At 36.0% G+C, this 59,960-nt stretch overlaps 3 protein-coding genes and 7 long non-coding RNA genes across 12 annotated transcripts in view; 6 read left to right on the top strand and 4 right to left on the bottom strand.

Annotated features, from left to right (window-relative positions):
• Positions 1-1,053: 1,053 nt before the first annotated feature.
• On the bottom strand, positions 1,054-3,078 carry LOC144898255 (uncharacterized). The gene is made up of 4 exons (XR_013627150.1): positions 3,056-3,078; positions 1,607-1,676; positions 1,376-1,477; positions 1,054-1,217 (listed from the first exon to the last, which is right to left on the bottom strand). It is a non-coding gene; the product is annotated as an uncharacterized LOC144898255 (long non-coding RNA).
• Positions 3,079-5,630: 2,552 nt separating this feature from the next.
• On the top strand, positions 5,631-7,991 carry LOC144898251 (uncharacterized). Its single transcript, XR_013627144.1, has 4 exons — positions 5,631-5,639; positions 7,348-7,417; positions 7,522-7,644; positions 7,822-7,991. It is a non-coding gene; the product is annotated as an uncharacterized LOC144898251 (long non-coding RNA).
• A 2,755-nt stretch (positions 7,992-10,746) lies between these two features.
• LOC144898250 (uncharacterized) lies at positions 10,747-12,186 on the bottom strand. The gene is made up of 4 exons (XR_013627143.1): positions 12,167-12,186; positions 11,229-11,298; positions 11,015-11,137; positions 10,747-10,935 (listed from the first exon to the last, which is right to left on the bottom strand). It is a non-coding gene; the product is annotated as an uncharacterized LOC144898250 (long non-coding RNA).
• An 8,956-nt stretch (positions 12,187-21,142) lies between these two features.
• On the bottom strand, positions 21,143-22,645 carry LOC144898257 (uncharacterized). Its single transcript, XR_013627152.1, has 3 exons — positions 22,574-22,645; positions 22,358-22,480; positions 21,143-21,335 (listed from the first exon to the last, which is right to left on the bottom strand). It is a non-coding gene; the product is annotated as an uncharacterized LOC144898257 (long non-coding RNA).
• A 2,599-nt stretch (positions 22,646-25,244) lies between these two features.
• On the top strand, positions 25,245-29,803 carry LOC144898252 (uncharacterized). 3 transcript variants are annotated; one of them, XR_013627145.1, is made up of 8 exons: positions 25,245-25,446; positions 26,368-26,437; positions 26,529-26,648; positions 26,839-26,950; positions 27,082-27,223; positions 29,173-29,242; positions 29,371-29,493; positions 29,587-29,803. It is a non-coding gene; the product is annotated as an uncharacterized LOC144898252 (long non-coding RNA). The 3 variants fall into 3 exon arrangements; XR_013627146.1 differs by lacking the exons at positions 29,173-29,242; positions 29,371-29,493; positions 29,587-29,803 and adding an exon at positions 27,353-27,827; XR_013627147.1 differs by lacking the exons at positions 27,082-27,223; positions 29,173-29,242; positions 29,371-29,493; positions 29,587-29,803 and having other exon boundaries at positions 26,839-27,043.
• Positions 29,804-34,768: 4,965 nt separating this feature from the next.
• On the top strand, positions 34,769-37,470 carry LOC144898254 (uncharacterized). The gene is made up of 4 exons (XR_013627149.1): positions 34,769-34,833; positions 35,984-36,053; positions 36,633-36,743; positions 37,260-37,470. It is a non-coding gene; the product is annotated as an uncharacterized LOC144898254 (long non-coding RNA).
• A 3,291-nt stretch (positions 37,471-40,761) lies between these two features.
• LOC144898253 (uncharacterized) lies at positions 40,762-42,877 on the top strand. The gene is made up of 4 exons (XR_013627148.1): positions 40,762-40,793; positions 41,873-41,942; positions 42,376-42,495; positions 42,648-42,877. It is a non-coding gene; the product is annotated as an uncharacterized LOC144898253 (long non-coding RNA).
• Positions 42,878-44,980: 2,103 nt separating this feature from the next.
• selenoe (selenoprotein e) lies at positions 44,981-47,392 on the top strand. Its single transcript, XM_058070724.2, has 4 exons — positions 44,981-45,128; positions 45,185-45,261; positions 47,044-47,122; positions 47,218-47,392. Exons 1-4 carry the CDS (start codon positions 45,021-45,023, stop codon positions 47,359-47,361), a joined length of 408 nt encoding a protein of 135 aa, XP_057926707.2. The 5' UTR covers positions 44,981-45,020; the 3' UTR covers positions 47,362-47,392.
• A 138-nt stretch (positions 47,393-47,530) lies between these two features.
• LOC131128133 (transmembrane protein 17A) lies at positions 47,531-51,605 on the top strand. Its single transcript, XM_058070717.2, has 4 exons — positions 47,531-47,801; positions 48,894-49,000; positions 50,386-50,499; positions 50,565-51,605. Exons 1-4 carry the CDS (start codon positions 47,684-47,686, stop codon positions 50,877-50,879), a joined length of 654 nt encoding a protein of 217 aa, XP_057926700.2. The 5' UTR covers positions 47,531-47,683; the 3' UTR covers positions 50,880-51,605.
• Positions 51,606-58,159: 6,554 nt separating this feature from the next.
• cabp7a (calcium binding protein 7a) overlaps positions 58,160-59,960 on the bottom strand; it is a 17,191-nt gene continuing 15,390 nt past the window's right edge. The window contains exon 5 of the mRNA XM_058070719.2: positions 58,160-59,514. Coding sequence (XP_057926702.1) covers positions 59,384-59,514 — 131 coding nt within the window. The 3' untranslated portion in view covers positions 58,160-59,383. The remainder of the gene's footprint in view (positions 59,515-59,960) is intronic.

Below are 59,960 nucleotides of genomic sequence, written 5' to 3'. Positions count from 1 at the left end.
GCACCAGGTCCCAAAAGTGTTCAGGCAGTCCCATAGCGTCCCGACATCATGCCATGTGTGTATTTACCTTTAGAGAGCAGCAAATTAGCTAAAACGCTAACATGCTAAGAGCTAGCTTGGTAGCATCTAGCAAGGAGGCACCAGGTCCCAAAAGTGTTCAGGCAGTCCCATAGCGTCCCGACATCATGCCATGTGTGTATTTACCTTTAGAGAGCAGCAAATTAGCTAAAATGCTAACATGCTAAGAGCTAGCTTGGTAGCATCTAGCAAGGAGGCACCAGGTCCCAAAAGTGTTCAGGCAGTCCCATAGCATCCCCACATCATGCCATGTGTGTATTTACCTTTAGAGAGCAGCAAATTAGCTAAAATGCTAACATGCTAAGAGCTAGCTTGGTAGCATCTAGCAAGGAGATCCCAGGTCCCAAAAGTGTTCAGGCAGTCCCATAGCGTCCCGACATCATGCCATGTGTGTATTTACCTTTAGAGAGCAGCAAATTAGCTAAAATGCTAACATGCTAAGAGCTAGCTTGGTAGCATCTAGCAAGGAGGCACCAGGTCCCAAAAGTGTTCAGGCAGTCCCATAGCGTCCCGACATCATGCCATGTGTGTATTTGCCTTTAGAGAGCAGCAAATTAGCTAAATTGCTAACATGCTAAGAGCTAGATTGGTAGCATCTAGCAAGGAGATCCCAGGTCCCAAAAGTGTTCAGGCAGTCCCATAGCGTCCCGACATCATGCCATGTGTGTATTTACCTTTAGAGAGCAGCAAATTAGCTAAAATGCTAACATGCTAAGAGCTAGCTTGGTAGCATCTAGCAAGGAGGCACCAGGTCCCAAAAGTGTTCAGGCAGTCCCATAGCGTCCCCATGTCAGCCCATGTGTGTATTTGCCCTTAGAGAGCAGCATATGAGCTAAAATGCTAACATGCTAAGAGCTGCTCAACACTGGTGAGTATTCACATGAGAGATACTGATGGCCTCATTGTTGTCATGGAGGGTGTTTCCATAGGAAGACGCTGAAGCACACACACACACACAAAGTCAAATATAAAGTTTCATTTTTTTATTCTTTTAAAATGCTTTCTAAACTACTGAGATGCTGGTTTTGGGTGGACATCCGCCCTCCTCTGCTACTATGCGTTGCAAAAGTCAGATTTGCAGCAATTAGCTTCGCCTCCAAAATTCCTGCATTCGTCATCAGACATGCACATCTTTAGCACTAACAAAGAAAGGAAAACAACATCAGTATTATTACATTATGAATAATGAAGTATTGGGACGACCAAGAGTACACTGTATTTCATGGATTGACCAACATGAACAGTCAATCATGCTGAGTGACTCCAGTATAAAAATATTTTCTTGTAGTAAACGTACCTCCGTTTCCGCTGTACAGTGTAGCACAGTTTGGTAGAAAATGTGGACACGGATGATTCTCACATCTTTGACCCTGACAATGTTGGCAGATCAGGGCTTCACCTAAGGGGGCAATAATATGGTAATTACTTTACTGTTTATATTTTCTTAAACAACACCCTTTCTTGTCATTTTGTGTTTTTTTTTTCTGGTGCGATACTGAAGGTGACAGATCAACCACGGCAAACTCACCAGCCGTGAAGAGCACAGCGGCGCTTAAAGCCAAGAGCAACAACTTCATTGTGTTGTTCATCATATCAACCTGTGACAGAGAACGTTACATTGATGTGGAATTCAAACGTACAAATGCAGTATGGTGTTGTTTTTATACGCCCGGCAACAAAGACATTTGTTTTTTTTTTTTTTTTGCATTAGCATGCTAACTCCGCACGGTGGAGGTCCTCAGTCGGAAATGTAAGTCGGAACTTTGGCCCATTTGTCCTCTTCTTGAAATTGTGCACCTGATAGCTTTGACTTTGTCTTTTCTATGTTTTGTTGACACAAATAAGCAGCACTTTTATCATCTCCGACCCTCAATATTTTTATTTTATTTTATTTTATTTTATTTTATTTTATTTTATTTTATTTTATTTTATTTTTTTTATTTTTTTTATTTTATTTTATTTTATTTTATTTTATTTTATTTTATTTTATTTTATTTTATTTTATTTTATTTTATTTTATTTTATTTTATTTTATTTTATTTTATTTTATTTTATTTTATTTTATTTTCATTCATTCATTTTCTACCGCTTTTTCCTCACGAGGGTCGCGGGGGGTGCTGGAGCCTATCCCAGCTGTCTTCAGGCGAGAGGCGGGGTACACCCCGGACTGGTGGCCAGCCAATCACAGGGCACATATAGACAAACAACCATTCACACTCACATTCATACCTATGGACAATTTGGAGTCGCCAATTAACCTAGCATGTTTTTGGAATGTGGGAGGAAACCGGAGTACCCGGAGAAAACCCACGCATGCACGGGGAGAACATGCAAACTCCACACAGAAGATGGCTGAGGGTGGAATTGAACCCTGGTCTCCTAGCTTTTATTTTATTTTATTTTATTTTATTTTATTTTATTTTATTTTATTTTATTTTATTTTATTTTATTTTATTTTAAGCTACATTTTTTCCTTATACTTGTAACCTGAGGGCTAAGGTCCCAGCATACCTATTTGGTTCCATTCAGTAAATGTTTGCTCACGTTTGGGGGCGTGAGTGTCACGCCTGTAGCCGGTGAGGATTTGGGGAGTTGAGCATTATTAAATTAAAAGAGTTTTTTTTCTTTTCTGCTCCACGCCGCCCACCTGGAGAAGGCCCGTCCTGGATAAGGCCGCCTTGGGCAATTGCCTAAGTGGCGCATAGCTGCTTAGAATGAAAGGTACAACACCCTTAAAGAAAAGTACTTTTAGCAAAACGATGACATAAACATGAAATCACGTCTATGTAATGTAAACACCAACCATGAAAAGAACACCACATTGAATACAAAGTACACACCTCTTACATTTGTAAAGTAAACTTACTTATACACAAGTCAATTGTGTGTAATCATGTGATAATATCTACACCTTCCCACTTACATACATACAAAACCTAGTCTACAACAAAGTAGTACATCTCCCATGTGTACATACCTCTTGTCGGAAGACTTGTAGGATTCTGTAAGGCGATGAGATCAATTGGTTGCAGCTCCTACTTTTATAGCTGCCTTTTATTTGCTCACTTGCTGTACATCCACCCTTTTGTCCTGCAGCACCTTATTAGAATATGCCTTTGTTAATAATATTAGATGAATATTATTAATCATACTCTCTCGAGGCAAATGATCAGTGTAATAGTCCTATGGATCCAAATTGCAACGCAATATCACAAATTCCGATATTTTTGTCACTTCTTTATTCTTGCAAACTTCAAAACTCGTACTCTAAGGCAGGGGTCTCAAACTCAATTTACCTGGGGGGCCACTGGAGCTAGGGTCGGGGCAAGGCTGGGCAAGGTTTTCCAAAAAAAAACAAAAAAACGCATTTATTAAAAACAGAAAAATGAATTAACTTTGCTTTGGTTTCGATTTTCTACAATAAAAGCTCTGATAAAACATTCCACTGTTCTCAAATATCTTAATTTTTATTTTTCTACACAAAATAACATGAAAAATAAATAAAAAATCAATCAATCAGTAATAAATAAATAAACATAATAATAATAAAACGGCAAATAACTTAAGAAACCACATATAGTTGGTGGGTAGACACATTTTTTTTTCATTATTAGAGCCCTGTAGACATGACAAAACACGACTATAGTCACATTTATACTCTTTTTATTTACAACATATTGCGCAACTGCAGGGTCTTGAAACACATGCTAACTCGCAAACTAGAGAGCTAGCCACCTAAACGGTAGCCTTCAAGTTATTTCCTTTCAACTTAAATAGCCAAAAACTTACCACTTCCACACGGATAGGGAGGATAACTATTAACAGTTATTTAACCTTTAACATGAACATGAATCAAAAGTAATAATTTTTTCTGGGTACATGATACCATACAGCATCGCGGGGCCGCACTAACATTAAACTTTCATATCAAGGCGGGGGCCTCAAACTAGTGTCCTGCGGGCCACATTTGGCCCGCGGGCCGCGTGTTTGAGACCCCTGGTCTAAGGCTAATATGCAAATCCCATGATCTATCTATATATCTATTATCTATGCTTGTTGGCGCTCCTTGGACTTTTTTCCAGAAGGCTTACTGATTAGATTACAAATTTGTAAGTTAGCGAGAATAAAGTAAATATTATAATGTAACGTGATTATTACATTGATATTTCTAATAATATTTATTGCGTAAAGGACATTCTGGTCAGGTGCTGCAGGGCAAAGGGTGGATGTACAGCAAGTGGGCAAATAAAAGGCAGAAGTTGTGACTTACTGCTCATAAAAACTTTTTCATGGCTTTGTCATTTTATTTGTTTGTGTTTTTTTGTATAAAATGTATATTTGAATATTCTTGTTTAATCAATTCCACCCAGTCCTCAGGGCCTCTGAAGGAGGGGGGGACAGCGATTTCATTCCCCAATTTCATCCACTGGGCTGCACGGCGGATGAGTGGTTAGCGTGCAGACCTCACAACTAGGAGACCAGGGTTCAATTCCACCCTCGACCATCTCTGTGTGGAGTTTGCATGTTAGCCCTGTGCATGCGTGGGTTTTCGCCGGGTACTCCGGTTTCCTCCAACATTCCAAAAACATGCTAGCCTTCAAGTTATTTCCTTTCAACTTACCAAAAACTTACCACTTCCACACGGATAGGGAGGATAACTATTAACAGTTATTTAACCTTTAACATGAACATTAATCAAACGTAATAATTTTTTCTGGGTACATGATACCATACAGCATCCGTATCAAACTAACATTAAACTTTCATATCAAGGCGGGGGGCCTCAAACTAGTGTCCTGCGGGCCACATTTGGCCATTTGAGACACTTGCTCTTGTTCCTTTGCTTTTTGCTTTGGATAGCGTTTGTTGATAGTTTGAAGGGTTTGGTTACTACGGTTACGTTAGTGACAGAATCAGAATCAGAATCAGAAATGGTTTATTGCCATGTATGATCAAACACATACTAGGAATTTGTTTTGGTATAGTAGGTGCATACACATCTATTAAAAAAGAATGAGAAATACAAAATATGAAAATACAAAATATACAGAATAAAGAAGATATCGAGCCAGCCAAAAAGAGGAACATTTGGACTTGATCGGTCCGAATAAGTAAGCATTTCAAAAGCTGTATTTTCACTGTTTCTCATTGTTATTGAAAGGCGAAGTGCTTATTGTGCTTCAAGGAGTCGGGTTGAAATTAGGGATTAGGGTTGACGGATACTGCATTTTTGCTTGAGTATAAAACAAGTAGATTTGGTCATTATCCGTATCCATTTAGAAACATTTCCACATTTCCATATACAAAAACATGTCATTTATAGCGGTAAATGTCTCTTGAAGGCATACTTTTCCAAACCCAAGTGGATATGATGTGACTTCAGGGTTGTTTGACTTTGAGTTGATCTTGTCATTTGTGAGGACAAAATGCATATTCTGAAAAAGTGCTGCAGGAAAAAAATGTGTCTGTAAACAGCAAGTGAGCAAATAAAAAGTAGTTATAAAAGTATGAGCATCAACAAATTGATGTCATTTCCTTGCAGAATCTTACAAGTCAACAAGGTACGTAGACGGGAAAGATGTAGTTTGTATTGAGTCTTGTTTTTTTATAGAAATACTTTTTTTTTTGCAGGACCTTGCTAAAACTACTTTCTTTTAGGGTGTGGTCTGGCTCACTCTTGCTTAAAGGTCTATGCATGTATGACCAGCATCATTCCCATGCTGGTCTATGCTGGTGGACCAAGCATCATTTCAAGGTCTCAATCATGATACTTGTGGGTGAAGCCGGTTCACCAGCAAGTATTGCTTTTTCCATTTTTCGGACCTAAAATGTAGTTAGAATGTTGCATTCCCCCAAACTGTTGCTGAAATCCGATGGCTTTCCGATGTTACTTGGTAACGAAATAAATGAAAACAGACCATGTTGGAAAGCCAAGGAAATACATCTGGAATGGGTGCAGATTCTGGAATATCTACAAAACCTTCTCTGCGGGTTATTGTGTGCAGCTGCTCTATAGGAGTTCACATCTCAATACAATGGGAGGGGACCTATTATGCATATTTTTGGATTGAGTTGTGGACTCCTATAGAGCAGCTACAAAAAATAACCCGCACAGACAACTTTCTCGATGTTAATCTGCATCTATTCCATCTGTATTTCCATCGATTTCCACCTGTTTTATTCCACCCACGGCCCACTCTACTGTGATTGGTCACACGCCCCAAATGCGTCCTAATTAATAATTTCTATTTTATTGCGTATAGGAGTTGATAATAAAGGAATATAGTATTTAGAGAGCTTATTGAAAAGTGTTTAGGATCTACTGGCTGGAGACCCCTGACTTACCGTGTATGAACACAAAAAGTGGTAACATAGGCACCGCCGGTGCAGTGGAGCTGAGGAGAAGCTGGATGCTGCCTGACCGACGAGGAGCACTCATTGTCGGACACACTTTGTCAGAGCTCTGTGGAACATTGTGGAGGGCGCTACTAACTGCAGACAATCTTGGTACAAGATGTTTTTTGAGGAATACCTGGAATATGAAATAATAAAAAAATGTAATTACAAAGATATTTCAAGAAAACAACCTGACCGGGTCATTTTTGACCCACTTATGGAAGGTTGGGGTAGTAACACAAAAACTAAAATTTCTTAAAATGTATAAAAGGTAATTTAAAAATGTCAATGGCATGATGTTTTTTGAGGAATACCTGGAATATGAAATGATAAAAAAATTTAATTACAAAGATATTTCAAGAAAACAACCTGACCGGGTCATTTTTGACCCACTTATGGAAGGTTGGGGTAGTAACACAAAAACTAAAATTTCTTAAAATGTATAAAAGATAAGTTAAAAATGTGAATGGCATGATATCAAAAACATGTTTTTTGAGGAATACCTGGAATATGAAATGATTAAAAAAAATTTCATTACAAAGATATTTCAAGAAAACAACCTGACCGGGTCATTTTTGACCCACTTATGGAAGATTGGGGTAGTAACACAAAAACTAAAAATTTTTAAAATGTATAAAAGGTAAGTTAAAAATGTGAATGGCATGATATCAAAAACATGTTTTTTGAGGAATACCTGGAATGTGAAATGATAAAAAAAAATTTCTAAGGGTCTAACGGAAGAAGTCACAGACGTCGTCACACATTGCTACAATGGGACTTTTTGTCCCAAATACAGAGTCAGGCATATTTGCACACACACAAAAATTCCTTTGTGCATTTCAATCCCAATAAATGTACCATTCTCTGTCTCAGGTTGCTGTGTTGAACAACACAATGAAGTCGCTGATCTTTTCTTTAAGCATCGCCCTGCTCTTAACGGCTGGTGAGTGTGCTGCTGCAAGGCTATCAGCACAAGGACAAGTTAAAGGGTGTTGTTAAATGAAACACAATAAAACACAAGTAATGACTACATTTGTACTTCCTCAGGTGAAGCGCTGAGGTGCGGAACGTGTGCTTTTTATCCTGCAGATGGAGATACGTGTTATTCTTCTCAGAAACAGTGTAACTCAGAGGAACAAAACTGTTTGGAATACCAATACCTAGAAACAAGTGAGTTTATTACATCATCTTTTCACTCAGATGTCACTCAGTATTTTTTTTCTGGCCATTCTTGTCCAAAAGTCAACCAAAAATCCCAAACTAGAACTGAGTGTGCTGTATGTCTCGCATCATAGCAGCATTGCTATTAAGGATAATGCAATAATGCTGTTTTCTTTTCTCTGTAAGCCCCAGTAGTGCGTAAGTGCGCATCTGACAAACTGTGCAACCTGATGGAAAGGTTTGCTTTCAAAAGCAAACCCTGCTGCAAACAAGACCTTTGCAATTACAACTAGCAGAAGACGGTTGATGTCCATGAATTTGGTTTTAAGCCAAACAGCTCCTCCAAACAACAGACCAGAGACTTAAAAAGTTTTAAATGAATAAAAAAAAAAAATAAAACCTTAACATTTGGCTGTGTGTTTGTGTGTAATGATACAGCTTCTTCCAGCAGAAACATCCTTCATTTGAATCAGCTTTATTGGCCAAGTCAGCTTACACAAACAAGGAATTTGACTATGGTCAAATTAGCGGTCACTGTACATTTACACAGGCACTTAAGAAATAAGTAAATAATTAAATTAGCACACTGCAATTCTAGTAAGTGGTAAGTGGTCCCGCATTTATACAAAAATGCAATATTTACATTGAAAAATAAAACAGGATTAATAATAAGAATGAAGCCATCACTATTTTTTCACTTTCATCAACCTTTTCATTTGAATGATTCATTTCATCCATTTTCTATATTGTTTTTTTGGAGTCATGGGTCATCAGCTGGAGTCCATCCTTACTGCTGTCTTAAAACCATTAAAACCATTAAAACCCAATCCTATTCTCCCCGATCATCTGAGGGCGCCACAGACATTAGACTGTTTTAAAAAAGGTTTAAAAACATATGTTTTTAGAAAAGATTTTACATAGCTCGCCTATTTTAACGCATATTTTAATGTCTTTGGTTCACTGTGTGTGTTAGTTTGGCTTTGGTCTTTTCCACCTCCCCTGCTCTACTTATTGTAGATGTTCTTATTCTGTTATTGTGATACTTGCTGTTAACTTTTATTTGTATTTATTTATTTATTTTTTTTAAATTATTTTTTAATTTTCGTAATTTTTTTAATTTTTAATTTTTTTTTTAAATATTTAAAAAAAAATTTAAATGTTGTTTTATTTTTTTATTGTAAGTGTCGCACTTTGAGATCATTCATTTGATGTAAAGTGCGTTATAAATTGAATTTATTATTATTGTTATTATTACACTCACGATCAAAATTTTAAGACCAGTGTTGGATCTTAAAGACATTTTAGTAAAACTGCAAAGAGAAGAAATGGGAGTGACCGGAAATTTTTTTTTTGGGGGGGGGGGCAATGAGCTCGCCAGGATCAGGTTTTTGGGTTGAAGCAATGAAGAAGGAGATGCGTTTACACAGTAAAAGAATGATGAGACAAAAAGGTCAGGTTTCATGTATCTAAAAAAAAAAAAAACAGAAAATTAAATTTTGTTATTTGTGGTCTCATAAAAGTGCTCCAGGAAAAAAAAGCACATCTAAAAGTTTTCCCACCCCGGATATAGACAATTGAAAAACATAAACATTTCCCATTTCTGACTCCACTGATTGAAACATTGAGGTGGAAAAAAACCCTCCAAAGAATATGCTCATATTTGAGTTTCATATCAACAAATATGGATTTAACCAGATGCCATCATTTTATTGACTTTTTATTTTCCATGTCCATCTGAATTGTAAATATCATTCATCATATTCATTTTCCTGGAGGAAAGTACATATTGTGATGAATTGCTGCAGGAAAAAGGGTGGATGTGTATTTGAAAAACAATCTGAGAATGAGTGAGTAATTCCTCATTTTAGAATCATTACTAAAATATTTGATTGTGATTAATCACATTTTGCCTGTAATTAACTCACAAGTAATCGCATTTAATCGCAGATATAAATACGTTTTTATCTATAATAAGTAGGGGAAATGTCTTTGTAGTAAACGATTCGATGTGCAGTTAAACTTACATCAAATTTTATGTAAAAAAAATATAAATTTCATAACTGGGGGCATTATTTAAAACGATACAGTCAGCAAGCATATTTTTGTATTACTATTTTTCTTTATTGTTAGCATATTAGCTCTTAAAGTCCCACACACGAGCGAGTGAGACCTCTCACACTAACACAAACATTCATTCATTTTCTACCGCTTATATTCACAATGGTCACGGGGGGGGGGGGTGCTGGAGCCTATCCCAGCTGTCTTCATGCAAGAGGCGGGGTACGCCAATCACAGGGCACATATAGACAAACAACCATTCACACTCACATTCATACCTATGGACAATTTGGAGTCGCTAATTAAGCTAGCATGCATGTTGTTGGAATAATTTCACTTTTATTTTATTTTAGTTTTATTGTGTGTGAGATTCATTACTGTATGCCCCCCCCCGTGCACATTCATTCATTTTCTACCGCTTATACTCAATGTCATTTCATTTCTCTACATTAAAATACATAGAAATTAATATTTATATTACAGTAAATACTATTTTATGACAATACTGTATTAATTCGAAATCCCACAGTTTTTGAATGTTTAATGCGAGCTGCAATATCTCCTACTTTTTTGACGGTCATTGAAAGTAGTGATGCAACAACAACAACAACAACCGCAACAATCGGTGTATTTGTATTTGTATTCGAGTAAAATTTAAACTACTTAAACTTCCCAACCCTGGGAAAAAATAATTAATAAAATAAAATATAAATAATAATAATACAATATTAATACTTAAATAATAAATTGACCAATGTTTTTTCATGAATCCACCAGTGAACGTGCAGGGGAAAAAACAAAATAAAAGCCCAATTTTTCCCCCAAATCTAGTCTTTTTCATTTATTTTCTAGTGTAATTATAACAGAGTTGTGAGTTTAGGCACCAGTTGAGCTGGGATAGGCTCCAGCTCACACGTGACCCCAGAAAAAAATAAAAGTTGATGAAAGTCAGTGTCCACGCCAAGCCAACGGCCTCATAAGAAAGACTGTACTAGTTATCATGAATGCTGTTTCTGCAGGAAGAACACACACACAGTGAAGTATAAAGTTCATATATTTGTATTTTTTATTTTGAAATGCTTTCTACGAGCTGGTCTGCCGTTTGGATTGAACCCAAATTGGTTGGAGATCAACTCTGTCCTGCGTTGCACAGGTCTTCTTGGCAGCAGGGTTTGCTGTAGAAGCCATGCTTGGTGTACACTTCACACTCTTTATCAGACAGGCAACTTCGCTTTATTGGACCTGATAAATGATATTATTATTAGAGCAATTATGAATCCTGAGTGACTCATAAATGAAAAAAATGATGTCATAAACTCACGTCTATTTGTAAGTTGGTATTCCCCACAGTTTTGTTGAGATGGCCCACACTCCACCTCTGTGGGATAACAGTATTGCTCGAGTCCAACATCAAAGGCACACTTTCGACACTTCAGGGCTTCGCCTGAGGAAGCAAAAATGGCGTCAATGATCCTGTTTTATTGTGTTTTGCCTTTCCTGTCCTTTTGTGCTTCTGTCAATCGTAGCGCACTCACCAGCCGTGAAGAGCAGGGCGATGCTTAAAGTCAAAAGCAACACCTTCATTGTGTTTTTCGGCACAGCAACCTGTGACAGAGAACGGTACATTTATTTGGATTTCAAACTTACGCTTCTTTATACGCCCGCTTCTATGTTTGGGACTCACCAATCAAATTGTTGCTTTGACACAATGAACAGACAAAAAGTTAACTAAAATTTTAAAAAAAGTTGTGTGGTCCTTCTTCCTTTTGTTTTATTTTAGTTTTATTTATTTTTCTTTTTGTGCAGAACTAATCATTTATGGGATTTTGCCGTAACTATAAAATGTAAAATGTAAGGTCGCGGGGTGCTGGAGCCTATCCCAGCTGGCTTCGGGCGAGAGGCGGGGTACACCCTGGACTGGTGGCCAGCCAATCACAGGGCACATATAGACAAACAACCATTCACACTCACATTCATACCTATGGACAATTTAATCGCCAATTAACCTAGCATGTTTTTGGAATGTGGGAGGAAATCGGAGTACCCGGAGAAAACCGGGGAGAACATGCAAACTTCACAGAGAGATGGCCAAGGGTGGAATTGAACCCTGGTCTCCTAACTGAGGACACAATAGTCACATGCTAACCACTCGACCGCATGTGATTATTTATTCTTCCTTTTGTTTTATTTTAGTTTTATTTATTTTTTTATTTATTTTTCCACTGACCGTACATAACCAGTTCTATTTTTCATTTTGTGCAGAACTAATAATTTATGGGAGTTTGCCGTAACTACATATGAAATATAAAACGTCTTCTTTTTGTTCTTGGTTTTCTTCTTGATTTATTTAAACAAGAGCGAGAAGGACGACACAAATCAAAGTCGTGCACAGCAAAGTAATGAATTACATCAATCCACAATCATGGAAACACAACACGACTGAATATAAGTTCCATCTTGAATATCCACGTACCTTAGTGACTTGTTGAAGCAGGATTCTGCGGATGCAATATCGCCGTTTGGTTGATCGTACTTTTATAGCTGTTTTTTATTTGCTGATCTGCTTAAGTCAAACTTTTTTCCTGCAGCACTTTTTCTGATTAAATATTTGCGGAGATGGAAATTCTTCACCATTTTTCCAAAGGACATATTCAACCTCATATTGAGGTCAGCCATAAAGTTGGGGTTGGAAAAGTATGTCTTAAAGGTAGAACCACGTTGATTGTAGAGTAATCAAATGCAGTCATTTTAGATCTCGAAATTACAGCATAATATAAAAATTCCAACCCGTGACCGTAGTGAGGAAAACGGATGGATAAAAATTCCCACGTTTCTCTCATACAACTTTATATATATATATATATAACTTTATATATATATATATTTGTAATATATATGTATATATATAATATATATACGTAATAATATGTAATATATATGTATGTATGTGTATTCTCAAATATAAGTATATAAGTACTTATATATACGTATATATGTATATATATATTAGATTTATTTAAATATTTATTTATTATTATTTATTTAATTTGTATATTTGATGCATATATAGCAAATTTGCATATATATATATAACTTATATATAATATATATGTAATAATATGTAATATATATGTATGTATGTGTAATATATATATTTATTTATATATATATATGTGTAATATATATATTACACATACATACATATATTACACATATGTAGGTCAGACTCCCAAGTACTTCTGGACTACTGCCGAACCCCACTTTCTAATTTTGTGGGTATAGGAGTTGATAATAAATCATTAAAGCCATTGGCGAGATGATTGAAATTACCACCAATCAACCTAGCATTTATTAATAATTTGACATACATACACATATGTCTACATATAATCAATATTATATTTATCGCTGTGAATACATATATGTATACCATACCCATGTTATCTACGGCACACATCATGTCATTTTTACCGTTAGCATGCTAATATTTGACCAGTATATCCTTTCACGAGTCCTTCATATGTAAAAGTTGGTGAAAGGGAGTATCCACATGAAGCCACTGTCTTCGTGAAAAATAGTGATGGCCTCATTGTTATTATCATGAAGGCTGTTTCTATACAGGAAGAACCTGACGCATTAAACACACAGTCCCATATCAAGTTGATATATTTTTTTATTATTTTTCAAATGCTTTCTAAACTACTGAGAAGTGAGCCTGCCGGGAGGGAATCTTTGGCGGGAACCCCTAGTCATCCACCATCCTTTAAAGTTAGGTGCATTGCACATGTCAGACTTGCAGCAGGTACCAAGGTCTCCCCAAAAGTTGCACTCTGCATCAGACATGCACGTCTTTAATTCTGTCAAAGAGAGCAGAACAGCATCAGCATTATTACATTATTATTATTATTATTATTAAGAGCGACACTGCTATGATGTGACAGTAGTGGTGTGCGATACTGCTATATTTGGTATCGACCCGATACCAAGTATATACAGGGCCTGTATTGTCGATACCGATACTTAAAAAAAAATCAAAAAAATGACTTTTTTAATGACTGTACTGCAAAAAAGGTCAGTAAGGATAATTCATAATGCCGCCTACAGAGAACATACTAACTCCTTATTTCTAAAATCACAAATACGTCAACTTGCTGATATAGTTCATCTTCAAACAGCTAAAATAATGCATAAGGCTAAAAAATAACCAATTAGCTAAAAATGTCATCCAATACTTCTCTACAAGAGAGGAGAAATATGATCTCAGGGAAGAAGTACATTTGAAACACTTCTATGCTAGGACTACGTTAAAAAGCCACAGCATTTCAGTATGTGGAATCAAACTATGGAATGGATTGAGTAAGGAAATCAAACAATGCACAACGATGAGCCAATTCAAGAAACAATACAAGCAGTTGATGTTTGCTAAATACAAGGATGAAGAGTCTTGAACCAGTCATGATGTGCTATATATATCACTATATTGACACTTACTATGGTACCCATATGTCATTGGATGCTCATATCACCTTGTACTTCGGTATGTGACAAAAAATTAAAACAATTTAAAATTTTTTTAAAAATTTAAGAATTCCAAATGTAAAAAAATTACAATTTTGTAAAAAATAAAAAAAATAAAAAAAAATTTAAAATTAAAAAATGTAACTATATTAGGAAAGCAGGAAGTGAACAAATGTAACAGTTACTGATTGTAAAAGTACCAGATGGTACTCAATTGTAATCTGATGCATGTTCAAACGAAATAAAATCATTACCATTACCATTACCATTACCATTACCATTATCATTACCATTACCATTACCATTACCATTACCATTACCATTACCATTACCATACTGTAGGCTCACACGAGCTCCATGCAGAAAAAAAAGGAAAGAATCCATTCTGGTTCTAACATTTTTGGGGGGCGCCACGGACATCACAGATGCCTGAGTACTCAATGTAATAATACCAAACAAGAAAAAAGATCTGTTTTTATACTTACTCATTGTATGAAGTCAAAAGCCACTAAAAAAAAACCTGAGAAATCTACGACACCGTGGCTGTGCAGGCAAATACGGCTATTGTCTAAGCCACAGTGCCTACCGTAGTCAGTAATCCAGCATGAACCCCGGGCTAAGTCCACGAGGTTGGACTACCAAGAGTACACCGTAACTTGTGGATTGACCAACATTTGGCATGTTGAACAGTAAAGAGTGCTGAAAGACGACTGAATGAAAAAAAATGTAATAAACTTACCAAATCCTGTGAAATGGACATCAGCACAGTTTTCCTTAAATGGTGGACACTTCATTGGGAAACAAGTTCCATCATCACAGTTTAGGCAAAGCACGGTTTCACCTGAAGAAGCAAAAAATATCGTAATTACTCCTGTTCATGTTTTCTCTAACTGGTGCTCGGTGAATTTGACCCATCAACCATGACACTCACCAACTGTAAAGAGCACAGCGACGCTTAAAGCCAAGAGCAACAACTTCATTGTGTTGTTCAACACAGAAACCTGTGGCAGAGAATGGTACATTAGCCACGTATACATGGACCCAAGTATTACAATTGTATTCGCTTTGGTCAACAACAAACTACATCTTCCACGTGTACGTACCTCGTCAAAGTATAAGATCATGCAAGGCGATGACATCAATTTGTTGCAGCTCGTACTTTTATAGCTGCCTTTTATATGCTCACTTGCTGTACATCCACCCTTTATCCTGCAGCACCTTTTCAGAATATGTACTTCCTCTAGGCAAATTCTCAATGTACATAATAATCATATGACTCCAAATTACTGCGTTATATGTGGCATTCATTCATTCATTTTCTACCACGTATCCTCATGAGGGTCGCGGGGGTGCTGGAGCCGATCCCAGCTGTCTTCGGGCGAGAGGCGGGGGCCAATCACAGGGCACATATAGACAAACAACCATTCACACTCACATTCATACATACATGGACAATTTGTACAGTACTACAAGAGCGGCATCGAGCATCGTCCCCTCTCAATGTGTTGCAGTCTGCACTTTGCAATCTTTAACTTTTTCTGTAAAGCGTCTTTGAGTATTATGAAAAGCGCTATACAAATAAAATGTATTATTATTATTATTAATGTGTTTCATAAATTACAGTATTTTTAACCAGACAACGGGCACAATCGTGCATCAGTCACTGACTGTGTTTTTTTTCTGTCTGCTTGTTTTGGATGGTGGCTGGTGATACTGGTACTACTGAAGTTTTAAGAAAAATACAGTAAGCAAAGCTGACACATTATTGTTATGTTTATTGCCATGTTTGCATGAATCACCAACTTCACAGAAATTTAATTCATTAAATTAATTAAAGGATTTTATTCTTCAAAAGCCCTGGGGACCGGGTGGAAAAAGCCAACATATTAATTGATCAAACAAGAATATAAAATATAAATTTATCTGGTCTTGTAGCCGAAATTTTTATGAGAAGTACATTAATATTACTATACAATATTATTATTTAACTTCTTTTTATTTGCTCACTTGCTGTACATCCACCCTTTGCCCTGCAGCACCTTACCAGAATATGTCCTTGTCCTTCACAAAAATGAATATTATTAATCACATTTGGGCTACTGAAATGATCAATATAATAATCAGGTGCTGCTGTGCTTTTATTTTTGTGTTTGGAAAAGTCAATGCTAGGTGTTGCTGTAGGTTGCTATGTTGCCATGTGAATTCAATGCAGCCAGGATGAAAGTTCAGGTAATGCTTAAAAAGGACCAAAATACTGCAAAAATACTGTGAGTCTTGCATGTTATCATGAATGTTACTACATGGTCCCGGCATGTATTTAAAACCCTAAAACCTCATTGGAGGTTTTTGGAGGTGTTTTAACAGTGGGCTTTGTCGGTGGGGTAGCTGTTTCCCATTAAGCACGGTAATGAGCTGTCTACTTTTATCTGTTTTTATGTCTTTTGAATGCCCATAAAAGAGAAAGATGTTTGTTCATGTCTTAGATAAAAATATTGGCATTTGTAATATAAAGCCAGGGTTCAATTCCACCCTCTGCCATTTCTGTGTGGAGTTTGCATGTTGCATTCCAAAAACATGCTAGGTTAATTAGCGACTCCAAATTGTCCATAGGTATGAATGTGAGTGTGAATGGTTGTTTGTCTATATGTGCCCTGTGATTGGCTGGCCACCAGTCCAGGGTGTACCCCGCCTCTCACCCGAAGACAGCTGGGATAGGCTCTAGCACCCCCCGCTACCTTTGTGAAGAAAGGCGGTAGAAAATGAATGAATGAATATTAAAGCTCTGATATACTCAAATGTTTGAGTTTATGAACTCAAAAAAATGTGGTAACTGATTGCCTCACTTTTTTTGAGTTCTGCTAACTTATTCGGGTTTACAGTAATTTTTATCTATTTTATGTACCATTTGTCTCTATTGGGCTCATGGGTGAGCTGGAGCCTATCCCATAAATAATAACGGCCTCATTGTTATCATGAAGGGTTTTTCTGCAGGAAGCTGTAGTATTACACACACACACACAGTCAAATTTACAGTTTGTGTATGTTTTTATTATTTTTGAGATGCATTCTAACATAACTTAACTACTAAGAACACATACATACATGACACTTTCTAATTTTTTTCTATTATTTTTCAAATGCTTTCTAAACTACTGAGAAGCGAGCGTGCCGGGAGGGAATCTTTGGCGGGAACCCCCAGTCATCCACCATCCTTTAAAGTTAGGTGCATTGCACATGTCAGATTTGCAGCAGGTAGCACTGCCTCCCCAAAACTTGCACTCCGCATCAGACATGCACCTCTTTTGTTCTGTCGAAGAGAGAAAACAGCATCAGCATTATTACATTATTATTATTATTATTAAGAGTGACACTGCTATGATGTGACAGTAGTGGTGTGCGATACTGCTATCGACCCGATACCGAGTACATGCAGGGCCAGTATTGTCAATAACGATACTTGGAAAAAAAAACAGAAAAATGACTTTTTTGTGATTTCCCTTTTGGATTGTTAATCAGTTCAAATGAATATTAATGATATTAATTATCATATAGTGAAGTAAATCTAAAATACGTTCTTAGCACAATAACAGTTGAAAGCAACACAAAATCACTTTTTATTCTCAAATAAATAAAGCTTACAAAATTAGCACTCCACAACTTTGTTCAAGTTACATGGATGTTTTTTTTTAAAAGAAATATAACAATTTCAACATTTCAACCCTTCATTGTTCAAAGTCTTCAACATTTTCATACCACAACAAATATTGCAAAAGATATAAAGCAAATTCTTTGTTCAGACGGTAAATCAAGCACAACAGGGTGGGGAGGAGGAAGCATATTATTTTCCTTCAAATTTGGATGGATCCGTCGCGTGACAAAAAATTATTATTTTTTAAATTAAAAAAATAATTTAAAAAAATGTAAAAAAAAATAAAAATTTAAAAATTTAAAAATTTAAAAATTTAAAAATTTAAAAATTTAAAAATTTAAAAATTTAAAAATTTAAAAATTTAAAAATTTAAAAATTTAAAAATTTAAAAATTTCTACTTAAACTATATTAGGAAAGCAGGAAGTGAACAAATGTAACATTTACTGATTGTAAAAGTACCAGATTGGGGGGGTAGGATTTAATAAGCTTTGCTTCTTCCTACTCCTTTTGGACATGTGGAACTGGGAACTGATTATGGGATGCATTCAATTGTAATCTGATGCATGTTCAAATGAAATTAAACCATTACCATTACCATTACCATTACCATTACCATTACCATTACCATTACCATTACCATTACAATTACAATTACAATTACAATTACAATTACCATTACCATTACCATTACCATTACCATTACCATTACCATTACCATTACCATTACCATTACCATTACCATTACCATTACCATACTGTAGGATCAAGGTTGGACTACCAAGAGTACACCGTAACTTGTGGACTGACTGAAAAAAATGTAATAAACTTACCAAATCCTGTGACATGGACATCAGCACAGTTTTCCTTAAATGGTGGACACTTCATTTTGAAACAAGTTCCATGATCACAGTTTAGGCAACGCACGGTTTCACCTGAAGAAGCAAAAATATCGTAATTACTCCTGCTCATGTTTTCTCTAACTGGTGCTCGGTGAATTTGACCGATCAACCATGACACTCACCAACTGTAAAGAGCACAGCGACGCTTAAAGCCAAGAGCAACAACTTCATTGTGTTGTTCAACACAGAAACCTGTGGCAGAGAATGGTACATTAACCACGTATACATGGACCCAAGTATTACAATTGTATTCGCTTTATTTGCTCAAACATAAAGAATTGAACCTTTGTATACACCTCATTCTGAAATAACATATAATTCTATGTTGTATATTTGTAATTTGAAGTTTCCAGCTCATATTTAGTAATGTTTTTAAGTGTGACATATTTTTTTGCTAATTGGACAATAAAAAAGATAGAAATGACAGTTTCTTTGGGTGATCAGTTGAATTGATCATAAGTCAGTGATGATGATTTAGGCTATAATGTTGCTATAATGTAATAACTATGCCACTATGAAAATCTAATCTAAAAAAAAACTAATGTTACATTGCGTAATTACTTGGAGTTAATAATAATAATAATAATAATAATAATAATAATAATAATAATAATAATAATAATAATAATAATAATAATAATAATAATAATTTACTTTTCAAAGTAAACAAATCAAGATAAGACCACATTAATTTTAAAAACATGGACGAAAGAAGAAAACATGGTCAACAACAAACTACATCTTCCACGTGTACGTACCTCGTCAAAGTATAAGATCATGCAAGGCGATGACATCAATTTGTTACAGCTCCTACTTTTATAGCTGCCTTTTATATGCTCACTTGCTGTACATCCACCCTTTAACCTAGCATGTTTTGGAATGTGGGAGTACCCGGCGAAAACCCACGCATGCACGGGAATAACATGCAAACTCCACACAGAGATGGCCGAGGTTGGAATTGAACCCTGGCTTTATGTAACAAATCCCAATATTTTTATGTAAAACATGAACAAACTCTTTCTCTTTTGTGGGCATTCAAAAGACATAAAAACAGATAAAAGTAGACAGCTCATTACCGTGCTTAATGGGAAACAACTACCCCACCGACAAAGCCCACTATTAAAACACCTCCAGAAACCTCTAATGAGGTTTTAGGGTTTTAAATACATGCCGGGACCATGTAGTAACATTCATGATAACATGCAAGACTCACAGTATTTTTGCAGTATTTTGGTCTTTTTAAGCATTACCTGAACTTTCATCCTGGCTGCATTGAATTCACATGATTAGAGAATAAATCAATAGCAAAAATATTGGAATTTGTTATATTACAATGTAGTTTCGAGACCTGATTATTATATTGACAATTTCAGTATTAATATTAATTTGCGTGAAGGACAAGGACATATTCTGGTAAGGGGCTGCAGGGCAAAGGGTGGATGTACAGCAAGTGAGTAAATAAAAAGAAGTTGTGACTAGTCTTGTAATATTAATAATGTACTTCTCATTAAAATTACGACTTGCCGCATGGTTGTAAAACCAGATAAATTTATATTTTATATTCTTATTTGATCAATGAATGTGCTGGCTTTTTCCACCCGGTCCCCAGGACTTTTGAAGAATAAAATCCTTTAATTAATTTAATGAATTAAATTTCTGTGAAGTTGGTGATTCATGCAAACATGGCAATAAACATAACAATAATGTGTCAGCTTTATTGTTACGGACAGGTGTGGGTGATGAGGAAAACCAAGGAAGACGAGGCAAAGCAGGAAGTTACCTCCAAAATAAGAGTCTCCAAACAGAAACTAAAGCCCAAGAAGGTAACATAATCAAACTGTCACGCAGGAGCCTACACAGGGCGTGACGGGGATGATTCAGAATACGGATAATGATGAAATACGAGCAGGGATGAGCCGTGTACTCGTTATAACACATTTACAGTTAAACCACCCTGGACTGGTGGCCAGCCAATCACAGGGCACATATAGACAAACAACCATTCACACTCACATTCATACCTATGGACAATTTGGAGTCGCTAATTAACCTAGCATGTTTTTGGAATGTGGGAGGAAACCGGAGTACCCGGAGAAAACACTGTAAAGACTCTTTAGAGCTTTTATGATTTTGGGAGCGCAGTTGAGCTGGGATAGGCTCCAGCTCACCCACGAGCCTAATAGAGACAAATGGTACAGAAAATAGATAAAAATTAAGTATTCAAATGCAAAAACTGATGAAAGTCAAAGCCTAAAACTCGAGCCAACGCCTTCATAAGAAATAATAACGGCCTCATTGTTATCATGAAGGGTTTTTCTGCAGGAAGCTGAAGCATTACACACACACACACACAGTCAGATTTACAGTTTGTGTATGTTTTTATTATTTTTGAGATGCATTCTAACATAACTTAACTACTAAGAAGCTGGTGGAAGTTCATAGACGTCAACACTCTTGTGCTATTTTTCATCGTTGACATTGCAGAGGTCCTCTTTGCAGCAGGGTTTGCTCTTGAAAGCATAGCGTGCATGCAGCTGGCACTCGAAATCAGACAAGCATTCCCGAATTACGAGGCCTGGCAGAGGAACGAAAACAGCATCAGTATTATTACATTATTACATTATGATATTATTACTAATATTATTATATTATTACTAACTGCTATTGTCATTTGGAATTTTTGGATGACTTTTGGACCATGTTACTTTTTTTCACAATGTAGCTGTACTTCCAAGAGGTTGACTACAAAGTGAAAGTATACAATAGCCACGTTTATATGAGGACTTTTTCTCTTTCCGAATGACCTTTCCGAAAGCAATGGTATACATGGAAAAGGAATATTCCAATGGCGTGTCTACATGCGCCGCTATAATCAACCAGAAGAGTCAATGGGGCATGCCCAGTAAAAAGTAAACATCAACATCACGTGATACTGACTTCCTGGAGTTTTTCTTTCACTTGTTGGAATAACTCCGTATTGCCAGTTTTTCCTTCATCCAGTCTTGAAATTTAGTTTGAATAAAAAACAAACTTTCCACAAAGAAGAATATCTGGAGCTGCGTGTTACGTCATATCTCAGCATTGGCTGAAAGAACGCACCCGGGAACAGGAAAAGATAAAGTTCAATCTTGCTAATATTTTATAATTAAGCTCGGTTTTATATAGATATGTATTTTCTTTTTTAATAAAACCGGACTTGTGAATGGCGTATAGAAGGGTTTAGATTCTGTTCCACAGATGGCGCTAATGCACACGAAAGCTGCTTGCCAACCGCCAATAAACAACACGAAGAAGAACGCAGTCTGACAACTTTCTGAGTATAAGTTTCCGGTTACAAGATACCTCAATCGGATTGGGGAAAGGAATATTCCACCTCTGGGAATCCTATTATATATTCATTCGGATTGGCACTTTTCTTTGGGAATGAGGTGTATACAAAGGTTACATTCTTTCCGTTTGAGCAAATAACCCGAATGGAATTGGAATATTTGGGTCCATGTATACGTGGCTAATGTCGTTGGGGTACTGACCAACATAGCAGATTCAGTAAAAACTGCTTAGTGACTCCTGAAAGAAAAGATGATGTAATAAACTTACTGTCCTCTGCGCTTTGGTATTCACCACAGTTTTGCTGAAATGAGCCACACACCCTCTCAAAGCCACGACAGTCTGTTTGGTATCCAGGATAAAAAACACAGTGCCCGCACTTCAGGGCTTCGCCTGAGGAAGTAAAAAATGAGTAAATGCTCCTGTTTTATTTTGGGGTTTTTTTAACACTGCCTTTTTTGTCCTTTTGAACTGTGGCACACTCACCAGCCGTGAAGAGCAGGGCAACACTTAAAGCCAAGAGCAACAATTGCATTGTGTTGTTCAGCGCAGCAACCTGTGACAGAAAACATTATATTCAGTATTTCATTGTGTGAAAAAAATTGTGTGAAACTAATTTTGTGCTATTCGACACATTTTTATTTAAAAAATGTATTAATTCATAAATAATGGTTGTTTTGTGGTTGAATATAGCCTATTATTAGTCCCAAAAAATAAGCAAATTGTACTTATTCCTGCTAAAATTAAGCATTTTCAAGCATTCATTAATTAATTCATTTTCTACCGCTTATCCTCACGAGGGTCGCGGGGGTGCTGGAGTCTATCCCAGCTGTCTTCAGGCGAGAGGCGGGGTACACCCTGGACTGGTGGCCAGCCAATCACAGGGCACATACTATAGACAAACAACCATTCACACTCACATTCATACCTATGGACAATTTGGAGTCGCTAATTAACCTAGCATGTTTTTGGAATGTGGGAGGAAACCGGAGTACCCGGTGAAAACCCACGCGCTAACCACTCGACCGCCGTGCAGCCGAGCTAACCTGTTGTCCCAGAAAAAGCAAAGAGCGAGTGTGTTGACGGATTTAAAGCAAGCAGTAGCTGGTTGGAAAAAAAAAACAAAAAACACCATATAGAGCTCTGTCAGGCATGACAAGTTTGTCCAGAAAAAACGTGCCTCCAAACTTCGCAATCCGTGCAAGGTTCAAGATGTTAAATGTTAATTTCTCAATTTCATATGTCATGTTTGTGGCATTTTTATTTAAATGTACCGAGATTGGATGAATGGATGTCAACTGTGCATGTTAAAAAGCCTTGATCATGTGTACAGACTTTTGTGTGCAAAAATCTAAAGTCTAAAACTACATCTTTTTCATGTCTACGTACCTTGTTGACTTTGAAGATTCCGCAAGGCGATGGCGTTTTGTTGCTGCTCGTACTTTTACACATGCCTTTTATTTGCTTACTTGATACGTATATGTCCACCCTTTTCCCTGCAGCGCTTTTTTTTACAATGGGCCCTCCATGCAAATGAAGATTGTTAATCACATTTACATTTTAAACGAACAGGTTCAACCCCAAAATCAAACACCCATGAAGTGGTATCATATAAAGCCATAATAAAGTTGGGGGTGAAAAAGTATGCCGCTGGCGCCAAGTCTATTGTGTGTTTTCATTTTGAAAAATGACTTGATAAACTCAAATGTGTAACAGATTTTAACAATTTTGTGTAACAAAATTGTAACAAACAATTAAAATAGAAATAAAAAAGAAATAAAATTAATTAATTAAAAATTAATTTAATTAAAAACAAAAACAAAAAAAAATTAAACTGTAAAAAAATTACAATTTTAAAAAAATTATAAAAAATTAAAAAATAATTAAATTTGTAAAAATTAAAAAATTTTACAAATCAAACTTTAACTATATTAAGAAAGCAGGAAGTGAACAAATGTAACAGTTACTGATTGTAAAAGTACCAGATGGAGGGGTAGGATTTAATAAGCTTTGCTTCTTCCTACTCCTTTTGGACATGTGGAACTGGGAACTGATTATGTGATGCATTCAATTGCAATCTGATGCATGTTCAAATCAAATAAAACCATTACCATTACCAAATCACAGTATTGACCTAGTTTACTGTGTGGGCTACATGCTAACCACTCATTGGGAGCCGGCTAGTAGCTAATCGTTGTGGTATGGCTAACTATTGATGTGCCAGTAATGTAGTTTGATCGCATAACAATGTTAATAATAATTACAATGTCGTTGTAGCTTGGATAATATGGACGTCACCATGCATCCATTAAATTTCTATGCCGCTTTTCCTCATTAGAGTCGTAGGTGTATGCTGGAGCCTATCCCAGCTGACTTGCAGTTTACATAAAATGTAAATAGAGTGATTTTTTTTTTTTTTTTGCATTTTGGAGACTTTCAGATGAATTTATAGTGGAATAAATTTGTCCCATTCATGCAGTATTCATCTGTCTCTTTTGATCAGAATGCACAGAAAAGAAAAAGGATCGTGGATGATGGGCAAAATTCCAAAAACGTGCAGTTTTCCTTTAGGGAATACTTTTCCAAAACCAACTTTATGGCTAAACTCGACTTCAGGGGTGTTTGACTTTGGGCTTGAACTTGTCCATTTAAAATGTAAATGTGGTTAACAATCCTCATTTGCATGAAGGACAAGTGCGTATTCTATAAAATGCTGCATAAAAAAAACGTGGACATATAGCAAGTGAGCAAATATTTTAAAAAAAACAACTATAAAAGTATGAGCAGCAACAAACTGATCTCATCCAATTTCAGAATCCTACAAGTCAATAAGGTGCGTAGACATGAAAGATGGAGTTTTTATTCATTTAGTCGTGTTAGTTTTTGGAATTACTTTGTTGTGCAGGACTTAAAAGTAGTTTTTTAAGGGTATATTCTGTCTCGCTCTTGCATGCAAGAAGAATACAAAGTCAAACATCGCTACATTGAGGAAGGACAGAACTTTTCTTTTTTTTTACCTGTCCTTTTGTCCCTTCACTTATTCAAAGCAATTAGGGATGGTTGCTTAGACCACTATCACCCATCTAAATTATCTGTACTTGTACTCGGAATGGGTGGGGCATAAACCGGAAGTGGGTGTGAGATATATTGTTTGTTTTGCAAGGTGCTCACTAAAAAGGGTTACATCTATTTAAAATTGATTTACAATGCACTCTAAATCAGTTAATCGGGGATCAATTGTCTATGTCTGCTAAAACCGAAAGGGGGAGCTCTTTGCCGCGGCACTCCATTTTGGATGAGGATGCCAGAGGGAGACATCATGTCCGGCCATTCTTATTCATATATTTCCCCTTTTTCAGGTATGTCACGGACTTTATATGTACTCGTTGCTGTGCTGCAACATGTGAGCATCTCTGTGAGCATGTTTGGTGCCTTTTGGAAACTTTTTGAGACATAGTTTGGTACCAAGTTGTAGATGCTACATGGTACTGTAAGCTAGCTAACGACGTCTGTTAGGAGGGTAATGTAATGGCACGGTTTATGTTTAATGTATGTATTTGTTGGACAGTATATGTTCTTTCTTCTTTAGATGTTTAAAATAACATGCAAATGCTTTGTGTTTGAGTTGTCTGAAAAAGTGACAACATAGAAAGGGACCCTGTTTGTTGTTTTGTTGATTTGCTGTGTAGGTCTACCTGTGGGAAACAAAATGGCTGCTGTGTGCATGACAGACATTTTTTTTTTGGTGTGTGAAATAAAAAAAAAAAAACATTCTGGATGAGGATGCCAGAGGGAGACATCGTGTCCGGCCATCCTTTTTCACATATTTACCCCTTTTTGGGTGGAAAATGGGTGTGGTTAACCAGAAATTGTGTACATTATTTTCAGTCTGAAATTAACATGGACATTTATTAAGCAGCTGTATGTGTACTGTGTATGTGTGTCAGTGATTAGTTTTTAGTATCAACTCTTCCACAACTTTCATTTTTTTCTTACCTTTTCTACATTTTGATGTTCACAGAACCATAAAAATACGGTCCACAAATGGACAGCAGGCCACACTTTGGACATCCACGGTTGTTTACAAGGTGTACACTCACCAGGTTGATGTGCGCCTCGGCAGCAATCCTCTTGTGAGAATTAGACAGTTTGCATGACGAAAGAAACACTTGATTATCTGTGCAGGATACTCGTTTAGAACAATTATCTGGCTCATCCCTAAAAGGCAGGCTCCTGTAGATGCACAACATTTTAATTAAATGTACCATTCTTTTTAACAGGTTAACGTGCTGAACAACACCATGAAGTTGTTGCTCTTGACTTTAAGCATCACCCTGCTTTTCACGACTGGTGAGTGTGCCATTGTTGACAGACAGGCAGAAGCACAACAAGACAAGATAGGGCGTTACTTACTGCACTTACTGCATTCTTGCATCCTCAGGTGAAGCCCTGAGCTGCAGCCACTGCCTTTATCAGCCTGGACAAGAAGAAAACTGTCATGGCCGTGAGACACTGTGTGACCCATATGATCAGAACTGTGGTGAATACCAATACAGAGACAGTGAGTTTATTACATCATCTTTTCATTCAGTTAGCTTTCTTTACTGGTCATCGTGCCAAAAGTGGCTTGCTTGAATTAACTTGGTGTAATTCATGAAATAAATTAGTTACCACAATTGACGCGCCTTTTTATTTCCAAGAGCCCCAACAATAATGTAATAATACTGATGTTGTTTTCCTTTCTCTGTCAGGTCCAGTACTGCGGAGGTGCATGTCTGATGAGAAGTGCAAGTGGTTTACAAAGCTTGGTTACATGAGAAAACCCTGCTGCAAAGAGGACATGTGCAATGCATAATAGCAAGGGTGGGTTGATGTCAATGGGTTCAGGCCAAACATCATAGTTTAGTTAGCTTAGAAAGCATTTCAAAAAGAATAAAAATATATATATAAACTTTAGATTGACTCCATGTGTGCCTGTGTGTGTAATGCTTCAGCTTGGACCTGCTTGCATAAGACCATTGGCTTGATGTGAAGCATTCGCTAGCTGTGTCTAAATCCGGGGTCCGCAGCCAACAAGGCCAGTGGCCTCCCAAGTCGACGAAGGCCAGACGCCGAAACCAGCGCTGGTGAATTCAGGTGGTCCATTTTTTTTCTCACACATCCTGGTAATGACTCGCCCTCAATGTGTTGAGTGCGACTCTTGACCACAAACATTCTGGAGAAAAACACAATTACGGACCAATTTTTTTTTTTTTTTTACATTAGAGTGCTTTAGAAGACAAGGTGACCTGTTCTATTAGACTCTAAACAACTGTAGACAGGTAAGGCTGGTCTCACTGGTACGGGTCCGATAAATGCAAAACACATTGACATCACATATGCATCATGTAACTCCTGGGACACAAGTTGCTGCTGCATTCAGGGACAATTGTAAATCACAGCAAACAAACCCACACATGCACATGCAGCCCAAAGTAGGTGAGATTTAGGCTTGTGTTACATCAGTCACTTATGGGGTCATTATCAGGGGTAACCGATTGACTGCCACAACATTAGGTACACCTGCGCAGTGACTGCATTGAACACTATGGTCAAATATTACAATGAATCCCTTTGAAATTGAACTCAACCTGATGCTTTCAATGAGTCAGATTCTGTTGCCATCAATGTGAAAGTCCAATCGACTTCAAGGTCTTTGATGATATCGTCATCAATATTATGACTTGAGCCTGTACGATAACCAAGACAGAACATTTGTATAACAGCTTTCAACTCTGAATCAATGAAATGCCAAAAAAGTTAAGAAAATAAAGCACACTTGTGGAGATACTTTGATGTTTAGGAGCATTTGACTTTGACAGGTTGAACCTGCCCTCTTAAAGTGTAAATGTGTTTAATATTCTTCATTTATGAGAAGGAAAGTACATATTGTGATGAGGTGCTGCGGGATAAAGTCTCATAAAAACAACCTCAGAACTTGAAAACATTCCGAGTGTGTAAACAAGAGTAGCGAGTAAGCAGATAAAAGGCAGCTATAAAAGTACGAAGAGCAACACACTGATCTTGCCTTGCAGAATACTACAAGTCAAGAAGGTATGTAAACATCCAAGGTGTAGGTTGTTTTCAGTTGGGTTGTGTTTTTCCATGATTTCATGGTTATGTAAGCACGTTTCTTGTGCAGGACTTTGCTTAAAGTACTTTTTTTGACGGGTGTGGTCTGTCTCGCACTAAAATGCAGTACACAAGTGTGTACTGTGCAGTAGATTGGGGCGGTGAGGGAGCATTTTAAACTATTGACAACTGTAAACAACCACAGAAAAAGACTTTTCAGTACGGGTGAGGTTTTGCATGACATTTTGTGGTTAACACGCAGAAAATATAACTAGTTACATACGTGTAGCAGAAGTATACGTCGTGACACATCGCTACATTGAGGAAGGACAATTAAACTTTTTTTAAGTTTGCTTTTTGCTCCTTCGTGGTAATGGTAATGGTTTTATTTCATTTGAACATGCATCAGATTACAATTGAATGCATCACATAATCAGTTCCCAGTTCCACACGTCCGAAAGGAGTAGGAAGTAGCAAAGCTTATTAAATCCTACCCCTCCATCTGGTACTTTTACAATCAGTAACTGTTACATTTGTTCACTTCCTGCTTTCCTAATTTTTATTTTTATTTTTATTTTTATTTTTATTTTTATTTTTATTTTTATTTTTATTTTTATTTTTATTTTTATTTATTAAATGTAGTTCTTCCCTGAGATTATATTTCTTCTCTCTTGTAGAGACCTATTGGATAAAATTTTAACTAATTGGTTATTTTTAGCCTTATGCATTATTTTAGCTGTTTGAAGATGAACTATATCAGCAAGTTGAAGTATTTGTCATTTTAGAAATAAGGAGTTAGTATGTTCTCTGTAGGCGCCATTATGAATTATCCTTACTAGCCGTTTTTTGCACATTGCTTCATTGAGTCCAAGCAATGTGTTTGTGTAGTCTCAAAGAAAAGTAGGCATAAAAAGATACACAACAATACCTTTGTACATTTGTAATCCAAATAAATGTAATGTTTTCTGTCACAGGTTACTGTGCAAAACAACACAATGAAGTTGTTTCTCTTCGCTGTGAGTGTCGCCCTGCTCTTCACCGTTGGTGAGTGTGCCGCAGTTGATCTATGACCTTTTACGGCACAACAGACAGAATCAAATAAGGACAAGAAAGGGCATTTTTGAAGAAAACACAATAAAATAGGAACAATGACAACATTTTTACATTCTCAGGTAAAGGTCTGGAGTGCATGCATTGTGCTTACCCGCCTGGACAAGAAGAACACTGTTATGACTACAACAAGGTGTGTAAGCAAGGTGATCAAAACTGTGGCGAATACCAAACCAGACAAAATGGTAAGTTCAGTACAGCATCAAGTAACTCAGTATCGTACCCTCGGCAGTCTAGCCTCTTGGAATGTAATAATGCTGCTTTCCTTTCTCCGTCAGGCCTAGTAATTCGGGGGTGTTTGTCTGATGATGATTGCACAAGATACACGGCGGCTGGATTGATCAAAAAACCCTGCTGTAAAGATAACCTATGCAATTCCAGTTAGGGGTTGATGTCCATGAATTTGTGCTCAAACCAAACAGATGTTTCTGGCAGACCAGCTTATTAGGAGTTAAGTTATTTTAGAGAGCATTTTAAAAACAATAAAAAAAAATCTAACCATTACTTTGGTGTGTGTGATGCATGCGTTTCTTCCTGCAGAAACACCTTTCATGATAACAGTCAAGCTATCAGTATTTCTTGTGAGGCTATTGGCTTGTTGAAACATTCACTTTCACCCGTTTTTATGCAGTTTGTACCCATTGGGGTCACGGGTGGGGCCACACCGTTTCTAACAAGTTCGCTAATCACCTGTGCCCCAACTTGTTGCGGTGATGTGGGAGTGAGACAGTAATCTTCCATATTAATGTGGAGGCTGGGTCTACCCACCAGTTGGGGGTTCCTTCAGAAGGAAGGCAAATTATCCACAAACTGAAATCCCTGTTTGCTGCAGAAGCTGTCCCTCTGATGTACTTGTTCCTGATCCTATCCATCCTGGTCACTCCCAATAAGAGTGCAGTTGTTTATATTTATATACGTATATATATACATTTATTTCCAAGTCACATTTATCATCATCCATCGGAGTACATAAGCCCTGCTCACAGCTTTGCTAATTGTCAGATAGTCCCTCAAGCTTCTTCGTCTGCTGCTCGTCTCCCGCCAGGTACTTTTTTAAAATTTGTGTCAGCACAAAATAAGATTTATTTATGATTATAATTCATGATACTGGTTTTAAATTCTAAATGTTCGCCAGTGAAAAAAAAGCCTATATAGGAACATTCAGAAATAATAATTATTAAATATTTACCTCAATGCACATTTCCTTCATGAAATATACAAATGAAAATACCTAAATCATAGAGCAATAGTTGTAAACTCATGTTTAATGCGAACTGCGATTTGTCCAACATTTTGGCGGTCATTGAACAAACCACTCTACCTTCTCCGATGCACAGAAGGAAGTATTTGGATGTATTTTCCCCCTTTTTCTTTCGCTTCATATTTGCTTCCAAATGCTGATACTCTGTGGGAATATGCTAATATGCTAATATGCTAATGGTAAACGTCCGTTAAAGCGTCATTAACTTTGACAGCCCTAATTAAAATAGACTGTTTTCACAGGAACCACGAAATCCAAAGAAATACAGCCGAATAGGTGCAGATTCTGGAAAAACTAGAAAGCTTGTTATGGTGTGTAGCTGCTCATATTCATCTTGAAATGTCTCCTTTACTTCACATAATGGGTCGGCCTATGGCACTTATAAATATGGCTATTCAACCATTTCCATCTGACATTTTAATACTACTAATAGGATTTTTTGTATTTTAATTTTTACCAGAACTTCCTTTCTCTGTGCATTGATTTCACATAGCAGCATAGAAATGAACACACCTAGCGTTAGCTTAACAAAGTAAAAAATGAAAAACATCAGCACTGGCGAAATCATGAATATGTAGCCTTTTCTTATGGTAGACATATTTTCTTGTCTCACATAAGGATTGTGGATTATGGGCAAGTTTAAGGCATACTTTTCCAACTTTATGGCTAAACTTGACTTCAGGGGTGTTTGACTTTGGGGTTGAACGTGTCCATTTAAAATGTAAATGTAATTATACTTCATTTGCGTGGCAGACAAGTACATATTCTGAAAAAGTGCTGCAGGAAAAAAGGTGGACATACAGCAAAGAAGTAAATAAAAGGCAACTATAAAGGTACCGGCAGCAACAAACTGATGCCCAATCGCCTTGCAGAATCGTCAACAAGGTATGAAGACAGATGTAGTTTGTATTCAGTCGTGTTGTGTTGTCATGATTGCGGGTTTATGTAATGGTAATGGTAATGGTAATGGTAATGGTAATGGTAATGGTTTAATTTCATTTGAACATGCATCAGATTACAATTGAGTGCATCCCATAATCAGTTCACAGTTCCACATGTCCAAAAGGAGTAGGAAGAAGCAAAGCTTATTAAATCCTACCCCTCCATCTGGTTTTACATTTGTTCACTTCCTGCTTTCATAATATAGTTTAAGTTAAAATTTTTAAATTTTTAAACATTTTTTTAAATTTTTAATTTTTTAAATTTTTTTACATTTTTATAATTTTTTGTCACGTACCGAAGTACAAGGTGATATGAGCATCCAATGACATATGGGTACCATAGTAAGTGTCAATATAGTGATATATATAGCACATCATGACTGGTTCAAGACTCTTCATCCTTGTATTTAGCAAACATCAACTGCTTGTATTGTTTCTTGAATTGGCTCATCGTTGTGCATTGTTTGATTTCCTTACTCAATCAATTCCATAGTTTGATTCCACATACTGAAATGCTATGGCTTTTTAACGTAGTCCTAGCATAGAAGTGTTTCAAATGTACTTCTTCCCTGAGATCATATTTCTCCTCTCTTTTTAGCTAATTGGTTATTTTTAGCCTTATGCATTATTTTAGCTGTTTGAAGATGAACTATATCAGCAAGTTGAAGTATTTGTGATTTTAGAAATAAGGAGTTAGTATGTTCTCTGTAGGCGGCATTATGAATTATCCTTACTGACCTTTTTTGCACATTGCTTCATTGAGTCAAAGTAATGTGTTTGTGGATTCTTAAACAAAAACACAACAATACCTTTGTACATTTGTAATACATTAATTCATTCATTTTCAGGGGCGGGGTACACCCTGGACTGATGGCCAGCCAATCACAGGGCACATATAGACAAACAACCATTCACACTCACATTCATACCTATGGACAATTTGGAGTCGCCAATTAACCTAGCATGTTTTTGGAATGTGGGAGGAAACCGGAGTACCCGGAGAAAACCGGGGAGAACATGCAAACTCCACACAGAGATGGCCGACGGTGGAATTGAACCCTGGTCTCTAACCACTCGACCGCCGTGCAGCCCCCTTTGAATACATCTGAAATGAAAACAAATGAAACGTTCTCTGTCGCAGGTTGCTGTGCTGAACAACACCATGAAGTTTTTGCTCTTGGCTTTAAGCTTGACGCTGCTCTTCGCGGCTGGTGAGTGTGCTGTCGTTGACCAACTCTACGACCTTCACGACGCAACAGACAGAAGCACGAAAGCACAAGAACGAATGTTGTGAATGAAAACACATTAAAACAGAAGCAATGATTACATTTTTACTTCCCCAGGTGAAGCCCTGTATTGCGCCCACTGCGCTTATCAGTCTGGAAGTCGACACTTCTGTGATGGCTCTGGTATAGAGTGCGGCCCATGGGACCAAAACTGTGGTGTATACCAATTTACCGACTACCGTGAGTTTATTACAGCATCTTTTATTTCGGGAGGCACTCGGCATTCTTTAATGTTCATCATACCAAATGAATCCATGAACTTCAGTGTACTCTTGGTAGTCCGACCACTTGGAATTAAATAAAATGTGAAGTAAAATAAGTCATCCAAACATTGTATTGCATCCAAATATATGCTGACTTTAATAATTATGTACTAATACTGAGACTGTTCTTCTTTTTTTTGCCAGGACCAATAATGCGGAGGTGCATGTCTGATGAAAAATGCAAGGACTTTGCAGAACTTGGATACATGAAAGAACCTTGCTGTAAAGACGACATGTGCAATGCTTTGTAGCGGGGGGGGTTGATGTCCATGAAATTGGGTTCAATCCAGACACCTCCTCCTGGCAGACTGGCTTCTTAGTAGTTTAGCTATTTAGAAATCATTTCAAAAATAATAAAAAAATATATATTTAAACTGTGTATTTGACTCTGTGTGTGGAATGCTTCAGCTTCTTTCTGCAGAAACATTCATTCATTTATTCATTTTCTACTGCTTTTCCTCACGAGGGTCATAGGTATGCTGGAGCCTATCCCAGCTGTCTTCGGGCGAGAGGCGGGGTACACCCTGGACTGGTGGCCAGCCAATCACAGGGCACATATAGACAAACAACCATTCATACTCACATTCATACCTATGGACAATTATTTCTAGTCTTCTCACATTATGAAATGAAAACCTGAATGAAAAGTAGGTTTATCCGCCTCTGCCGGGTCCCTCCAGCTACATCCACTGCCCTCTGAATCGCAGATGCAATTTCGGATGTTTATTAAAATTAGGGTGGACATTTACTGAGGTACCATTGTACAGTTTAAAGTACAATCATTTATATCATTCTATATATTTATATCATTCAAAGCCAAGTACTACAGTGACTATTCTTAAATATGTACAGTATTTCACATCGGTGACGTCATGTTTTTTTTCCATTTTTTTCCATTATTTCCAGTTGGATAGCCCCTCAATTTGTCTTTTAACTTTATCTGTCTCTGGGAAGTGAGTATCCACTTTGGTCGTGGAACCTTTTCTTTCGAAGTGTTATTAATAATTTTCATTTGCATGGAGGAAAGTACATATTGTGATGAGGTGCTGCAGGAAAAAGGGTGGTTGTGTCTTGAAAAAACAACCTATTAGAGTAAATCATGTATATTTTCGTGTAAACAAGAATAGCAAGTGTTACTTCCTCCAGCTAAAAAAATGAGCACAGCAAGATGTTTTTTAGCAACAGGTTCAGCACAAATACAGAAAATATGACAAAATATGTTTATGACAAACGAACAAAAAACCCCAAAAATCCCAGGAATGTTCCCATTTAGGATTGCACAGGCTTATAATAGTAAAGTCATGATATTCAGAAAAATAAAATAATTTGTAGAAGCATAAAAGTTGAAATATTAAAGAATATTATTAAAAAATATACATTTTATTTTCCAAAGTGAAAATATTATGAGAAACAAAACAAATAATAATGTTGCAAATATTAGAAAAGTATGTTGGAAAAAAATAATGACATTAGAAAAATGAAGTAAGTTGTCATCTTCCAGTAGTACTAATATTCACAAGGACAAAAGCTACACATTTTAGAAGCATAAAGTGTAAATATAACATTTTAAAAGGGGTTATTGAGAGGGTTATTGTTTTTGACTTTTCCTTTTGAAGTTTAAATATCATGAATAATCCTCATTTGCGTGGAGTACATATTCTGATAAAATGCTGAGGGGAAAACATGAGCAAATAAAGTGCGGCTATAAAAGTATGAAAATGCAAGCGCCATCAAACGGATCTCATCACCTTGCAGAATCCTACAAGTCAACAAGGTACATGGGCATAAAATGTTTTTTACAATTCTATTATTCAATCAAATGATGTTTTTATGGGTTTCGGTTATGTAATGAATTTGCTGTGCAAAACTACTACGTTATGTGAGGTTGTTATCAGTCATGTTGTAAAAACTTTACAACATGCTGTGCATGTATGCGTACTGTAGTCGATGGTCGTGTTGTTCTTCTTCAGTCCTGTAGGTGTCACTAATAAGCATTTTACATTATAAACAAATCAAGAAGAAAAAGATGAAAAGTGTTAGGATAATCCATGTTACATTAGTTACGATGTACTACTATTAATTATTAATTGTGAACAAAAAAAGAGAACTAGAAGAATATGTAGACACAGTGTGGAACTATAAAAGCAATCTTCACTCAAAATGTTAAATGTACTGCAAAAAAGGCCAGTAAGGATAATTCATAATGCCGCCTACAGAGAACATACTAACTCCTTATTTCTAAAATCACAAATGCTTCAACTTGCTGATATAGTTCATCTTCAAACAGCTAAAATAATGCGTAAGGCTAAAAAAATAAATAAATTAAAACAATTTAAACAATTTTTAAAAAATTAAAAATTTAAAAAAAAATTAAAAATTAAAAAAAAAACCTTAAACTATATTAGGAAAGCAGGAAGTGAACAAATGTAACAGTTACTGATTGTAAAGGTACCAGATGGAGGGGTAGGATTTCATTAGCTTTGCTTCTTCCTACTCCTTTTGGACATGTGGAACTGGGAACTGATTATGGGATGCATTCAATTGTAATCTGATGCGAGTTCAAATGAAATTAAACCATTACCATTACCATTACCATTACCATTACCATTACCATTACCATTACCATTACCATTACCATTACCATTACCATTACCATTACCAATACCATTACCATTACCATTACCATTACCATTACCAATACCAATACCAATCTCCACACTGAGAAAGGACACGGTGACTTTTCTCCACTCAAACTAACGTTCCAAGTTGTGGCAGGAAGACCGAGGACCTCCTCCTGTATGTGGAGTCAGCATGCTAATGCTAAAAGCTAAGCTAAAGCAATGTGTTTGCCGCATCCCAACCATAAAGACGCATGTATGTATGTACATTTGAAATCCAAATAAATTTAAAGTTCTCTGTCACAGGTTGCTTTGCTGAACAACACAATGAAGTTGTTGCTGTTGGCTTTAAGCGTCGCCCTGGTCTTCACGGCTGGTGAGTGTTCCGCGGTTCAACTAGGACAGGGGTCAGCAACCTACGGCTCCAGAGCCGCATGTGGCTCTTCAGCCTCTTTGTTGTGGCTCCCTTTGCAATGCTCAAATATTTGTTTTAACACCCAAATGAGGAAAATATGCATCTTTTGAACAAAATCCGACTTTCTGTGAGGCCGTATACTAGCAAGAGTACTTGATCAACTCCACTTTTTCTCTACTGTGATATCCCAATATTCCCTCAATCAAAATCTTGGGAGACTAGCAAATTGCTCTGGATGTGAGCATGTTGCTACACATTTCTTAAGGCGTGCATAGGGAGAACATGCAAACTCCACACAGAGATAGCCGAGGGTGGGATTGAACTCGGGTGTCCTTGCTGTGAGGTCTGCGCGCTACCCACTCGACCGCTATGCAGCCCCTATATTCTGCTGTTAAATTATGTTTCGCGGCTCCATTCTATTTTTCTTCAGTGAGCGAGGGGGTAAAATGGCTCTTTTGATAGTAAAGGTTGCCGACCCCTGAACTAGGACCTTCAAAAAAAAAAAAACATGAGCATTAACTCAGTTTTTTGCTTTCTCAGGTGAAGCGCTGATGTGCGAACAGTGTGTTCTTCTGTCCGGGCAGAACAGCTGCCAAGGCATGGTGGAGTTGTGTGAAGGATTCCAGCAAAACTGTGGTCAATACCAAACAAGTGAGTTCATGACAGCATCCTCCATCCTTTACTGCTCATTATGACAAATTTGGTCCACCCAAGAACTTGTGTACTCTTGGGGGGTCCAAACTCTTGGAACTATAGAGCACTACAGAGAGAACTACAGAAATTTACAGAAACTGGGGGAGTATGGAGGGTGGGAGGGAGGGGCCTTCTTTGTAATTGTTTTTCTTTTTAATTGTGGTAATTGTTTTTAATTCTGTAAACACTTTGTGTTGCATGTCTTTGCAGGAAAAGTGCTATACAAATAAAGTTGATTTGATTTGATAGATAAAACATGAAGGAAGATAATATAGTAACAAATGACAGTCACTGTTAATAATAATAATAATAATAATAATAATAATAATAATAATAATAATAATAATAATAATAATAATAATAATAATAATAATAATAATAATAATAATAATAATAATAATAATAATAATAATACAAATTAATAATAATAATAATAATGTAATAATGCCGATGATGTTTGCCTTTTTCTCTCAGATTTTAAAGTGCGGAGGTGTATGGCCGACAATGAGTGCAAGTCTTTGGCTAATGCGCAATGCTGCACAAACGACCTGTGCAATGGCGACTACTAAGCACAACAGAAGAGGAGGGTCGATGTCCATGAATTTGGGTTGAAGCCAAACAGCACCAGTCTCTTTGTAGCGTAGTTGTCTTCGAAAGCATTTCAAAAACTATAAAAATATCAATATTTGTGTGTGTGTGCGTGTAATGCTTTAGCTTCTTCCTACACAAACATCGTTCATGATAACAGTGAAGCCATCAGTTTTTCTAATGAAGCCATTCACTAGCATTAACCTTTATATTTCAATTATTCATTACTCATTTTCATACTGCTTTTTCCCATTGGGATAAGCTGGGATAGGCTCCAGCTCACCCACTGTCAACACATTCACACTCACATTCATACCTATGGACAATTTGGAGTCGCCAATTAACCTAGTATAATAATATTAATAATACTAATAATACTAATACTACTAATACTACTAATACTACTACTACTACTACTACTACTACTACTAATAATAATAATCATAATCATAATCATCATCATCATCATAAAATAATAAAATAAATAAATAAATAAATAATAATTATTATTATATATAATAATAATATAATATAATATAATGACAATATATTATTAGAATAATAATTATTATTATATATAATTATTATAAAATAATATAATATATCATTATTATTATATAATTATAAATAATAATGATAATAATAATAATAATCATCATCATAAAATACATAAATAAAAAATAATTATTATTATTATATATAATAATATAATATAATAATATGTTATTATTATTATAATTATTATTATATATAATTATTATAAATATAATATAATATAATATATCATTATTATTATATCATTATAATTATAAGTAATATAATAATAGTAATTATTATTATTATTATTTTATTATATTATTATTATTATTATTATTATTATTATTATTATTATTATTATTATTATTATTATTATTATTATTATTATTATTATTATTATTATTATTATTATTATTATTATTATTATTATTATTTATACGAGAGGAATCACTGACTTAGTCAGATTCCTCTCAGCACTTTGTTTGATAAGGTCTGTGAGGCGAGCCAACTTGATTATTGGCTCCACTGTGCGTTTCTAATATGCTGGTATAGACACATTAAATACGTCATCTTTAGCAGTACAGGTCTTCAACTCCCCATATACAGTATGTAGTGAGTACACACCACCCTCTAGCGGTCACCATTACCATTACAACAAAAGAGCAAAAAGCGAACTTAAAAAAAGTTTCATTGTCCTTCCTCAATGTAGCGATGTGTCACGACGTATACTTCTGCCAGACGTATGTAAACTATGGAATGGATTGAGTAAGGACCTCAACATGTGGAACTGGGAACTGATTATGGGATGCATTCAATTGTAATCTGATGCATGTTCAAATGAAATAAAACCATTACCATATAGCCCTCAGAGCATCTGAGAATGTTGATGACGCATTCAATGATGTCAAAAAAGTAGGACAAATCGAAGCTCAAATTTGATCACATTTAATCACATTTTTGTCCACAGTTACGTAACTCACAGTTAATCACATTTAATCGCAGAGAGAATTAAGTGTTTATCTATAAGAAGTAGGGTAAAATCTCTTTGTGGTAAACGATTCAATTCATTCATTCGTTTTCTACTGTAAGAGGAGTGTAAAGGTCACGGTGGGTTGTTATGTCATGTTTAGAGGGCTCTAATGATGTCTCTAAAAATTGCGTTTAGAAGGTTGTAAGCAGTATGTTTTCTATGCTCTATTTTTTCTATTTCTTATAAGAATATAAGAATATTATAAGAAAATATTCACGTTATAAATAAGGAATCATACATATGTGGCGGAAATTCACTTATTCTGGTCGGGTTTGGAACCACGATCACCGTTTAGGATTACTTATTGCTTTTTCATGTGGTAGAACTTAATTGTCATGAATTTACGACTTGTGTCGTAATAATAATAATACTGCACCTCTCATGAATATTGCAACCTGACTGACTGTAAGACAGTATATTATGTTGATATTATATTTATTATGAGTAGTTCATTTGTTTGTTTTTCCACCCGGACCTCGGGGCTTCTAAAGAGTCCCTTAGCCATTGTGGAACATGTTTGTTAGAGCAGTAAGCATCGGTAAGCATGATATGATTCGATCATTCATGTTTGGCTTAGGGGCTGCACGGCTGCACGGCTGCACGGTGGTCAAGTGGTTAGCACGGCAGACCTCACAGCTAGGAGACCTGGGTTCAATTCCACAACTAAATGAATCTGCTGCTGTTTTATACAATGTAATTAATGTTGATTCTTGATGTCATACTTGACTTAAGTTAGGTCAGGATATTGGGTAAATTAGACACAGAAAAATGATAGCAATAAAGTCACATTAAAAGTTATTATATACAGATTTAACATACCGTGTTACAAAATTAAACCTAAAAATTAAACAATTTTAGGTAAAGATAAATAAGACCAGGCTGCACGGTGGTCGAGCACCTTGAGGAGTAACTGTTGGTTTGAATTCCAACTTTTGAATCCTATGCTTTTCCAAGGTGTTTATTGCATTTTCAGTTTCCAATTTGAATATATATATTTCAGTAGATTTGAAACATTTTCAAAGTGCAGCATGAGAGTACAAAAATGTTCGATTTATGTAGAATTGTTTATTTGGCAGCATTAACAGATGCAGCAACATACTTAAATTGCAAAATCAAGCAGAAAAAAAAAATCTATCTATCCATCCATCCATCCATCCATCCATCCATGTCAAAATGAGACTGACTGATGTTGTTTGAAAATGTAGAAATATACTGCCATATCTTTTAATATTAATAATAATAAAACTTTTAATTTTTATAGCGCTTTTCAAAATACTCAAAGACGCTTTACAGAAAAATGGAGTCGAATAAAAGCAAGTAAAACAGAGTAAAAGAAACATTAAAACACAACATTCGTTCATTTCAAATTGGAAACTAAAATTCGATCAATACCTCGGAGAATATTCAAAAGTTAGATTTCAAACCGTTCTTAAAGTGGCTTGTAAGTCACCTGATCCAAGACACAGTTGCTCAAATTAGCCAGTTAAGTCGTTTTTTAAGGACTGCTACTTTGGTTTCAGCTGCTTTGGTTGTGTGTGGCCTGCATGCTATGCTTTTTTTCACCTTTTAATCAATACAATGAAAACGGCCAAAGCAAAAATAAAGCACACTGCTCAGATGTCTCTCCATCGACCTGACTTCCTTTTTGCCATAATGTGTGTTTAGGACAGAGGCTGTTTACTGTAAATGTGATGAATAATCTTCATTTACATAGAGAAAAGTACACACTGTATTCTGATGAGTTGCTGTAGGAGAAATGATGTGGAGCAAGTAAGCAAACAAGATGGCGCTATAAAACTACAAGCTGCAACAAACTGATTTTATCACCTTGCAGAATCCTACACGGCAACGAGGTACGTAGATATGAAAGATGTAGTTTGTATTTAGTCAAATTGTGTTTTCATTGCATGTTTATGTCATTACTTTGACTTCTCTAAAAGAACTTTTTTTTCTCAAAAAAGTACAAAATTATTTTTAGTGTTACGGCTTTCTGTGGTTAGGACATGCTGCCATAAATGATTAATACTCTTAAAAAAAAAAAGAACTAGTTACAATAGTGCAGTGGAAGAATATGTAGGCAAGACGATGTGGGTGTGTTCTTTTTTGTGACTTTTTTTTGCCGCTTTGTTGTTTCCCCCAAAAAGTGAGGTAAATGATTCTGCTGACAGTACATCAAAGAAAGTGAAAAAAAATACTCCCAGAAAATAGAACTAGTTACATACGTCTGGCAGAAGTATACGTCCTGACACATCGCTACATTGAGGAAGGACAATGAAACTTTTTTTAAAGTTCGCTTTTTGCTCCTTCGTGGTAATGGTAATGGTTTAATTTCATTTGAACATGCATCAGATTACAATTGAATGCATCACATAATCAGTTCACAGTTCCACATGTCCAAAAGGAGTAGGAAGAAGCAAAGCTTATTAAATCCTACCCCTCCATTTGGTACTTTTACAATCAGTAACTGTTACATTTGTTCACTTCCTGCTTTCCTAATATAGTTTAACTTTTAAATTTTTTAAATTTTTAAATTTTTTTTAATTTTAAAATTTTTTAATTTTTTTTAATTTTTTTTTTTTAATTTTTTAAATTTTTTTAAATTTTTTTAAATTTTTTAAATTTTTTTCAAAATAATATGACCAATAATTTTTGAAATTAAACATGGTCAAATGTTCAGAAAGTGGCTCAACAATCAAGAAGATGGTATCTTTGAGTCTGAATTCTTTTATTTAATCTTTTTATTTCAGTGTTTTTGTAATAATTCATGTGTTGTGTTAGGTATGAAATCTAACTTACACAAAAGATTTGGTAGGAACGGCAGTTGTATGACTATATGAGGAGTCGGCATGCTATTGCTAAAAATAAATGTTTTTATTATTATTATTATTGAAATGATTTGAAATCCAAATAAATGTAAAGTTCTCTGTCACAGGTTGCTGTGCTGAACAACACAATGAAGTTGTTGCTGTTGGCTTTAAGCGTCGCCCTGCTCTTCACGGCTGGTGAGTGCGGTTGACGTTGTGGTTGATATATTATCTTGGTGCATAATAATTACTAGCTCATCTAGTGTAAAACTGGGATGTAAAACTGTGATGACAAGCTCAGTCATCCGGGAGGGGCTCAGAGTAGAGCCGCTTCTAGTCCGGATGCCTCCCTGGTGAGGTGTTACGGGCATGCCCAGCCGGGAAAAGGCACGCTGGAGGGACTATGTCTCACAGCTGGCCTGGGAACGCCTTGGTGTCCTCCCTGTGGAGCTGGAGGAGGTGGCCGGGGACCGGGAAATCTGGGCATCCCTACTTAGACTGCTGCCCCGGCGACCCGGACCCGGATAAGTGGAGTAAAATGGATAGATGGACCCTCCAAAAGGACAAGAAAGGCCATTGTTAAAGAAAACACAATAAAAAATGTGCAATAACGACATTTTTGCTTCCTCAGGTGAAAGCCTGCTGTGCATGGAGTGTGTTTATCCACCGGGGTCTAATGAATGTGTAAACTTTGTAGCAGAATGTAAACCACATTATCAAAACTGTGGCGAATACACCCCCCCGAAAACAAGTGAGTTTATTCCAATATCAGCATTCTTTACTTTGTTTACATTAATGGTAGCCAGTCCATGAAACACAGTGGACTCTTTGTAAACACTTGGAATTACAACTACAAAATAAAGGCCAGTAATAATGCTGATGCTGTTTTCGTCTCTCTGCCAGACCGACAAGTGCGGAAATGCATGTCTGATGTGGAGTGTATGCTGTATCCAAATTTTGCTGTCAAGAGCAAACCCTGCTGCAGAGGCGACCTGTGCAATGCATAATAGCGGGAGAGGGTCGATATCCATCAATTTGTGCTCCAAACCAAACAATTCCTCCTGGCAAACGACTACTGTAATTTAGAAAGCATTTCAAAAAGAATAAAAAAAAAAAGAAATAAACTCTATTTAACTGTGTGTAAATCTTCATGATCTTCATGATTTATTATGACGCCATCTACGTTGGAGTGAAGTACTCCCTTTCATCAACCTTTACATTTGTGTGAGCCGGGGTTTGGAAGCCACAATGCAGCGAACACGCAGTCAGATATGAACACAACACAACAGTTTATGTGAAGTCATCCAAAGGAATAAAATGCTGGCTTCCGCAACAGTTTAACGGATATTTCACAGTCCTGTGTGAAAAGCTGTTAAGAAAGGCAGCTTGTGGCCAGAAATATTTCAATATTCAACAAAGCAAAACTTGTTCTCAATCAGAAATCACTCCACACTTTTTATTGCTCTCTGGTTCTACCATATCTTACTTATTGTGTGGAAGTATGGGCTAATAACTATAAAAGCAATCTTCACTCGCTAAATGTACTGCAAAAAAGGCCAGTAAGGATAATTCATAATGCCGCCTACAGAGAACATACTAACTCCTTATTTCTAAAATCACAAATACTTCAACTTGCTGATATAGTTCATATTCAAACAGCTAAAATAATGCATAAGGCTAAAAATAACCAATTAGCTAAAAATGTCATCCAATACTTCTCTACAAGAGAGGAGAAATGTGATCTCAGGGAAGAACTACATTTAATAAATAAAAATAAAAATAAAAATAAAAATAAAAATAAAAATAAAAATAAAAATAAAAATAAAAATAAAAATAAAAATAAAAATAAAAATTAAAATTAAAATTAAAATTAAAATTAAAATTAAAATTAAAATTAAAATTAAAATTAAAATTAAAATTAAAATTAAAATTAAAATTAAAATTATTTTAGGTATTAGGTATTTGTCCAAACCGGGGACAGGTGCTCGTGAAGAATCCTAAAGAGATCAACACTACCTTGTTGCAGGCAAATTTGCACTTCAATTACTATCGGTAATAAAACATAAAAACAACACAATTCATCAATCCAAGTCGCACTATGCCGATTTGACTGATGGGGTGCGTCGCTGGCCTGCACAAAACCTTTTCAGTCAAAAAAAGTCAAATCAATAATTGCACTTGCAGTTAATCCATTCAATGTTGCACTTGAGGCTCCCGGGAAAAACAACAGTAACTTTCCCATAATGACTTTGTTTTGTCGTGCGGACGGACTTTCTCGTAGACATTAGAGGGAGAAGCTGTGTCAGGAAATTGGACAAAAGCGATCTGGCTCTCCGACATCGTACCTTTGATTCATTGCATGCTAATAATGTTTCCTAAAAAATGGGAATGATAAACAGTATGGACCATATGCTGCTGGCTCACCTGGGAAAAGAAGATAAGAAAACACATGTCACCCGTGATGCCGTCAAACGTGGATGAAACCATTCCATCACGCTCTTAGGGGTGCCTAAAAATCACTTCAACATGAAAATTGTATATTTTTGAAAAATATGTTTTAATGTCTTTTTGTTTTGTTTTTTGTTTACATAAAATCTGTCATACTCAGTGTCATACTTTCAAGAAATTGCCATATTTTGGAGAAAAAAAATCTACATTATTAAAGAGTGAGTTTCATTTTTCTCACACAAAACGAATTGTACTTTTGAAAAATTTAAAAATTGATATTTTTTTGTGAAAAAGTGGTGCATTTTGGGGGCAAAGAAATGAAATTTTGAAAATGTGTATTTTTTGCAAACATATGTCTTTAGTTATTTGAGAATGATTTCACTGTACTATTGTACTTTTTTATAATTCAAAAATTGGTTTACAATTGTAAAAAAAATTTTTTCCATATTTTTAAGAAATTTGTACATTTTCTGCAAAAAAAGAAGCTGAAAACAAATATCTACCTGTATAGTATTTGAATTTTTTAAAAATATATTTTGGTGGAAAAAAGTATTTCAGGGCATAAACATGGGCATTTTTACCAAGTGTACTTTTTCAGATTTTGTTTATGCATTTATTTTTATTTCATAAGCATACTTAGATAGATTTTTTTACAAGTGTACTTATTTGTGAAAAGTAATCAGTCTGAAAAGTAATGATGTTGTAGAAGTGAACAGAAGAAAGCAAATCAAACACCCCTCGTGATGGTGGGTGGTATCACCCTGTATGGGACTTTTCCAGGTGGCCGTCTTCCATGTGGATCATTGTTGATCAGGAACGCTCGGAGCCATGAGGGTCCTGTTGGTGGTCACCTTGGTGGTCGCAGCAGCAGCAGCAGAAAACAACGAAACGACGGCGGCGGATGAGAAGATCGTCATCGCGAGAGGAAAACTTCTGGTGAGTCCTCCGGCGTCCCAACATGGAATCGTAGCATAATCACTTCCTGTTTGCAGGCCCCGAGCGTGGTTGGATGAGGTATCAAGAAAATGCCGGAGCTCCATGGCTTTCTCATGGAACGCTGGGCTTTGTAGTATCCTTTCATGAAGTAGGAATGGAAATAGTATAAGGATACAAAGTAGTACATGGATTATGACGGTTCAGTATCCTGGTTCAGTCTGTAGAGTAGTTCTTCATTAGTTCCTCAGTAACCACTCTAAATCTATGTGCCTTAGTTCCTCAGTAACTACTCATTAATCCGTTATTAGTTCTTCATGAGTTTCTCAGTAACTACTCTTAATCTATGTGCCTTAGTTCTTCAGTAACTACTCATTAATCCGTTATTAGTTCTTCATTTGTTTCTCAGTAACTACTCTAAATCTATGTGCTTTAGTTCCTCAGTAACTACTAATTAATCTGTTATTAGTTCTTCATTAGTTTCTCAGTAACTACTCTAACTCTATGTGCCTTAGTTCTTCAGTAACTCGCCACTAGTTTGTCATTAGTTCATCATTAGTTCCTCGGTAACCACTCTAAATGTAGGTGCCTTAGCTCTGAGTAACTGCTCGTTAGTTACTCATTAGCTCATCAATAAGTACTCTAAATTGATGTGCCTTTGCTTCTCAGTAACCACTCTACCAATTAGTTCCTCAATAACTACTCTAAATGTGTGTGACCTAGCTCCTCTGTCATTACTCGACTAATTAGTGTATTCATATTATTATTTCCTCAACAACTACTCTAAATGTGTGTGGCGTAGCTCCTCTGTAATTACTCTCCTAATTAGTTCTTTATTATTTCCTCAATAACTACTCTAAATTGATTTGCCTTAGCTTAGTCTAACTACTCATTAGTCCATTATTGATTCTTCATTACTTCCTCAGTACCTACTCTAAATTTATGTGCCTTAGTTCTTAAGTAACTCCTCATTAGTTCCTCAGTAACCACTCTAAATTTAGGTGCCTTAGCTCTGAGTAACTACTCGTTAATCATTAGGTCATAAATAACTACTCTAAATTGATGTGTGTTAGCTTTTCAGTAACTACTCTACCGATTAGCTCCTCAATAACTACTCTAAATGTGTGTGACCTAGCTCCTCGGTCATTACTCGACTAATTAGTGTATTCATATTATTATTTCCTCAACAACTACTCTAAATGTGTGTGGCGTAGCTCCTCTGTAATTACTCTCCTAATTAGTTCTTTATTATTTCCTCAATAACTACTCTAAATTGATGTGCCTTAGCTCAGTAACTACTCATTAGTCCATTATTAGTTCTTCATTAGTTCCTCAGTACCTACTCTAAATGAATGTGCCTTATTTCTTAAGTAACTCCTCATTAGTTCCTCAGTAACCACTCTAAATGTAGGTGCCTTAGTTCTTCAGTAACTCCTCATTAGTTCTTCAGTAACCACTCTAAATGTAGGTGCTTTAGCTCTGAGTAACTGCTCGTTAATAATTACGTCATCAATAACTACTCTGAATTGATGTGCGTTAGCTTCTCAGTAACTACTCTACCGATTAGGTCCTCAATAACTACTCTAAATGTGTGCCCTAGCTCCTCGGTCATTAGTGTTTTATTATATCCTCAACTACTCTAAATGTGCATGGCATAGCTCCTCTGTAATTACTCTAATAATTAGTTCTTTATTATTTCCTCAATAACTACTCTAAATTGATGTGCCTTAGCGCCTCGGTAACTACTCTACTTATTTGTTCCTCATTTGTTTCTCAGTAACCACTCTAAATGTATACGTGCCTTAGTCCTTAGTATTTTATGAGCTCCTGGCTAGCTAACGTATTTTTGTGTACCTTCTTGTAAAGCGAGACCTTGTTTGCCTTTGGTTTCCTTGACCTCTCCCGTTTCCGCGTTCAGTCACAACCTGGAGTACGATTCCTCAGAGGAGATCAACCCCAGCCTGATTTTCTATAACGACCAGGACCAAGTGGTCAAGGTGACTTTAGGAGCAGCATGGAGAACAAGAAGAAGAACATTGTTGAGTGAGTTAGTGGAACATCTGAATGAGAATGTTGCATTCATGTGCGTCAGACGGTTCCCGTGAAGGACATGACGGCGGACGAGATGAGCCTCCTGCTGGACTCACTGGGCTTCTACAAGCGGGCCCAGAAGGGGGACCAGATCCCGGAGGAGTTCCAGCACTTCCCCCTGCGCGCCCCCCGGGACGAGCTTTGACTCGGAACGCCCGCCGGACAAACACTTGCAGCCGCGTCCCGATCTTCCAGCATCTGTGACGAATGAGACCTCAAGGCCCCTAAAGAGGACCCGGTCCCGTTCTGAAGACTCGCTGGACCGGGACGCAGTCTGCAGAGATCCAAAACTGAAAATAAACAACGTTCTTGTCTTTGTTCCTCAAGTTATTGTTGTTGTCTTTGTGACTTTAATCCTCAAGCCGCCTCCTGATCGCCTCCTAATCTGATTAGCAGCCTGCTAGTCTTCGTCCTCTTCGTCCTCTTCATCGTCTTCATCATCTTCATCGTACGCGTCTTCTTCCACCATGCCCGTCTTCTACTCGCCCCTTCCAGAAAACGTACGCGTTGGCCTCGCCTACGTGGGAACGTCGGTGCTCACCAACAACAGGACAGCAGACAGCAAAGACCAGGAAGAACATTCCGGTAGGATGACTTCTTCACACCATAATACTGTAATAGTACTGCATATAATACTGCATATAATATGTCCTTGTATATTTAAGGGGAAGAAGGTAGCTTTGGCCAAAAAGGAAGTTACAAGTAACATGATATATATCATAAATATATTATTGAAATATTTTACAGCCAATGTGTTACATTTTTATGGAAAAGTCGGAACTTTGGGGAACAGAAGATGACTTTTTTTCTTCCAGAATTACTACATTGTTTTAAAGGTGCTTTAGTGTTGACACTTTTAAGTATATATAAAGTATATATTTTTTCATAGAACAAAATATACATATTTTTAGAAAAAAACTGATGTGTTTTTGGAGGGAAATTGTACATTTTGTAGGGTGAAAATATTCTTTTTATGAAAAAAAAATTGCTCCACATTTACAAATATATATTTTTTATATTATTTTATTAGTTTTTAATAAAAAAATTGTAAGATCAAAAATATATAACTTACTTTTATTCATTCATTTTCATTTTTTCCCCTTTTTTCTTCTTTTTTCCCTTCATTTTCATTCATTCATTTATTTTCTAATAAATGTTTCTTTTTTTCTGGTGCCTATCCCAGCTGTCTTTTGGGCAAGAGGTACAGGGTACACCCTGGACTGGTGGCCAGCCAATCACAGGGCACATATAGACAAACAACCATTCACACTCACATTCATACCTATGGACAATTTGGAGTCGCTAATTAAGCTAGCATGTTTTTGGAATATGGGAGGAAACCGGAGTACCCGGAGAAAACCCACGCATGCACGGGGAGAACATGCAAACTACTATACACAGAGATGGCAGAGAGTGGAATCGAACACTGGTCTCCTAGCTGTGTGGCCCTAACTACTCGGCCTTAAAGAGAAACGTGAGAACAAAAAGTATTTGGCAAAAAAAAGCCTTCCCTGAATAGTAAAAATTTATATCTAACTTTATTTGTAAATTATGGCATGTTCAAAAGATATGGTTTTTTAATTGGAAAAAAGTAGCATATTTTCATAAAATATATATTTTTGGGGGGGAAATGATGTGGATTTTGTGTGTGTGTGTGTGTGTGTGTGTGTGTTGCAGTGGTGAACGAGCTGGTGTCTCACCTTCCTCTGCAGATGTTGCTCTACTTCAGCATGTTTTATTTCCCCTGCTGGTGGTTCTCCTCCGTCTGCATGCTGCAGTTGAAGGTACCATACCGTACTGTTTGGAAGAAAAGATTGGGAATTTTACAAAGATGTTAAAAAAGATGTGGAAAAGTAAAAAAAAAAAAAATTGAAATACTTTTTTCATTTACCGCAAAAAATTACATTTCAAAGGAAAAAAAATCTGGAAAGAACAGATTCCACAAAAATTTAGGAAAACTTTGAGGGAAAACTTCTGAAAAAAAACAAAACAAAACATTTCCTAGATTTTTTAAAAGATTTGTGGGATGTAATATATATTGGAAAAAAATATTTTAGGGAAAAATTTTTTCCACTATTTTATTTTCAAGACAAAGAAGGTCTCATTTGAAGATTTTTAGATTATTATGGATACAAAAGTCCATGTTGCTTAAAGTAAAAGATGTAGAAAAAAAAAGTGTATTTGAGGGAACATGTCTAATAATGAAAAAAAATACCATATTTGTTCAGCTTTTGGGAGGAAAAAGGTTATATTTGTCAAAAACTACCAACTAGTCTGGAACCCAAGATGCGGAGACAGGAATACAACAAAAAAAGGAATATAAAAAAAAGGAACAACACACAGATGACAGTATTTTGTTTTCCAAAAATATCTATTTTTAAAAAGTCACTAAAATTTGAGAGGAAAAAAATTTTTTTTAGATTTAGACGTGGGGGAAAAATAGAGAAATAAATTGTATATTATATTTATAAATGGTTATAAATAAAAATGTAAAAAAAAATTAAGAAAAATGTAAAAAAAAAACAAAAAGCACTCACACATTTTTATGAATTTTACCTTTTTTTTTTAAATTCAAACCTTAAAAAGTTGCATATCTCTATGAAAAAATGTTTTTTGAGAAAGAAAAGTCTATTTTGAAGATTGAAGTCTTAAAAAAAAATTTGATCTTAAGAAAAAGGTAAAGAATTTAAGTCAAATATATATATATATATATATATATATATATATAATTTTTTTTTTAAGTATATTCATTGAGAGCAAAGTGGAGGAAAAATCTCCACACAACTTTGAGAGAACTTTTTTTTTTAAAAGAAAAAAATAATTTTGAGAAAGAAAAAGCATGTAGAAAATGTAGTGTCCATTTGTAGAGAAAGGAAAATACATATTTTTGAAAAAGAATGGGTTTTTTTTATAAAAAATTATATTTGGACCAAAAAGTAAGTCAATTTTTTTAAGTGTATTTTTTTCTGGAAAAAACAAATTTTTGAGGAAAAAACATCTACAAATCTGAGAGGAAAACTTGTGGATTTTTGATGATTAAAAAAAATCTTAAAAATAAAAATTGGAGCAAATAGTATTAGATAAAGCTGCCCATTTTCCCAGGAGGAAACGCATGTTTTGATGGTGTATCAAAGTAGCAGCAGATGAGGAAAGCTGGTTTATTTTGCAGTACGACTTCCTTCCGGCGTACTATCAGGGTCTTCTCATCACCGGGGTGGTCCTCCTGACGCTCATTGAAGCGCTCAGACTCTACCTGGGCTACGTTGGCAACCTCAAAGAGAAGGTATTTCTTCTCCCGTCCGCTTGTGTGTGCGTGTTGCGTTCAAGCGCCGTCCGTCCCGTACTCAGGTGCCGGAACTGTCGGCCTTCTGGCTCCTGACGTTCCTGTTCCAGCTCCCGGTGATTCTTTTCTTCCTGACGGACGAGAAGATCCTCATCCTGCCTCTGGAGCGGGCCGTGCACAGCCTCTACCTGACCTTCCTGCTGGCCCAGATCCTGGCCGCCATGTTGGCGCTCAGGAGGATGACCCGGAAGCTCACCCTGCTCTTCCACCTGCGCCATCTGGGCAAAGAGGACAGCTTGGGCCGCCGCTGCACGCCCGTCCACGGCCTGTCGTACCCCCGCGGCGTGCTGCCGGTGTCGCCCGCCGGGGCCGCCTTTTAAACTTTTTATTTCATAATTTTATTTCATATTCATAATTTACCAATGCCGTTAATAATTTGTATGTAGCCATAATGATTCCATTGCTAGAACTAAAATATACTTAATTATGTATTTTAGCTAAATAATATATTTTATTATTATATTATCACATTTATAATAAATCATTTTTCATAACGATTTGATTGTAGCAAAATATATCACAGATGTAATATACATATGATCAATTATATTTTTAAATTATTTTAAATAATATATAAATGTATACTATAAAAATATAATAAAATAAACATTACAAATATAATATAAAATATGATATATTTCATGTAATTTATTTGCCAGCTTGACAATGCCGTCTGTGAGCATAGAAGATGAGGGTGTGTTGACGCAGTCTGACCACTAGAGGGCACGCGTTGACTCCACGAGGCACAACACAGTCTAATTGATGCACAAGACTTTTGTTCATCAACGATATTTTTTATGATCATCAAATTTGATATATATATATTTACTTTCATTTTATTTAATTTAATGGCACTTAGCTAATTAGTTAGTTAGTTAGTTACAAACAATAATATAACATAAAATAACATATGATATAAAAATGATAAAAATCAAAATAATAATAAAAATAATCAAATAAAAATATTTTTTTAAATGATAATTCCCCTGGAATAAACTCTTTATTTTCAAGTTTAAAGGCTAGCTATTTTCACGCTTAGAATGCAAATGTTGCGTATTTGTTAGAAAACGTTTGAAGTTTTTGAAGAAAAACAAAAATATGTTAAAAAAAAAAACAAAAAAACATTTTATATATTTTTGTGGAAAATAAACATGTATTTATGATAAGGGCAATTTTTTTTTGTTTTTCACAAAACAATTTTTTATTAAAGAAGGTATATTTTAGAGGACAAAAGTTAAAGTTGGGTATTAGACTTTCAATCGTTTAATTTTTATTAGAAAGAAAGTCACATTTTCTTTGGAATCACTTTTTTTGGACACAAAAATTGCATCTTTCTTATTTTAATATATATAAATAAATAAAATAAAAATAAAAAGCCAAATTTTTAAAAAGTTATACATTTCTGAGAACATGTTTTACATTTTATCAGAACTGGTTATGAATCAAATAAAAATGTGATCTTTTTTTCATCTTGGAAAGGTTGTGTATTTCTGTAAAAAGTTGTACATTTTTGGGGAAAAAAGCATGTTTTGGAGGTGAAGAATGTTGTTTGTCAGATTGTTTTTGTCATTAGCCCTTGTACCCCTTTGTTTAATAAACCTCTTTTTGTTACACCAACGTGTCTCTGCATTTCGGGTTCCAGATTGGGACAGAAAAGCTGTTTGTCATTCTGTAAAAATATTAGTACGTTACCAAAAGTTGCACATACTTGAAGAAAAAATCAATACAGTTTTTAGGAAAAGTATATTTTTGAGGAGAAAATTTTTCCAAACATCCATAGGATTAGTTTTTACACTTTTTAAAAACAAACAAAAATGAAAGACAAATATTTTTCAGATTTAAAACAAATACATGTGAGAGAACAACTTTAAAAGTTGGACGCATAGCTTTAAAAAGTACATTTTCTGAGAAAAATATATGGTTTATTTATTTCATTTGAACATGCATCAGATTACAATTGAGTGCATCCCATAATCAGTTCACAGTTCCACATGTCCAAAAGGAGTAGGAAGAAGCAAAGCTTATTAAATCCTACCCCTCCATCTGGTACTTTTACAATCAGTAACTGTTACATTTGTTCACTTCCTGCTTTCCTAATATAATTTAAGTTTTTTATTTTATTTTATTTTATTTTATTTTATTTTATTTTATTTTATTTTATTTTATTTTATTTTATTTTATTTTATTTTATTTTATTTAAAAACCTTTTAAGAAGAGAGTTGGATGGGTTTTTATTTCAGTAGTTCCACATGAAGGGCTGCCTGTGCTGTAACCATGACAACCACAGCATTTTTGTCATGGAGTAGATGAACCTGGAAGCAGAAAGGAACTCTCCCGTGGCGTGACGTCACGGTCATAATGACCTATTTTCCTCGCCAAGCGTCACTCGCTGCTTTTAGCTCTTTTCTCTTTTTTTTTTTTTTTTTTTTAATATTTGAGTGACAAGTAGCTGTTTCCATGGGCAACTTGCAATAACTGGAGGTGCTGCAAAGCCTGCTGGGAGGCTTGCTCAGCCCTCACGGGACGCGGCTGACGTGGTCACTTCCTTCCTTCCTGATTGGCGCTTTGTGTCAAGGATACAAAATATACATCATATTAGTGTCACATTGAGGAAACATGTGTCATATATGTGTGTGACACGTCAATTGTCGCACATTAACACAAAACGTTTACACAGGTTTCATATTGGATTTGATTCGATTGGAATGTAAACCTAATTGCTGTTACAAAAATAGTCAATCATGAACAAAAATACTCAATTCTGATGTACTGTATATACCTGTGAAATTATTTTTTTGTTCATTTTCCAAGAAAGGTTGTAAAATTTCCCCCCAAAAATCAGGTTTTTGAAAAAAAATATATATGTTACTATTCTTCATGAATGCATTAAAAATTATTTCGATTTTCAATAAAAAAAAACTTTTTCATTTAACATTTTGATTTATAAAATGTCTATTTCATGAAAAAAAATTAGAAAAAAATGTGATTGTATTGTTTTGAAGAAAAAATAGATTTTACAAAAAAAACATAACTGTATCACTAAAAATTTATATTTTTGGAAAAATTATATATTTTTAGAAAAAATGTTTATTCACGATTTTTGTCAAAAAAAATTGTAAGAAAATTTCATCTGTAAAAAAAACGTGTATAAAATGTAAATTTATACAAAAAAAATATTATTTTATTATTATTATTATTATACCTGAATTTTCCATTTTCAAGAAAAAAATAAGGTTTGTGAAAAAAACTCCCTGTTTATATCTCAGAAAAGTGTATTTGTGAGAGTTAATTTTTGAGAAAAATGAAATTTAAAATTATATATATAAATGTGAAAAAAAGTGCTGCCATTTTGGAAATACACTTTTTCACGAAAAGAAGTAGCTTATTGCTAAAAAAAAAAAGTATTTTTTTTTATGTGAAAAAAGTTGTAGTATGTGAATAATCACAACAAAAATTCCACACAAAACAATGGTAAAATAAAATGTGAAAAAAGTTTTAAAAAATAAGTGAAAATAAAAAGTTATCTATAGTAAGAAGAAGTTATTTTTGAGAGAGCAACCATAGGTTTTCCAAGAAATAAATGTTCATACATGATATGCATATTTAGGGCCACCTGTGCTAATGGAGGCTCTTGTGAGGTTTGCTGACACCAACAGTAGACCTGTTTTTGTTTTTTTGTTTTTTTTGGTTTTTTTAGATGAGGGCTGCCACAGGACCTAAGATTTTCCAATTGATTGGAGTGTGAAATAGGAAGTGAAAGCGTATTCAAATGAAAACTATTTGGCGTAAGAAGGTTTAATTTGTCTGCTAAAAAGGAGTTGAAGGCTGTGCTTCGCAAAACAAACAAGCGGCCCGAGCGCGACTGTGACCATTTTATTTCATTCAAACTTTTTTTTTTTGGTAGCAGACTTCTTTGGAGTCTCTGGTGTCGAGGGTTTGAATCCTGCTGGGCTTCAAAGTCAGATTGAGGCTCATTTAAAAATAAACTTAAGGTGGAGTATTGGGGCCAAGAGGTTTAGCCATTTCCATAACCCAAGACCCAATCCTAAACCTAGACCTAACCATGTTTGGAGCCCTCGCCCCAATCCTAAAACTAACCTCAACCATATCCCAAACCCTAGTCCTAAACATGTCTCTAACCCCAGCTCCAATGCTAAACCTAGTCCGATCCCCAAGTCCTAGATCTCATGCTAAACTTAGCCTCAACCATATTCCAAACCCAGTCCAAATCCTAAATCTAACCCTCATCCATGTCCCTAGCTCAAACCCCAATCCGAATCCTACCCCTGGTCATATACGTCACCCTAATCTCAAGCCTAAACCTGACCCTGGACATGTCCTTAGCCCTATCTCCAGCCCTAAACCAAACCCTGACCATTTCCTTAGCCCTAGTCCCAAGCCTAAACTTATCCCTTACCATATTCTCAGTCCAAGGCCCTATCCTAAACCTAGCCCAAGTCCCAATTCTAAATCTAGCGCTTGGTGCTATGCTATGCCATGGTGCTAGGATCGAGAGTAAAAACGACTTAACGGACTGTAGTACATCATTTATTATTTGGTTCAATTGAGGAGTAAACACCATAAAACAGACAGTAATACATAGACAGAAAGTCAAGTCCAGTTGTAAACATGAAAACAACGTTCATACGACCGACAGACATTTTTTTTTTTACTTTAGTCTGTAGAAAGGAAAATAAATATTAAATATTCATAACTTATAAACCTTGATGTGTCAAAGAATAAGGCAACAAATGAAATTATTACTAACTTCTTTATTCCTGAATGCGCACTCAGTGATGACGGGAGACTAAACAATAATAACTTTATTATTTTTCATATGGATGAACAATCAATTGTTGTGCGCTGCAGTTTATTGTAAAGTGCAAAATAAAATGATTTATGAGGGCATGGATTATTTTGTCACTTTTATGACCATATTTATTAACAGCTGACATTCTTGTTATCGTGTTATTATGTAAGAAAATCATGTGCGATACTTTTAGTTTTATTGCTTTTAAAATTTACTTCAAATTGTTAAAAATTTCATCCGGTCACCTTTACTGGAGCTTGATTTTGATGTTAGCATGTGCTACCATGCTAATGTCCGCACCATTCATTTGTCATGTTAGCGCTTGTTCACCATGTTGACCTACATTACCATGATAGCATATGTTAGCACATGTTAGCTCGTGGTAGTATGTGTTGGCATGTGCTTGTGGACATGTGAGCATGTTTGCATGGCAAAACAACTTAGCATGTGCTATCATCACAGTCCATGTTCACCCACATAGGCATGTTATGAAAGATATGTTAGCATATGTTAGCATATGTTAGCACATGTTAGCTCGTGGTAGTATGTGTTGGCATGTGCTTGTGGACATGTGAGCATGTTTGCATGGCAAAACAACTTAGCATGTGCTATCATCACAGTCCATGTTCACCCACATAGGCATGTTATGAAAGATATGTTAGCATATGTTAGCATGTGTTAGCATGTAGGCGCATGGTAGCATGCATGACAGCACATTTTAACACATGTACTGTGCACTGTTATATGTTAGTTCATGGTAGCGCCTATTGAATGTTAGCATATGTTAGCATGCTATGCCACATTAGCAAATGTTAGCATATCTACAAAAGTCAAAGTATGTGTTTAGTGTTAGACATGGTTTTGGAATGTTAGCAATATGCACATGTAGCTCACATTAGCCTGTGTTGGTCATGTGATTATAATCATGCTAACATATGTTAGCTTGTGTTAGGGATAGGCTCCAGCGACCCTCGTGAGGCTAAGTGGTAGAAAATGAATGAATGAATGAACATGTTAGCATGTGTAGCGTTAGTCTGTGCTGGTAATGTATGTTAGTTTAGCTTGCAACATTCTAACAAGTGGTTGCACCTAGCATGCTAGCATGCTTAGCATGCTTTGCCGCATCAATGTTAGCACGTAGTAGCGCCTGTTCAGTGTTGGAGCCTGTTAGCATGCTTTGCCACACGGGCACATCTTAGCATGTGTAATTATTTGTTTAGTGCATGTTAGTGAATTGTTAGCGTAATAGCACATGTTAGCCTGTGTTAGCGCCACATCAGCGTCAGCACAGCTAAGCATCTGTAAGTATATGTTTAATGTTACAGAAGGTTTAAGAATGTTAGCGTAGCAGCGCATGTTAGCGTGAGCATGTTGGTGCATGTTTACATTCTAGCAAGTGTTAGCACGTTCTTGCAAACATGCACATTTAAGCATGTTAGCTTGTGTTTGTGCTTATTGAATGTTGCATGGCAGCACAGTTTAGCATGTCGACATGTATTAGTTAGCACATGCTAGTCTGTGTTGGTATGTTAATTGTAGCAAGTGTTAGTGTTGCACACGTTAGCACGTTGTTAGCATGCATAGGTACAGGATGAGTTTAAGGCATGTTAGTGAAAATTTTGCAATGTTAGACTATTAGTTAGTAAATGTTAGCATGCTTTGCCACGTCAGCAGATTTGACCACGTCTGAACATGTTTTAGTAAAAGGTTTTGGAATGTTAGCATATTAGTTAGCATGTACGTTCGCACATTCTAGCAAGTGATAGCACGTTCTTGCAAACGTCATGCACATTTAAGCAAATTAGCTTATGTTAGTGCTTTAGTTAGTTAGCAGTTAGTTAGCAGATGGTATGTTTGTGTATGTTAGCAAGTGTTTGAACGTCATGTATACGAGCATGTTAGCATGCGTAGGTACAGTATGCACCTAATGAATATGATAAGGAAGGTTTTGCAATGTTAGCGTATTAGCAAATGTTAGCATGCTTTAGCACGTCAGTGAATGTTACCACAGCTTAGCACGTGTAGACATATTATTAGTACTGGAAAAGGTTTTGGAATGTTAGTGTATTAGTTAGCACATGCTAGCATGTGTTGGTATACTAGTGTTAGCACATTCTAAATGCAAACGTCATGCGCATTTTAGCATGCTAGCTGATGTTAGTGCCTGTGAATACGCAATACGTAGCCGGAAGGCAATCGGTTCAAAGCGTGTGCAGAATGCATCTAGTACATCTGGTCGGCCATTTTTTTTTTGCAGTCACATGTTCGGTAAGTGTAATTAAAAGGTTATTAACAGATTATTATTTCTTATTATTATCTTATTATTTTTTTCTTATATCCGTGGTTCGTGGACAACTTATAAAAATTATAAAACACTTTATTGGTTTTTATAAATTATTAAATAAATTATTAATTAATTAATTAATTATTAATAAATCATTATTTATTATTAAATACATTATTATAATTTTATAAATTATAAAAAAAGAAAAATTTGCCAATGAAAGAATACACACAAACTCATTTGCTAGGGAAATATGTTTGGATGGATGATATTTCTCAGTTGATATATATATATATATACATATATTGAAAAAAACTGCTAGCTGAATCCACTGTGCTTATGTTTGTTTACATTTAAATATCACTGCATTTTATGTGTTTTATTGTGTTTATGTGTGTATTTTATACATAACCGGATATGACGTTTACGTCTGCATTGCGTATGTTTTTTACGTAGCTCAGTCCACGTGCTAACAAAATATATTAACAAGAGTCGCTAATAAAATAACTATTTTTATTGACCATTTATGGTCATACGTATATTTAAAAAAAATACTATCACAGCATGATAAATTTGGAAAAATGGAAAAAGAAAAATGGACGTAGTTCTTGTGCATGTGTGGCATCGATTGCGTTCCGGGTACGCTTTGCGGTTGCGGGTGGTAGCGGATGGTAGCGGAGCTTCGCACGTCGACATGTGGGGGACATGCACTGCCATGATAGCACGTTATCGCTTATGAAGTGCACGTTCGTGCACGTATTTGTTCATGTTAGCAAACATTAGCATGTGTTGAGTGTATGTTAGCGAATTAGCGAATGTTTGCGTATTATTTGCACATTCCACAGTAGCTTGTTTTAGCACATGTTGCCACAATTTGAGCATAAATTTACGTTCCAAAGTCAAATTTTAATCCCGTGGGATTAAAATTCTGCTTTATTGCAACATATTTGCCCCCCCGTTGGAATATCGAGACCAACTTTCTTTCAGTTAGCAGTTGTTTGTAGCATCTTCGAGAATCGGTTTACTCGATACGCTGCCGAACGGACGCCGTCTTCGCTTATTGCTTCCCAGCAACCCACAAGGAACAACATGACACTGCTGTGCGTGTTTGCTCAAGGCTAACAGCGTCCGACGGGATGCTAAACTGTAAACACACGCTTAGCGGGGCTTCTCGGACGTCTTACGATCTTCGCAGAAATGATTCTGAACAGCATGAAGTAGAACAGCCCTTCCTGTTCGCACGCACACACACACACACACACACACACACACGCTCACAGTTTGGTATTAGAACACAGTCGAGATCATCACAACGTTGATAAGAACGTTTACAAACAAAGACGGCTGTTACAGTCCATGCATGTCATGCATAGATGAATTAGTCTGAGGCTCCCCAGGCGCCCCCTTGCGGTGGAATGTTGCGCTGCAGCCATCCTCGGTTGGAGCTTTACTGGCAATATGTTCCGAACGTCCCCTGCAGTATTCCACACACGTCTCCTGCGTTCGGAATGAGCGCATGGCACACAAAAACACGAGTGGACAGTCACACGACACGTCTCTTGTAGAGCTGCCACCGCTAACGAGCACGACGATAACGAGGAGTGATGTGTGGACATGTGTTTTTGTACACCTTGGAAAAACGTCTTTGTCGTCTCCCGTTTTCTGCTTCTTCTTCTTCTTCGTCTTGGTGTCCCACAGTCTCATCTCATGGGACTCACGGGACGCGGCCGCTACTTCATGCCGCTCCGCAGCACCTGATTGGCGGCGATGAGCATGACGCTGATGATGAAGGCGATGGCGAAGGCGCAGATGAGACTCTTGCGGACGCATGTTTGCTTGACTTGTTGCGTTGGGCTGGAACCTTGGACCAGGAAGAAAGACAGAAGATCAGAACATCTTCAGAACATTCATCGTGACTTGTTGGCAAAGTCAGTAAAACCTACCTTCACTTTTTATGCTCTTTTTCTACCCAAGAAATTTTTTTTTTTAAATTTAAAAAATTTAAAAAATTCAGATTTTTAATAAACAATAATTATATAAATAATTCAAACATTTTTTTTACAACATTCAAATTTTTTGACTGATGAAACTAAATTGGAGTGATTTGGACATAACAAGGTATGCATGGCAGATGAAGAACACAGCATTCCAACAGTAACACTTGCTACCCACAGTAACATTTGGTGGTGGTTCCATCATGCTGTGGGCAAACTTTTTTCATAACACTGTAGATATATACCAGTTTCAATATTTTCTATTAAAAATTGTATTGTTCATTTTTTAGTTTTAAGTACAATTAGACAATTA

The sequence above is a fragment of the Doryrhamphus excisus genome, linkage group LG3 (assembly GCF_037039965.1).
Source record: "Doryrhamphus excisus strain RoL-2023G ecotype Guam linkage group LG3, RoL_Dexc_Guam_v1.1, whole genome shotgun sequence".
In the NCBI taxonomy this organism is placed as follows: Eukaryota; Metazoa; Chordata; class Actinopteri; order Syngnathiformes; family Syngnathidae; genus Doryrhamphus; species Doryrhamphus excisus.
This window is presented reverse-complemented; position numbering and strand designations above follow the sequence as displayed.

What these genes read in the sequence shown, in the direction of transcription:
- LOC131128133 (XM_058070717.2), top strand. Translation starts at nt 47,684, where the DNA reads ATGCCCGTCTTCTACTCGCCCCTTCCAGAAAACGTACGCGTTGGCCTC. An exon ending in TCTGCATGCTGCAGTTGAAG is followed by an intron (nt 49,001 to 50,385) that starts GTACCATACCGT and finishes TTTATTTTGCAG; the next exon opens with TACGACTTCCTTCCGGCGTA. An exon ending in TTGGCAACCTCAAAGAGAAG is followed by an intron (nt 50,500 to 50,564) that starts GTATTTCTTCTC and finishes TCCCGTACTCAG; the next exon opens with GTGCCGGAACTGTCGGCCTT.